Here is a 72089-nt window from a genome sequence, read left to right as displayed (position 1 = left end):
AATGACAAAAAACAAGAAACAGATAAGCAGGCAAAACAGAGCAGAACACTGACCGGAACAGGGGACAGGAACAGAGACATAACCAGACAACACACTACACCAACAACGACTCACAACAGGGAAATGAACAAACAGAGTAGATATAGGGGACAAGAACCAGTCACAAGACGGAGGCAATCACAGACTAAGACAAAACACCTGGGGAAGAGAATGAGTGCATTTCATGTCCATGGTAACAAATAGGTGGGTGGGGTCAACAATTAACAGCAGGGAATGACAGCAGACAGAAACAAGGGAAAACACAGACAGACTTATTACAGCAATGTGTAGATATTACTTTTATCACGGCTGATTGAACTCAGTTTTCATAAAGAGGTTTTTTGCACATTCAAGGGCACAATAATGCTGCAACACACTTGATAAGTTAAAATATCTTGAATATAGACTAAATGATCTAGTGTATTTCCATTAAGAATATTACAAGACACCAAATCTGAGATTATTAAACCTATTTCTACAAGACTTGAAATTGTCTTGTTCGCTTGACAAATAGTTTTTTCCATTTTATGCATTTATTTATAGAAAGAAACAATTATCTGGCAATAAGAAAATGTAACCCTTAAAATTACAAAATAATTGTACATATACAGTACACATAATACATTTTTGGTTTATTGAAATCATATAACAGTAACTATATTAGAGATATTTTCAATTGCTAACATCAATTTTTGCTGTGCACCATAAAAGAACATGCATTCTGAATACTGCAGATGAAACACTCAGGCTGAAATAAATGCCTCCTAGAAACACGATGACCTTACTAGTCATTCACGCTGATGAAACTCTGCATGTAAATCTGTGCATAAAATACTTTCGGCATGATAGGTTCAGAAGGCACAATACTGTTGCATCCTTCTGTCAAAAACAACAACCTGACATTTTGAACCATCCTTCTACCTTTTACAGTATACATATACCTTTTATATAGGTTATATATTATTATATATTGGTATATAATATTCTTGGTTCCATTCAGTGATGTTTAAAAGAGTTCATTTAAAAGAGTGTTCAGCTGTACTGTTTGCTCAAACATGCAACCTGAACTTTACCCAAGTTCTACTATTGCATACACTGAAATCTCTAGCACTGCCCTGATGAGGTGAACGGGACTCATTGATCTTGACCAAAACAGATTTGGGCACCTAAGTGACTTGAGCAAAAACAGTGATTTTCAGTCAACAGATGAATGCAGGATACAGTGGCAGGAATACTAACACGGGTCAGCATGCTTCAGTTCACAGGCACAATTTACCAAAAGTGTTCAAGCATCTTAGCTTCATATCTAAAAAAAATACTGTTACTTAAAGTATAAGTGACAGCTAAATGCTTGGTGCATGTCAGCCATATCACAAGTTATGTATCAGTGGTCAGGACAAGGACATGTGTGTGCTCCTGAGTATGTTTCTCTCTGCAAAGAGAGATTATAATGACAAATGTCTACTAGCAAGGCCAGGGCTTACAGGTGCAACATTTCCAGGAATGCTGAAATGGATCGATAACACTATGGTGGTGTAATACATCAATCTTCATGGGGCACAAAATCAGAAGTGATGCTGAGGTGAGCATTTCTGCCAAAAGGCATATTAATAAACAGAATGTTCAGTAGACCAGTTCTTTGTCCACAGTCTGGCTAGAGTGTGCATGGGGGAGCACTTTAGACCATAAAGGTCACATTAGCCTATTTTGTTAAATAAGTGATTGCACAGGCATTCTCAAATGCAGGTTAAGAGGCTCTGTGATTGTGAATAGGTGATATGCTTCTCACTGGGCACCTTCACCAGATGTTACTGATTAAAGTAACATGCTTCCTTGCATCATACATACACTAGGGTGGGTTTGAATACCAAAAAAATGGAATTCTATTCTTTGTGTGATTCTCCACAAGCATGTTACAAACCCATATGATATCTTGGCTATACGTCCTCCTATAGTTCAGAAGAAAAACTGGGATCTGGAATATAAGGTGGTTTAATTGAAGGTTACAGATCAGCAAATTACTTTGAGTTGATGAGCATGTGCCTACCATGAATGACTTTTGACTTAAGACACCATTAACTGTAGGAGTCCCCCAAAGCACAGAAAGAACATGTGGTGGAGACAAGAATAAACCCCTAACCCTGGAGGTGTGAAGCAAATGTGCTAACCACCAAGTAAACCACCACCAAGTTTGGAATACTGCATCTAGTAGTTCAGAAGGAATCCACCCTAGGGACCTGTAACATAAGTGAGTAACATAGAAGGTTACATATGTAACAGTGTTTCTACAGTATATGGAGCATCAGCAGGTTAGCTAGATACTTTTAGTTCATGGACATGGCCAGAGGATAAGCATGATACTGTGGGGACATTTTATAGGTAGCCACAAAGTGATGACTATGGTATTTGATATTGGTACTTGGCAGATCCAGTAAACAATAATACTTTAGTTTGTGTTAGTATTAGTTTGAATCAGTTACTGTACATACATAAGATTCCACTTTAGGATTTTATTTCCAAGTTAACTCTTATTACCAGAGGCCAAAAAATGGACTTGGTTTGGACACTGTTTTGGTGTTTATATTAAATTAGATACCACAGGTTTTAAGAATTTGCAGGGTTTTAAAAGTATTTTTTTTTTATCTACAAGGTTTAAATATGAAAATTTTATTGTGGCAGATTACAGTGGTTTACTATATCATGCTTTAGTTGTATTATCTGTTTTATTATTTGTATTATCTGTTTATGTACCAATGTTATTGTGCAGAGGTGTGAATTGTTTCCAGGTAGGAGGTACAGTACACACTCTTTCCTATCACCCTGCTCACCAACAGCTAACACAGTTTCGATTTTGTACACAAATAAACCCAACAGCTGGTGGAATGCCAATGGACTGCTAGACAGTTCATTCTATTCATCTTTGTGGTTTGGGATTTTATGTCATGGGGTTTATTTGTCTGTGTTGTTCAGTGATTTTGCTTTTTATTCTTTATTAGCAGTGTTAGCCGACATATCTGGCTAAGACAAAGAACATGACACTCTGCCATGCAGACCATTTTTGCTGTCTCTTTCTTACGGTGGAGTCATGAACACTGACCTTATCTTTGGCAAGTGAGGCCTGCAGTTCTTTGGATGTTGGTGTTTTGTGACATCTTGGATAAGACGTCGCTGCACTCTTGGGGTAACTTTGCCACTCCTGGCAAGGTTCACCACTGTTCTGTGTTTCCGCCGTTTGCAGATAATGGCTCTCACTGTGGTTCGCTGGAGTCCCAAAGCTTGAGAAATGGCTTTATAACCTTTTCCAGACTGGTAGATCTCACTTACTTTCTTTCTCATTTGTTCCTGAATTTCTTTGTATCTCAACATGATGTGCTTTAGCTTTTGAGAATCTCTTGGTCTACTTCACTTTGTCAGGTAGGTCTTATTTAAGTGATTTCTTGATTGCGAACAGGTGTGGCTAGAGAAATTGATAAAACACAGTTAAGTTATGTACAGGGCCATGTGGGTTTGGATTTTGTTTTCCCTTAATAATAAAAACCTTCATTTAAAAACTGCATGTTGTGTTTACTTGTGTTATCTTTGACTAATATTTAAATTTGTTTGATGATCTGAAACATTAAAGTGTGACAAACGTGCAAAAATCAGGAAGGGGGCCAAAAGTTGTTTACACCACTTCGCAAACTCAGCAAAACATTAGCAGAGGACAGTACCTCTGGATGTTTAGTGTCCAGATAATAATAACAACAACAACAATAACAATAACAATAATAATAATAATAATAATAATAATAATAATAATAATAATAATATAAAAATTTAGGCAGAAAAGTTTAATACACCTGTATTTTTAGACCATAAATTGTAATGCACTGTCTATTATATACATCACATTAGAATGTCTTTGTAGTTTTATGTAAATGTCGACATATCTTTCCATTTATTGGAGAAAATCCAATTTCCACACAGCAGAGTTATGTGATGCTGTAGCAGTGATGCATTTATTATATCAAAACCAAACCCAAACAAATATCAGAGACCATAATTATATTAACTGTGTGAAACATATACAGTATAAAAACCCTCTGGTACATGCTGCAGTAGAACACATCCACAAAGCCATTTTTGGTAGGTAAGCACAAGTCCACTGGTTCCATGGCATGAGTTTGGTATGAGTACTTATATCCAGTTCTACAATATACCATGCTTATTGATTACATTAATTGTTTAATAAGTTTAATTGCCTTTCCATTCACAGATACATTTTTCTCCTGATCCACTGCTTCACCTGCTGCTTGCAAAAAAGTCTGACATCACCGCCTAGTGGACAAAATAGAAAATCAGTCCTCATGTCAATCCTTTTTGGTGCAGAATCATCTACTCCCTTACATTTGAAGTTCTAAAAAGGAAACTAAATCCTTCTCTCTCTCTCTCTCTACATATATATATATATATATATATATATATATATATATATATATATATATATATATATATAGATAGATAGATAGATAGATAGATAGATAGATAGATAGATAGATAGATAGATATGAATGTTTAACTCTAATATCTTTTAAACTGTCATGGTTGAAGCACCTGCCTCGCCCTCCAATGGCCACCAGAGGGAACCTCCCCCCGAGTCCGGACTGCATCTCCCATAATCCTCTTACCGGGACTGATTACACCGCCACCTGCTGAAAATCACCCACTTCCTATATAACTGAACTTGAACTTGACTTCAGTGCGAAATCTCGATTTGCTACGGCTGTCAGTCTGAGCATTTTCTGTCCTGTGTTTACCCGGTTATTACTTTGTTCTGTTTTCCCTGTCTATCATATGTTTGCCGTCTGCCCTGACCTACTGCCTGTTCTTCGATTATGATTTCTGCCATCTCTACTTTGTTGTGTTTGCTGGTATTGACCTTTGCCTGTTGTTAACGAGTGATTTAATGGATTTGGATCCTCAGCGTTACGACCCATCATTACAGTAAGACTTTGCCGCCTACCGATCCGGCAGCTATATCTCAACTCGCAACGGAGCTTTCCGCCCAAGCCCAGCAGGTCGCTGGCCACCACCAGCATTTAACTCGGCTCACCTCGCTCACGGGAGAACTCATCACAGAGCTGCACATGTTGCAGGGCATCTCTGCGGCGTTGGGTGTCGGCACCTGCAACCGACTACGCAATCTCCTCGGCCGCTAACCCACAGCATGCCTTCCCAGACAAGTTGAACGGAGATCCGGAGAAGTGCAAGGGCTTGCTGATGCAGTACTCACTATTTGTCACTCAACAACCCTCTCTCTACCACACTGACGGCAGCCAAATAGCCTTGGTATGCTTTAGAGTGGGCCACCACGGTATGGAAGGAGGATGGGACCGCGTTTCCTTCTTTCAGTCACTTCTTCGTGTTCGAGCACCCCGCTGGAGGAGAGAGCGCAGAGGAGCGATTACTGAATATTTCCCAGGGAGATCGCACTGCAGCGGATTACGCCCTCGCCTTTCACACCCTCGCAGCTCAGGCAGGCTGGGGCTTCTTTACCGCAAGGGATTGAATCGTGAGATACAGACCGAACTCGCCTGTCCTGATGACGGGAGAGACCTGTCTGCGTTCATAGAGCTGTCCATCCAGATAGACAATTTGATGAGAGCCCGTCGAGTGCCCACGCAATGAGATCCGCTCACCTCACATCTGAGGAGAAAGCGCGACGCTTCCGTCGCCAGCTCTGCTTGTACTGTGGCAAACCCGGACATTTGCTGTCTACCTGTCCCACCAGACCACCCAACAAGCGAAACACTCTGGTGAGTTTGAAAGTCTTCACCTCTTGCTCTCAGAGATGCACTCAGTTCGACGTACGGCTAAAGGTGCAGGGAAGAGATATTGATCTTGTGGCTTTTGTTGACTCCGGCGCTGCGGGTAATTTAATTTCGGAGGAGTTCGTTAAACGGAATGTGATTCCGTTAGCCGAATGAATTCCCCCCTTGGCAGTGGAGGCGATAGATAGTCGACCTCTCAGAAAAGGGCGCATAATATTCAATACCAGAGACGTCGAATTACACGTGAGCGCGCGACACAGTTCCACGTCATAACCTCGCCTCACCATCCTCTCATCTTGGGACTGCCATGGCTGAAACTTCACAATCTGGCCATCTCATGGAGAGAACTGTGAATCATTAACTGGGATGAAGCCTGCTCTCAACACTACCAGCCCTCTAAAACCCGCCTCCAAATTAACTCCGCGATTACCACTCCTGTTGTTCCCAGCCTCCCCGTTGAATATCACGACTGCCTTCAGCCATCGCAGAAGCCTTCAGCAAGGTCAAAGCCACCGAGCTTCCACCACATTGACCCAGTGACTTCTGTATTGAGGTCCTGCCCAACACTAACACTACTCCACCCAAGGGGAGAATTTTCCCACTGTCACAACCTGAATCCGAGGCCATGAATAAGTGTATTGAGGAGGAGTTAAAGAAGGGGTTCATCTGACACTCTGTGTCTCCAGCATCATCTGCAGTCTTCTTTGTGAAGAAGAAGGACAGAGGGCTCCGGCCATGCATTGACTATCGCGCCTTGAATGAGATCACCGTGAAGTTTCGCTATCCTCCCCCCCTTGTGCCATTGGCCCTGGAACAACTTTGTAAAGCCAAGTATTTCATGAAGCTGGATCTGCGCAGTGTTTATAACCTCATCTGCATCAGGGAGGGAGATGAATGGAAAACCGCCTTTCCTACACAGTCCGGACACTACCAATACTTGGTCATGCCCTTCGGCCTTTCTAACAGTCCTTCTGTGTTCCAGTCCTTTATCAACGATGTTTTCTGTGATATGCTGGCCCACTGGGTAATTGTCTACATTGACGACCATGGAGTCACCATGGATGATTCGAAAGTACAAGCAGTGTTGAATTGGCCGCGACCTCAAACCATCAAAGAACTGCAACGTTTCCTTGGGTTTGCGAACTTTTACCGTCGCTTCATCCGTGGGTTCAGCACTATAGCCGCACCTCTCACGTCCATGACCAAAAAGGCACCGTCTCACCGTCTCACCTCGCTTGTTAAGCCAAGGCCATTAGAGCTTTCCAGCTGCTGAAGGAGAGTTTCACCACGGCTCCCATTCTCCAACAACCTGATCCTACCCAGCCGTTTGTTGGCAAAGTTGACGCCTCCAACACGGGAATCGGGGCGATCCTTTTTAAGTGCCAGGGTCCGACTGATAAGATGTACCTGTGTGCGTACTTTTCCCGGAAACTGTCACACACAGAGCGCAACTACGATGTGGGGAACCGTGAATTAGTGGCCATGAAGACAGCATTCGAGTGGTAGAACTGGCTGGAGGGCGCTCAACACCCATTCAGTGACCACAAAAACCTAGAATATTTACACTCAGCCAAATGAATGAACCACCGCCAAGCACAATGGGCCTTGTTCTTCACCCATTTCCAGTTTACAGTCACGTACAGACCAGGATCCAAAAACACTGAAGCTGACGCTCTTTCTCGTCTGTACAATGAGCCGAGCCGAAACCATCATCCCTGAAACCCAGGTCATCACTCCTATTCAGTGGGACATTATGACTGAGATCTCCCGAGCTAATACACTTTCTCCTCCTCCTGAAAACTGTCCTCCCACCAAAACGTATGTGTCCAAAGATTTACATTCCGCCCTCCTCGAACTACTGCACACCTCACCCAGCTCCGGTCACCCCGGCATTACAGCCACCATTCACCTTGCGCAAAATAAGTTTTGGTGGCCCTCGCTGTCTGAAGATGCAAGGAACTTCGTCAAGAACTGCACCATCTGTAACACCTCCAAAGCCTCACATCAACTCCCGGCCGGCCTGTTGAAGCCCTTCCCTATCCCACAACGACCCTGGTCCCATATCGCCATTGACTTTGTCACCAACCTGCCTAAATCCAACGGCTGCACCGTAATCCTCACCGTGATGGGCCAATTCTCAAAAGCTTGCCGTCTGATACCACTCCAGAAACTCCCCACAGCTTTTGAAACAGCTGAAACCCTCTGCGACTACGTGTTTCATTTCTACGGCTTACCTAATGACTTTGTCTCCGACAGAGGGCCACAATTCACATCACGGGTGTGGTCATCCTTCTTTAAGCAGCTGAACGTTAACATCAGTCTCACTTCCAGATACCACGCACAGGCCAACGGGCAGACGGATCGTATGAACCAATAACTCACCCGCTTCCTCCGCTCCTACTGCCAAAACAACCGGGCCGATTGGAGCAGGTACCTCATGTGGGCTGAATACGCTCAAAACTTGCTCATCAAACCAGCCACAGGCATCACACCTTTTCAGTGCATAATCGGATATCAGCCACCCTTGTTCCCGTGGTCCGAGGAGCCCTCCAATCTACCAGCAGTAGATGAATGGTTCCGCAGAAGCGTGGAGACCTGGAACGAAGCGCACCACCAGCTACAGAGAGCTATCAGGAGACAGAAAAGCCAAGCCGACAAACACTTCAGAACGCACCCTGATTACCAACCCGGTCAGTGGGTCTGGCTCTCAACCAGAGACATCTGTCTCCGCCTACCCTGCAAAAAGCTCAGCCCTAGGTATGTGGGCCCGTTTAAAATCACCAAACGGATAAACCCTGTGTCGTACTGCTTGGCTCTGCCTGCAACTTACCACATCTCTGACCCAGGATCATTAAATATCATATTGTACCACATGTGCACTACATGTAGATCATTACTAAACTCTTGTATTTTCCTCCTATGCAAATTAGGAGTGCCGGGTCAACTTGACCTTGTCTGTTTTGACTGCTTATAAAAAATGATACTATATATGATAGCCATTTTTTTCACCTTTTTAGTCTAACTTGTTTCCAACATATTAACATATATTTTGTAAAAAAAAATATATATTTGGTATAATAAACCTTATTAATATACAAAAATGCCTCATTTTTTAGTAAAAAAAAAAAAACCCCAGAAATTTTGAATTATTTTCACTATAGAGGCACAAAAGTTGATGCACAATTACAGGCTGGTATATTTCAAAGGCAGGAGATTGTTTTGAAACCATTTTGACCATTTTTAATGTCAGTAAATAATGAAACCTGTTTTTTTCCAGGCCAAATTGACTTGAATGCTTATAAATCAAAAATTTTACAATGATCACCATTCTGTGTGTAATATCTATTTTACACTTGTGATATCTATTTTGCCAACCTGATGTCATGTGATCAACCAACAACAGACCCCCCACTCAAAAAACATGGCATTTCATGTGAATAAAACTTCTTTCACACTCCTTATGTTTTTTTTTTATTATACTTAATTTATGAACGATAAACCTTATGAAATTATGCTATGTTTTTGTGTAAAATAAGCAGAAATTCTTAAATATTATTTTGGATAACCACTGACTGATAAATGTCAAACATTACTCAGCATATCTCCAGGCCAAATCTGACTGATGCAACTAAATTTATAAATAAGAGAGAAAACAAACATGATTTGCAAAACACATGTATTTTATTTTTGAACTTCTTTATAGAAATATGAACGTGTGTGTGTGTGTGTGTGTGTGTGTGTGTGTGTGTGTGTGTGTGTGTGTGTGTGTGTGTGTGTGTGCGTGCATGCGTGTGTGTGTGCGTGTGTGCCTGAAACTTTTACAAATGTGTAGCCTTTGTTTTGTCTAGAGGCCAACTGAATTGCAATGCAAAATTCTTTGAACAGTGTGTGTGTGTGTGTGTGTGTGTGTGTGTGTGTGTGTGTGTGTGTGTGTGTGTGTGTGTGTGTGTGTGAAGCCTGTTTGTAGATCAGATTTTGCCCCCAGCTGGACAAATGCATATAGCAAGTGTGAAATATTTACAAATGAGTAGCTTTTGTTTGTTTGTTTTGTTGTCTGGAGGCCTAATGAATTGCAATGCCCAATGCACACGTGTGTGTGTGTGTGTGTGTGTGTGTGTGTGTGTGTGTGTGTGTGTGTGTGTGTGTGTGTGTGGTATCATTTTGGTAGATCATACAGTATTTTGCCCTCTGCTAGGCAAAGGCATATCAAAAGTGTGAAATAAAAATGTTTGGCTTTTTTTTTTGTTTTTTTTTCTGGAGGCCTAATGAAATGCAATACCCAATTTGTGTGTGTGTGTGTGTGTGTGTGTGTGTGTGTGTGTGTGTGTGTGTGTGTGTGTGTGTGTGTGTGTGTGTGCGCGCGCGCTTTGGGTGCGTATGTTAGTGGATATTTTATGTGTGCATTTTTGTGTCTGTATGTATGTTCATTGCGCTGAAAAGGCAAAAGTGTGACCTATTGCCCCACAAAATGTGGCCGAGTCAAAATGACCCGGGAGGATTCAAAACGCATAGTATATACTGGTCTGAACACATAGTTCAATAAAAATATACAAAATTAATTTTACTTGCAAAGTTCATAATTTGGAACAATCTTGGTAAATTTCAGGCAAATATGTGGAAGAAAACCCGTTATGACACATTAAACTTTTCTAAACCTTCAAGCAGGGGTTAGATTGACCCCAGGAAAATATCAGGGTTAATTAGGTTTTAATAAATAAATAAATAGATAGATAGATAGATAGATAGATAGATAGATAGATAGATAGATAGATAGATAGATAGATAGATAGATAAATAAACAAATAAATAAACAAATAAACAAATAAGTAAATAATGGGGGCGTTGTTGTGTTTGGTAAGGATCACTGACCGAAATTTGACCAAATACAAAGTATTTTTTTAAATTCCATTCATTAATTTGTGTGTGTGTGTGTGTGTGTGTGTGTGTGTGTGTGTGTGTGTGTGTGTGTGTGTGTGTGTGTGTGTGTGAGAGAGAGAGAGAGAGAGAGAGAGAGAGAGAGAGAGAGAGAGAGAGAGAGGGAGAGAGAGAGAGAGAGAGAAAGAGTGAGAGAGAGAGAGGGAGAGAGAGAGAGATCCCATTTAAAACATTTCGGCTCAAGCCCAGCCATTTTATTGTCATGATTGAGGACAATGTCCCGTCCAGAGACAAGCTGTTTCGTTTTGAGGTTTTGTTCAAACCGACCATCGAAAATACCCTCTCTAAAGAATGTTTTTTTTTTCATTGGTTGTTGCATTGAATCTCACCCATATACTATAGTGCTATTTTTTGATTGGCTAAGTGTCAGGTTCGACTAAGAGCTCCAGGGGAGACGCGCTTGATTCCTGCCCGGTTCCATAGAGACAGCGGTGCGGACCACTGGTGTAGTCTACGTGATACGCAGGTATACGCCGTATACCCACTAGGAAAGGCCAAGGATTTCCGTATACCCACTTAGAAAGCGTGAGGATACAATTGCGAATCACTAACGTTTTTGGATTATTGGGGCTTCTGTGTGACCTGATCTGACGTCACCTACCAAGGAGGAAAATCAGTTGCTTGGCGGTCTTTTTTGCCGCAAATTTTAAATTAACTAACTACTGTAAAAGAAGATATGAAACGAAAGCAGACTCAAACTACACTCAGTGTTTTCGGAAGCCTGCGCCTAAAGCTACAGCAGCTTCGGGTGACATTTCACGCACAGACCGAGTACAAATGTATTTGGAAAGCTTTGTAAACTACCAGTTCATTCAGTTCATAATATTCTACAATGAAAGAGTGTTGGTTATAGAACTGAACATATGTTTATTGTTCACTGTACATTGAAAATTGACAGCTGATCAAACCTGTGCTCCAAGTGTCATATTCATATAACTTTTAAGGCTAAATGTAGCTCTTAAAGGTATAGTTCATCCAAAAATGACAATTGCTTTATTTCCTCACCCTCAATTTGTTCCAAAACTGTGAGTTCCTTTCTTCTGTTTAACACAAAATATGATATTTTGAAAAATGTTGGTAATCAGACAGTTGGCAGCACCCATTGACTTTCATAGTCTATTTTTTTTCCTACTGTGAAAGTCAATGGGTGCTGCCAACTGTCTGATTACATTAAGCCTTAAATGTTCTATGAATATGGGACCTGGAGCACAGGTTTTATCAGCTGACTGTCTTTTGTTGCTTATAATAAATTTTAATTCTTTAATAATGCTCTAAATAACATGTAGATGCATATTTTATGCATTAGTGAGTGTGGTGGTGCCTATGGGGTGTCGCTCTAGGATGGGTGCGGAGAGGGGGGGGGGGGGATCACAGTACAAAAAATTGGACTACCAAAAGGGACTACCACTGGTGCGGACTAATACATTATGGGCGCTGCGGCTTATTAAATATATGATAAATAGTCAAAAAGTTTTTCTGCGTGAGAAATACGATGTGTGGCGGGAGAGCGTGACAAAAGACCCAAATGCGTGACTGTCACTCTCAATGCGTGACACTTGACAGCCCTGTATTTATTTGTGTGTTGTTTGTTTTGAATGTATAATTTAACGTCTTTCTGGATGTTTTTTTTTAATGAAAGGGTAACTTTATTATGTATTTCGTATATTTATAAATTTGCTTATATGCACGAGAAGACCGTTGAAAGTATCAGTACCGCGATGCTAATCTTCAAAGTAAAAGGTATTGAATTGAAAAGAAAATCAGTGTGTACCGTCCATTCCTTGCTGCCATGGCCGATTCGGATGCGCATGCGCAGTCTTCCCTCTTCCCTCTACCCCTCCTCTTAGCAACAGAGCAGCAGCAAAGATGGCTGCCCCCAGTAACGCCGAGCGCTCTCCTGAGAGGTCGGCGCCGCTGAAAATGCCGAAAACCGAGCTCCCGTCTCCCGATTCGGACGAGCTAAGTGATGGCAACCAGTACCATTCTGACCCTTCAGCGCCCAACAGATTCTCCTCTCTGAATGTGTCCATATCAGCGCTGGGGGCCGGAGGCGGCCCTGCCTCTGCCTCCAACAACAGCAGCAGTGTTGCTGGCAGCGGCGGCGGCTTCACAGTGTGTCGCGGTATGTCATGGACTCCATCTGAAACCAATGCGCTCATCGCCGTGTGGGGTAACGAACGACTCGCAGAGGCCCGCATGCAGCAGCTGGAAGTTGCAGGGACTGTATTTTCCGGCAAGGCGCCTGGACCGGCCATGTATGAGCGGGTTTCTAGAGCCTTGTCAGAGCTCGGATATGACAGGACTCCGTCTCAATGCAGGGAGAGGATGAAGGTATTGTCAAATGGCCAGAGGAGCCAAGCAGCACTCAGCGTTTAGGCTAATGCAGCTCTTTAACAGTATTTAGCTGTAATATTAGCGTGTCTGTTTGATGGATTGTTGAAGATGTCAAAACCAAAAATACAGGGCTGTGACTAATGTAATATTTTCTTGCTAACTTTGTCATTCATTATTGCCCCATTATTAACTATTAACCTACAAATAAAATGTGCAATAATAAAAAAACAAACAAAAAAAAACACTTTTACCATCATTATAAAATGACTCTTGAAAGCTAGTGACTGCTTTTCAGTATTGAAATGAAATCCCCTCCACAGTATATGCAGTACCTGATAACCTGCTGCAGTGAACTTTATGGTGTGAATCTGGTTTTATTCATATAGTAAATAAATTTTTCTAAGGAACTTTATTTGATGATACATCTTGCACTGTTTTGATCTGTTTGAGATGTGGATATCAAGACACAGTCAGATGCCGCTTACTTTCAATGGAAGATAATTAACCTAGGTGATTTAACCTAGTTTAGAAATGGTGTGTGTATGTATGTGTGCACTGGATTCTGAATCATCTTTTTATTGACTTTATTGCTTCCAGTCACCGTACTTATGAAGTTGCCAAAAGGTCTTCTTACTACTGGTTGCCATAGTAATAGTGTAATCCAAAACAGTTTTCTTGAAGCTAAAATAACATTTCTGTAGCAGGATATAAAATTCACCAGTGTATAAATTCATCATATCATATATAAGATGAAGGAGAAGCAGTGTATGCTCTTTGCCACAGATCTCATGTGCTCTGCTGTCTTCACTCCTGTTGGTAGTTGATAAATTTGTTCATGTCATTGGACATACCTACAACTAATTACAAACTCTCACTGTCGGTCCTGTCGCCAGAAGTTGCCAGCTCCCATGCAAAATGGATGATCTCTGGTTAATTTGTCACTGCAAGTTCCTATATGTGTGAACATATAATTAATCATTTGTGTCACCTTACAAGGCTGAGATTATTAACACTTAGTCTCTTTCTGTAATAAGTATGAAGCTTCTTATGGAGGGATCTTAGTATACTCCTCCATACCAAACATCTTAAGCTATTATGTATTCTTATTATTCCACCTCCATTTCAAACAACACACTTTCTATAGAAACTTATATGGTCATAGATTTTTTTGGTTCTTTAAACAACAGGTATTAATTTCTTCAGAGAAGCAACCAAGTTTTATGCTAAAATAGCCTGGTATCACGAGTCCTTAAACCAGGTTTCAGGTTCTTTTGCTTGTATACAGTCCCAGCCAAACATTCTGAAGGTTTGCATAATAAATAATTTTTGGTTTTAACTGACCACAACACACGAGGTTCAATCTAATGAAGCCTGGTGAAGTTCATGCTGTCAGGAAAGGCTTCTTTCTTGCAGTGTTACAACAGCCTTTGTTAAAGTGGCATTTAACATTTTTGAAATTTGACAGTCACAAGGATCAATTAATCCATGCAATTTTCACACTTTTTTCAATTTACCATTCTCCTCAATTCTCCTCTATTTTAAATTTATTAAACATTTGTTATGGGATTAATTGTGCTTAATCATATTTTCTCCTGCTTGTGTACCTTTTTCTAATCCAATGCCTTATGTGTCCAGGCCAATGACAACTTTTGTGTTGGTACGAAAGGATTTAACATTTGTGTATTGTGGACAACAAAGGGGTTTAACATGTGCACAACCTTGTGTTTATACCTCAGGAAAACAGGATATAGTTTCTATCATCAACATAGTTTCTAATGACTGAAAACCAGTATTTCATTCCCAAAAAATGAAATTTTTATTTTAATTTAACATATTTATTAGGGTTGTTAGTAATTTTGGGACAGGCATTTATTTATTTAACTTTTTTTGTTTTAACAAATACAAACAGCTTTACCTATTGTTTGTGTGGAAATTATTAAATAATATTTTTAATTTGTTGTTCTATTCATTAATAAATTATGGAGGGCACAGTATACTGAGTGCTGGTCATTAAAACCTCAGGTAGTTTATAAGGAAAATTTGGTATTGTAATCTTTAATATAGGGAATGTTGTTTTGGTTGCTCACAGACATTACGGCGATGCTATAGCCGCGTAAAAGAGCACGGCATTGGGAAGAGGAAGAGCAGTTACTCCATCGAGCAGCTGGAGAAGGTGTTTGGCCAAGGCGGCTGGGATTCTCAGAGCTGCCAACCTGTGCTGATTAACAGCAGCGGCCTCTATCAGGAGATGGAATCGGATGGCAGCACGATGGAGGACTACCCTCAAGAGGACTGGTGCAGCCAGGACCTTTCTGCTGCTTTTCAGGAGGGAGAGATAGAAGCTGGTAAGTAAACTGCAATCTGTATATTTTGCAAGGTAAGCTGAAAATAAGCTTGCAGAAAGCTGTTTTATATATAATACCTGTGTATTTATATAGAATAATTTAAACCAGAGAGGTATACTATGACTGATAGAATGCTGACACCAGTAAACAACAGTGTATGATTTTTTATTTTACACTCACAAGCCACTTTATCCAATCAGGTGGCAGCAGCAGGCTGCATATCATCATGTACATAGATACAGTTCAAGAGTTTGAGTTAATGTTAAGATTAAATATCAGAATGGGTTAAAAACATAATCTTAGTGACTTTAATGGTTGTTGGTGTCAGATGAACTGGTTTGTGTATTTCCAAAACTGCAGAATTCCTTTGATTTTCACACACAACTGTCTTTTACATAAAGTAAGCAGTAGTTCCCCAGAAATCGTGAGAGAACAGAGGAGAATGGACAGACTGGTTTGAGGCAATAGAAAGGCTGTGGTAACTAAAATAAAAACTCTCTACAATCGTGCTGAATAGAAAAGCAGGAATCTGAAGCTACACGATTTTACATACAGGAATCTGAAGCTACACCATTTTAATTCAATTCAAATTGATTTGCATAGCACTTTTAACAGTGGACACAGTTTTACAGAACATCAGTAACATAATTAAATAACAAAAGTTTTAATATTATAAGAAGATTAATTTACCATGTTAGGAAATGCTATGCTATAAAGAAAAGGTGTTCAGAGCTGACCGTATCACTCATGCTACTGAAGATTAAGGGTCTTGCTCCAGAGCCCAACAGTGCCACCTTAGCAGTGCTGGGGCTTGAACTGACTAACCTCTGATCAATAACCCAGAGCCGCAACCATTAGGGTGGTATGCACATCATAGAACAGCAAGCAATCGCCGTGGCCGGTCAACCAGTCTCAAACAACTTTAGGCTCTATATATATTTCCCAGTCAGTCTTTGATCTTTCCAGTCAACATTTATTCTCTTATACACAGCGCTTTAACATATAGTACTAGGCATAACAAGAAACTCTCTGCAGGCTTACTTTCATGCAACCCTGTGCTAAATTGACATGAAGAGAAGCACACACAGCCAATGTGACCACTATTTAATAAAAACATTCCCTCCTTTTTTTTCCCCAGAAAGAAGAGCACATGTTTTGACCTTTTATTTTCTATTGGTCACTTTTTGTGTTCAAGTTGTCCATGATGTTCCATCTGCCTTGATGTAATCTGTGCAAGGATCATAGGTATTGCAAGTGAGTCTGTTAAAAAGGGGAAAATATATATATATAAATATATCATCAGAGTTTAAATACAAACTGCATGCAGTGCTATATGGGGCAAAGAATCAACAAAAGCTGCTGCCCGAATATTCAGTAGTTTGTTGCATTGAATACAACAATCAAGGCATGTGAGGATTTATTGAGGATTTATTTATTTATCTATCATAGTAAATTATCTGTCAAACAGGGATTGATGATATGACTATATAATAATTATAATAAACTATCCCACTATTTTCAGCAATATTATGGATATTTTTATATCTTTTTTTTCCTTTTAAAAAATAAACAATTACAAACAAATAGGAAACATCTAATATGCTTTTTTTTATTTTAAAGATTTAGATTTTTTTTCAACATTTTCATATATCTTAAATATAATCGAGTTTCAAATATAAAAAATAGTTTTGTGAACATTATTTCATTCAACCAATGAAACGTTTTTTTTTAGTTTTATTACTGAAAAACTACCGTATTGCTGGATAATTGTTCATAAATCTATCTATCATTATACATATTGTGTATTGTTGAACCCTTGAAGTTTTAAAAACAGCGTAGTCATAGATGAAGCAATATTTTCTCAGGGAGTGAGTAGACCAAAATATAACCACATTCATTTAAAGTGCCATGTTCTCTTTTAGTTCATGAATAGCATTACTTTATTCCAACAGGATGTGTGTAGGTTTTTTTATGTAAGTTATAATTGTGTAACTTTTAATATCTTTTTTTATTATGTGCTTCACAGAGGAAATTCAACTTCCAAAGAATCGAATTCTACAGTTAAGACCGGAGGCTTCTGAGCATGCCCAGTAAGTAGAACATACCGTAGACACTATAATACTCAGTGAGGCAAATGGTTTTGGTAATTGTAGATTTAGCATTTTTGTGCTTTTCAGCTTTTTTTTTATATCCTATTACCATTATTTTGATAGCTAATTCAGAGAAATATCTAACTCAAACATTTTCTTGAAAAATTTGTGCAATTTTCATATCATAGTTTAATATGGAAATATATATTACAGCATGACATGATATGTATTATAGGCTTGTGGTAAGCTTGCTACCTGCATGTTAGTGATGATTGATCATAAATCACTGAGTGTATGACGATACAAATCTCACCACTGTTTATACATGATAATGTGTATTCCAGCATATTTGAATTTAAGCTTTCATAGATTTATTGGATAGATAGTTATTGATATAGATAGATGGTTGGATGATTTTTTTTTTGTTTGTTTGTTTATATTTTTTAAAGCCCACATCATCCTGTGATTTCCTGCAGGCGTCAGGAAGTGATGCAGAATGTGATACGCATCCTGGAGTCAGTGGATGTCAAATGGGAGCACTTCCAGACGTGGACAGATTTCTCACGCTTGCACCTCTCCAACAAGCTGGCCATCTTTGGCGTGGGCTACAACACACGGTGGCGAGAGGAAATCCGCTACCACTACGCAGAGATCAGCTCCCAGGTACCTCTTGGGAAACGTCTTCGGGAGTACTTCAACCCTGAGAAGCCAGAGGGCAGAGAGATCATGACCAAGGTGCAGAAGATGAACTGGAAGAATGTGTATTACAAGTTTTTGGACATCACAATCAGTGAAGCGCGATGCTTGGAGCTCCACATGGAGGTGGACTGGATTTCTATTGCACAAACGAGCTCATCAGGCTACAGCAACGGATCCAAGTACCTGCTTCCTGGTGGCATTCCGAAAACCTACGGCCTGTACGCTATCGGATATGAAGAAGGGGAAGAGACTAGTAGCTTTACTTCAGAAAACTGTGGTTCTTTAGCCGGAGAACAAGAACGAGAACTTAGTGAGAGTGAAAATAAGCGGAGGAGGACTTTATCCAAAGTAACTTACTGCTACCTCGGCATAGCAGAAGACCGCACGCTTCAGCAATGCCTCTTCCAGCACTTTCAGAATTCAGGGAAGTGTTGTAGTCGTCCTGAGCCTGCCATTACCAGGTTTCTGCAGGAAAACTGCTCCAGGGATGGGGACTCCTCTTCCGTGTACATTAAATTTATTGAAGTGGAGCTGGACTTTCTCTCAGCTGGATCCCTGGTGGAATGTTTAGAAACTGCAATCGGATACACCTTGAAGTTCAACAAAAAGGACACCTTGTGACAAACAGATTTGCACAACTGTACTGAAGAGATCTCGACCCAGCTCGGCTTTCACTCTAGATATTTCAGCCAGCAAAGAATAGTTCTGGAGCTAAAGCAAAACAGCATCTAGATTTTTTCAGTGCAGTTGTAACAGCAGTTGAACATGTTCAGGAAGGTTAATGTTCCTCCCTTGCAGTAGACTTAATCAGGGAGTTGTTGAACTGTTGAAGTTAAAATGGCGGGCCTGATGGCGTCTAGACGATGCCATATACATTTTAAAACTGCCTTTATTTTTTATCATCCTACCAGTTCTTCGAAAGTTTCAAGTGTATGCTGAGACATGGCACTTTTGAAAATTTCTCATCAGAAAAGAAATGAGGGGAAATTAAAATTTATTGCTGTAGAGTTCTATATAATATATATTTATGAATATTGATGTTAAGCATTCCAGCATTTTCAGGAAATTGCATTCAGATGTTTTCAGTATATCAGTATTTGTTTATATTTCTTTTTTCTTGTGAACTCACACGGTGTCTTTATGTATAACTGTTTCCAGATCACAGTATTGTTTACATGAATGGAAGAAAAACTAAATAAATAGGACACTTTAAACTCGAAATTTCTTATTCCACTTCAATGAGAATATTAGTCAAAACTTGACTTATTAATTTTAGTAAGAAGTAAATGGGATTCTAAAACAATTTTAATCACAATAGATGACAAACATCAAGAAGTAATAGCCTAGTTTGCACAGGAACATGCACAGTGATTTCCTTTGCCTTTTTATGCTGCTAGCTCCTAGTATGTATGCAAATGTTGTGAAAATGCTAGATGAGTGATGATGAGAATAATACAAATAGCATATCAAATACAAGGATTTGGATAAATGCATTGTCCACCGTGCTAATTTACTGTAATTTACTGAAAGTAAATTAATGAAAAACGAAACCCATTTATTAATTTTAAAGCAAAATGTAATCATTGTCCGGATTGAAAGCATGTAAAACAGAATTTTGCTTAAGATAGACAATATCCAACCCATATGTTGTTGTTAAAACATGTTATTCTAGTTATTAAGTCCCTGTTTGCTGTTATAATAAGCTCTATTCTGGTAAGGCTTTCTACTAGAATTTAGAGCATGATCTGTCCATTTAGCCATAAGAGCATTAGTGAGGTCAGGCAGTGATGTCAGCTGAAGTGGTCTGTGTGCAGTCAATGTTCCAGTTCATTCCACAGATGTTCAGTTGTTCGCGACAGGTCACTCGATCACTCTAAACTCCGTACACCATGTCTTTCTAGACTTTGCTTTGTGCACAGGGACATTGTCATGCTGGAACAGGTTTGGTCTACTTCATTCCATTTAGCGGTAAATGTTAATGCTACAACACACACAGACCATCTAGACAACTGTGTTTCCAATTTAAGCAACAGTTTGGGAAGAGCCATGTACAGATGTGAAGGTCAGGTGTCTGCATACATTTGGCTATATTGTTTACTCAGATCAAGCATAACCTTGTGACCATTTTCCTAATATTGTGTTGGTCCTGCTTTTGCTACCAAAATAGCTCTGACCTGTCGAGGCATGGAGGTGTGCTACGACATCAAGATGTTAGCAGCAGATCCTTTAAGTCCTGAAAGTTGCGAGCATAATTCACTATTGCTGCAAATATTCACTTGCTGCCTTATACATCCCACCCACTAACAGGTACCGTGATGAAGAGAGAATCAGTGTTATTTACTTCACCTGTCAGTGGTCATAATGTTATACCTGATCGTGTAAACACATTTTTTAATGTTTTTAATCTTCAATTTAATGGTCAAATGGCAAATGCTTCTACTGAATAAATAGCTTATATTTATGCAATGTAGTAGTTTGTGTACACACCTCTACAAAGAGTGCCTCAGCAAACAAAATATCCCCAAATTCACATATAAATTGCATTTTTACCAAAACATTTAATAGTTTATGCTTATTTAATAACGATAATACAAATTATTTATGACATCATAAAAAGAAGTATTTTTTTGTGCACAATGCATATTATTCATTATGTGTCCAGCAGATGGCAGTAGAATCCTAAGCCAGATAAGGTATTTTATCTCCTGTTACCAAATTTTAGACGTTCTGTTTAAAGATGCACCTTCGATCTTTCTCAGCTTTACAACTGTAATACATCTGAAATTAGAATAGGGTTAAGAGACTATGGAAAAAGATTGTGTAAGTTTATAGTTAGGGTAATGTTATGTGTATGTTTTCTGCACAGCTTTGATTTAAAAAATAATGAAAAAAGAACAGAATACAAAATGTAGGTAGCATTAAACGTTACTATAAACAAACACAATGAGAATGAATGATTAAAAACGCTTTCCCTGTTTACCCTCTTGAAGTGTGAAGTGAGGTTAATTTTTTATTTTAATTAACTAAGTTATTTATTTGTTTGCTTTGTAAAGCTTCAAATTTTATGAACACGTTACCATATGTCAGTCAGTTTGTGTGATCCTGTTAATAATGTTAAGATTTAAGTTATGCTTTAATGCACACAATATGATCCAAAAGAGGAATTAAAAGTGCAGTTAATTCTATCCAATGTGTGTATGTATGTATATTGTATATTATATATTATTATTATTATTATTATTATTATTATTATTATTATTATATTTTTTTATAGCAGTGTCCTTTGGACAGAGAAGACAAAAGTGGAGATATTTGGCATCAGCCAAACACAGAATATTATCATTAATACCTCTACCAAACCTTGAAGCAATACAAAAGAGAGCTAATGAATTTGACTTTTTGTATCAACAGGATTGGGACACCTTGCAGCTGAAGAAAAAGTTTTGTTAAGGAAGTATTTTGTATAAAAATACAAGTATTACAAGAGCACCAGCGGATCTTCAACAACTCACTGAAAGTCACCTTTTGTATTTTTACACTTATACGGCAGCTCCACAATCAGAAACTCTGTGTGACAAGGTGACAGAAAGGCTACAGTCACTGATATAACGACTCCATGCATTGCTGGTGAGAAAAAAACATCTCAGAATGCACAACATGTCAATGCTTGATGTGGATAGGCTATAACAGGAGAGGACCATCTGCTTTTTTTCTTCTGATAGGCAAAAAACAGTCAGTGTATTCAAATAAGATAATTGACTCTACATTAAAAAAAATGATAATTGATGCTTTAATAAAAGTTTCAATACACCCAATACATTTTTAGGCAACCAGGATACTCAAGTTACAAATATATACATACATATTGTGTGTGTGTGTGTGTGTGTGTGTGTGTGTGTGTGTGTGTGTGTGTGTGTGTGTGTGTGTGTGTGTACACACACACACACACACACAAAGACAAGTATGTACTGTATGATAATTCTCACTGATTGTTTATGCGTTCTAAAATATTTTGCTTTCGGCTGTAAGGTTATAAGGTTTATATGTCTTCCTATGCCCAGCACTCACAAACATATACACACCATGAAAGATAAGCTTATAGCACTGCACTGACATCTTCTCCATCATTATTCCCTGCCATGCAAATGGGATAATAATGAGTGAATATAATTTGAAACCTAAATGCATACTAGCTATGAATAAGTATTAAATAAGTATGTCAATGAGTAACGACTCTAAGGTGTGCTCTGTAGTCTTACATAATAGAAGGTATTCTCTAGCTGATGAAATTAGGAAATCACACAAATCAAGTATTGTTAGAATATACTTTTGTCAAATATTCACCTTCTGTATGGATTCTTATAAAGACATAGCAGAGGTGTTCGTATGTGACGTGACATACAGCTAAGTACGGTGACCCATACTCAGAATTCGTTCTCTGCATTTAAACCATCCAAAGTGCACACACACAGCAGTGAACACACACCCAGAGCAGTGAAAACTGATCATCTTAATCAGCTAAGATCAGCTGATTAAGCAGGTGGAATAAAAACCCTGACCCACAACAGCCCTTTATGGATAAAGATTGGACACCCTTGATGTATAGGATTCTTTTTTTTTTTTTAAATAAAAATATATCTAAAGGTGATTTACCCATAGTGATTGCTACGATATTACTGCAATCCCACTCTGTGTTTGCTTGAGCTATTACAGGTTTCGAGGTCTCTTGAGTTTTACTTGAGCAGTGAAGCAACAGTATCTCTCTTTATAACAGCAAACCAGCACACCACATCCTCCTCTAATAAGCAAACACCACACTACATCAGCTTAAACCCTGTTTCTATGGCAACTAGCCAGTCTGGTGAAAAAGCAGTGAAAAGAGTTCACCTAAAGCCAGGTCTGCATGTTCATATGTTGTTCATTGGTCCGCCTGTCCTGATCAGTGGCTCAGGAAGAGACGCAAAGCAGGAGGCTGGGCCAAAGGTTAGATTATCTATAGCAGTGTCAAGACTGAAGATAGCACAAATGTAGAGATGTAAGTTGTGATAAAAAAAAATATCACTTGCATCCACAAAGCTCATGATGTTAAATGACTAATAATGATTAATTATAGTGATTCATAACTCATTAGGTATGTGATAGATTTCTTTGGGTTTGATTCTGATCAAGAAGAAAGCTTTTGTTCAATTATACATACATACTATAAGTACTGCATTATCAGAACTGTCAGTCATCACATCATCAGTATACAGTAGGTTACACACTGCTGCTGCATATTGTACAAAAAACATAATATTGTTATAACACTGTTATTTGCACCATCATCCACTTCTCACACTTTATGTACATAACTGATCAGTCATATATTCTGTATTCATATTTAATACTCATACTGTCTATATTGTCTAACAACATCTGTATTGTCTTGTATAGTCTGTTTTCTTTTGTCTTGTATAGTATAGTGTTATTTATGTCTGTACTTTTGAGAGTCACAAACAGCTGGAACCAAATTCCTTGTGTGTGAACACACTTGGCCAATAAACCTGATTCTGATTCAATAAATTGTAATTCTGACCTCATGACATGATACCAAAACCTTGAGCTGATAATAATACCCATGCAATAGGTTTAAAAAAAAAAACAAAACAAGAAAACAAAAAAAACTTTTAAACCTGATTCTGATTCTGATCAGTCTTGTAGTCCCTGCTTTGCATTTATTATTATAATACAACGCTACCTGCAGGAGAGGCGGTGCTAGTGACGTCAACATCACGGGGGCGCGGCTTCTGTACGCAGGTGCCGCTTGTCTCTGGTCCGCTGAAGTAACGTTTACTCACCAGAATTGCTCTTATCTATTAAGGTGTACTCTGTCGCCTGTGTTTCAAGGTCGAAGTTCAAGCTATAAAAAAAACTCTACAGCATAAAAGGACCTACAGTCTGTTTGTCGGAGTCGTCGTCGCGGTGTGGACTTTTCCACTGAGGAGTCAGATCTCTATACAGAGCAGAAACGGACCTGTTTAAAAGAGCACAGGAAGACATTTAGACCAAACAGGTTATTTATTAAAATTAGTAAAGAGGACATCAACCAGAAGGAGAAGAACAGACGGACTTGTGGTGCTGAGAAATGGAGAGTCGAACTTGGGAGAAACTCGACACCTTGCTGTATGTTCTGACGTTACTGAGTCTTTTCCCAGGTAAGTGTTAACCTGTATTTATCTGTAAAATACACAAAAACATCAGGACTTTCGTGTGTGAACACATTGGCCGTGTGCACAGTATCATAGTGAAATAGTCAGGATAGTAATCCACTATGATTAAAATAATAACAGCCTCGATGTGATTCACTTGACTTATTGAATCATTTCTACGAGTTCTTGCCCTGAATAGTACCCTCGTCTCTTGGGTGTCACCCTGAAACCCAAACCTTTTGTACATTTAGTGTGTATATTTTCTCCGTTTTTAATGTAAAACCTTTCTCTGTAAGAAGTTATTATGGTTCGGACACACTTTATCCACATTGTATTGCTTGTGTCATATTTTTGGAATCAGTTTGTGTGTGTGTGTGTGTGTGTGTGTGTGTGTGTGTGTGTGTGTGTGTATATGTGTGTGTGTGTGTGTGTGTGTGTATATGTGTATATATATATATATGTGTATATATATGTATGTATATGTATGTGTATATATATATATATATATATATATATATATATATATATATATATATATATATATATATATATAGTGTGTGTGTGTGTGTATGTAAGTGTGGCCATGTGCCTCCAGGGCTTCCTCAAGGAACTCTGGTTTCCTCACACAGTCCTTTGGAAAGTCATGTAGATGTTGTACGTTAATGTTTAAAAACATTTAACAAAAGAAGAGAGAAAGCAATGCTGTGGATTTGTGTAAGCCTTGTTTGTAGATGTGTGATTTTAGCTGTAATACATTTTTGTGTATCAGTTTTAAAAAAAACTATCGCATCATGTCAGAATCAGAATCAGGTTTTTTGGCCAAGTGTGTTTGGAATTTGGAAGGAATTACAAGGAATTTGGTTCCAGTTGTTTGTGACTCTCAAAAGTGCAGACATAAATAACACTATACGTTTAGTTTGGACTATACAAGACAGGACAAAACAGACTTAATTTTTACATTAAAAATACAGAGGATGTTATACAATATAGACAGTACCAGTATTAAATAGAAATACAGAATATATGACCGATCAGTTATTTACCGATGTCATCTTTAATATTAATGGTACAATAGATAAGGTTGGCTTCTGGGCAATAAAGAAAGGCACGGTATTGTGTTTAGTTTTTCTAAGTGTGTAGGCTTTATTTCATTTGCATTATATAAAAAAACTCACTCTATCATGCAATACGCATTCAGCTCTAATACAACAGTTAACAGTTTATTCAATTGAATGTTCATTTGTATTCATGTTCAAACATATTTTTGTCATGCATGCGAAAAAATGTGATTACAGAGCTTTCTCATGAGCAGTGTGCACACCCTCATAAAAGTCTGTTGACAAAACACCTCTATGTACACATTACCTCAGTACCATATCACACTGGTTTCATGAAAACAGTGGGAAAGAATAACTCAAGGACTCATTTCCATAGCCTGTGGGAAGTAATGAAGACTAGGAAGTACAGAAAGCATTTACAATGCAATAGATGGGTTTCAATGAGCCATATATAATGACCTCTTATTACTTACTTATTCAAACAGTATTTCTTTTCTTTTTTAATTTCTAATAAATGAGCAGTGAGCCTGAACTTGGCTGCTGTTATTGGCTCTTTTATAAACGCAAATGCAAACACACAAATGCTAACTTAGTTACATGCAGGTGCGTCCTGCTATACACTTTTCTGTTTTTTGAAACGGAAAGAAGAAGAATGGCATCATGAAAGAGAGGAAGGAAGAACAGCGTCACCACTATGATTGTTGGGATACAGGAAATTGGAGAAATAATGGTTGGCTATTTCGGACTGAAATATGTATTAATGGTTTCTTTGTAACAAGGAGAGGTGTGAAAAGCTAACTTCTTTTTTCATTCCTTTTTAAGAATTTTTACTTTTTAATACATGATTTAGTCAAAATTAGATATCCAGTTATTAAATTGATGCTAGATCCTGAGAATAACAACATGTTGTGTGCTGCAAATCTTAAATGTTTTTTAAATTAAAATGAATTCAAGCAGCTGTCACACTGGCTTATTCTTTAGGTTACTATCTAGTGAATTATTTTAGAGCAATCATTTAATTGAGAGTCGACAATGTACAGCATACAGCGTACAGTCTAGCAGTTTCACTTGTACTGTACCTTCCACAGTGTTTGAGGTAAACTCAAACACCAGGGTTGCCAGGTTTTAGCAAATATCCAGCATGTGGTTTTCCTATCTAAAAAATCACACACAAGTACTAAAACCAAAAAGAGACAATTAATCCTTTCCTCAGTGTTTATATGGGAAAAACGAGTAGTACATAACAGACGTCTTTCTGTTAAACAGATATTATACATTAACCCATCCCCGTTCTCTCATCCAAGCTTTGCATTATATGTTACTATAGAAATGGTTTGGTACATCATAATGACACGGTCTACATTAAAATTTCACACTGTACATTTTCATTTTCTAGAAGTGCATTGCAGTAAATTTATTTAATTCAGTGAATTCATGAATTCACTTTTGAAGGAATGTCCTGATTTTGATAATGTTATTGTGTGGGTGGGGGCGGGGGGTTTCCTCTAGGTACTTCAGCTTCCTTCCCCTGTCAGGAGATTTTTGGTAGACAGACCTTCAGCTTGAAAACTGTGTATTTGTGTTTGTGTGAGACACAGAGAGACTGTGACCTACAATGGGTTGGCATCCTGTCCACGGTGTCCCCAGCATTGATAAATAAATGGCTGGATAAGATCCATTTATGGGAAATTGAATTGGATCACTGTTTATTTGTCAATCATATTTCAGAAATTTTTACCAAGGGAGCATCTTGGTCTCACTTCCTTGTACCAGCCTCTCCTTATCTATAATTACTCATTTCTTAACATAATATGAACTGGCTCTTGCCCAGCATTCTTCTGCCAAGAATCCATGCCATGAGTGAAGACAGCTGGTCTCTGGACCTCTGCAGTTTCTGACTCCATTAATACTGCTGCTGGAAAAAGTTGTTCTGGTGAGCCAGGTGGCTTAGGTATTTTTAAATCTTTATCAGAAAGCTTGTCAACATTTGTTGTGATCCTCTTCTTTAGATAGTGTTTATATGGCTTAATGTGGTTTTGAACAAAAGCTCTTACTGACATCTTGGAGACTTCAGTTGTGCAGAGTGAAATGAGGAAAAACAAGACTTAAAATAATTAGTTATTTTTGGTTTCTTCTAAATATTGGTTTGGTCTAAACATTCATCTTTTCCTTGGCACCCATAAAAATAGACATTTGGTTTCAGTTGTATCACACATAACAAGGCATTATAAGTGAAAAGTGACAGGACGTTCCATGTACGGACGTGTCTGAGAAGTTTCTCTCTTCCTCTCCTTCTGTGCTCTGTGTCCCTAGAGGAACATGCTCAGTATGGAACAGGGGTCATGAGAAATCCAGTGGGCTATTTTCCCAAAACTCATCCTGGTGTGTGGACTGCCACACACACACACACACACACACACACACACACACACACACACACACACACACACACACACACACACACAGAGTTTCTAGTTATCTTCTTCTGTTTGTAAGCAGTAATTGCTGAGTGGTCATCAGTGCATGTTCATGGTGTTTATCTTGGTGATTATGAGGAGAACGTTCTTATGAGTTTCTGCTGCATCTCACTGTTGCTGCCGCTATTCATTTGTGCAACTAAAGTTGTTGTGCAGTTGTTTGCCAATGACTAAAGATGGCACAGAGTTTCTTGCTGGCAAACAAATGTCATAAAGTATTTAGAGGCTATTTTAAGCATTTCAAGTCATGGATAGAATGTGAGAACTTCACTGATGATGTCATCAGAGATTCATTCATTTTCTTAGCACTTTGAGGTAACAGAACCCCTGAAAGTACATTTTAAGGTGTAGGTCTGTAACAACAGTAAAACACTGAGGCATAGCATTGCCTGAACATGTACATACATTTGTGCTTGACTTGACTCTTTTGTGATTTTCATATCCACGTTTCTAAGATGTCAGAGAGAGAGAGAGAGAGAGAGAGAGAGAGAGAGAGAGAGAGAGAGAGAGAGAGAGAGAAATAAACTTCCTATAGCTGATGCTGCAGTCTGCTGGAACATCCCACAGATCATTTCCTATGAGAAAAGACTTTAAACGATTTTAAACTACCCTAACTGTCATCCAACAAAATCATATACAGACACTTAAAGCTGAAATAGTCTATGTTTTGTATATAGCACATATAGCACATATAAATAGTCCAAATAGACATGTAGAAATAGCCATACCCTCATCGAAAGTGTAATGGTAAAAAAAAATTTGGTCCAGAATGCTTGTTTTGTGTTTGTATTTACTTCTTTTCAGTCATTTGATGATTGTGTCAGCAGTTACTCAGCACTGATATCCTAATTATTCGAACTTGCAGCTAAAAAAGCATATAGCAAAGAATAAAATACAGTGATGTCTTTATAACTCAGTAGAAATTGAATTTTGGTGTTTACAAAGGTCAGCTTTGTGTGCATTATGGAGAATAAAAGTGGGCTAAAAAAGAAAATAGTATTTTTTCTAATTCAGACTGGTACAGAAACTCCTTTATGTTAGAAACCACTTTTTACAACTGAGTTGAGCAGAAAGGCAGATCATAACAGACAATATGTCTCTGAAGCAGAAGGACTACAGAAGAGACCGCAATACAGCACTGGCCACAACATTTAAATGTGAAGCAGTAAAATAATCCTACATGCTTTAAAAAATTGTTGCTCTTTTTTCACATTTTATATTGCAATGATATATTGTTAATTTGTGCAGCATATAGTTCACAAAAAAATAAAAAGCTCAAATTTACAAGCATGGTTTTGAGAAGAATAAATCAGCTGGGATTTAACATGATGTTTGGAGCATTTAATCCTTTCAACTAGAGAGAGAAGGGTGTACGGTGTAAAATCACAGCACAGTGCCACAGGCAGGCTTTAAAGATCAATGCTTTTTAGTGCTATTTTTCTCTTATAGGGCACTGTCCACTTAAACACTAACAAAAAGGATTTTGTGTGTTTTGGCAGTGGAAATTGCATTTGCCAATAAATGAGTCTGTGTGATTTTAGGGAATGATCTGACCTCTTGAGTCTCTTTATTGAATTATCCTGAGCTCTTTCCTCAAATCATGTAAAGAAGGACTCATCCTCGATTAGAAAGATATGTCACCTGGGACTGTGAATCTGCCCAATGCATGCGTGACATCATTCCATTGCATCATTCCAGCTCTCCTGAATCTGAGGCAGAGGTCCCATAAACACCACAATGTAATTTAGAAGCGTCATCGCTGAGATCCGATAATTACGATGCAGAATGAAAATGGGACTGAAAATGACTGTTATAGAGACCAGAACACAGACCTAGGTTCAGGAGGCTCTAGTCAGTATTGGTTTGTGTGTATAATTATGTATAAAGTGCTTAGAGGTGGTGTGTGTTTAGTCAGACAGGAGCCAGCTCTGTAACTACATCTCTCTACACCACACACAGAAATTGACAGGTAAACAGAATATCTCTCTCTGTCAAGCTAGTACACAGTGACCCTGTGGGCTGGCCACTTTACACAGAGTGCTTCACGATTAGTGAACTAGTGGAATGATGGCATTAATGAACATTGCTGTGAGTGGCACTGTGGGCTTCCATCTGAGTGACACGATGTCTTTTTCCACATGACTGGCTGTGAAAACCCAAAGCAAACAGGGGCATTAATACCAGTGTAATAACAGAGCCACTTCCTGCTGTGAGATTGATGACTTGTATGCTATATTTGAAGATAAACTATGTATTAAATCTATTAGATTTATAGTAAACATTAGCAGCACTACAAAGATCTTTTTAACTGCATGAGGCATTGCACACACCCATGCGTCAACACTGAGTTATCTGGCCATTCTCACCTGACCTCTCTCATCAACAAGGTGTATACTCACTCACTCACTCACTCTCACTCATTTTCTACCGCTTATCCGAACTTCTCGTGTCACGGGGAGCCTGTGCCTATCTCCGGCGTCATCGGGCATCAAGGCAGGATATGCCAACCCATCGCAGGGCACACACACACTCTCATTCACTCACACAATCACACACTAAGGACAATTTTCCAGAGATGCCAATCAACCTACCATGCATGTCTTTGGACCGGGGGAGGAAACCGGAGTACCCGGAGGAAACCCCTGAGGCACGGGGAGAACGTGCAAACTCCGCACACACAAGGCGGAGGCGGGAATCTAACCCAGACCCTGGAGGTGTGAGGCGAATGTGCTACCCACTAAGCCACCGTGCCCCCCAGGTGTATACTCTAACACATTTAAAGAAACTGAACATTTTTCCCCATTCTAAAGTTTGACCTGATTTTTAAAAAAACATTTTAATTGATTTTAAAGTGGGTAAAATATTTACAGTGTGTGTCTTGTGAGCAGTGTCTCTATATATAGGCCAATGTGCTACATTTCTAAGAGTATTAGTGACCACACAATGTCTTCAAGCACCAAGTGAGAGTAAACCCAAAGCAGGATATTTGCGGATTATATCTGGATTTGAAGCAGTCAAGCTACCTCTCACCATATCATCCGACTTCCAGTAGGATCTTGTGGTTTGCACATTCCAGTGTTAGATTCTTCAAAAAGTCAGCATTTTGTTAGTCTGCAGCATGTGATTGGAGTTTTTACAAGAGTTCATTTTACAAGAGTTCATTCATTATCCATCCTCTTCCTCTAAATTTTATTGACATTTTGAATGCTTGGCGCTTAGTTCATTAGTGACTGATCATTACTGTTATTGATTTATCTCACTTTTGCCAACGAGTCATTAAGGCAGTGCTGCTATGCCTCATCTGAAATGGGTTCTTTATTTCCAGGCATTTTAGTTCATTTTCAGATTTTTATTCCATTATTTGTTTATGAACTAACACTAAAGCTTCTGCATAGCTCAGGACCTGTGTCAGGTAAATGTTCTTCCTGTAGTTACTACTATTTGTTTCTTATTTGTGACATCTCGGCATGATTATAACACAGAGTGAATATTTTGTGCAAGAGGTGCATGTGGTCACCTGCAGTATGAGCAAGTTTAGTGTTGAATTGATTTTGTGTGACACTGGATGCTAGGATTGTGCCTAAAGCAGTTGCTTTCTCTCCTCACTTTGTTTTTCCAAGCAGTTCTAAAAGAGCACATCCTTACAAAACACAGCGCTGCTTTTACGCTCATCGGGGAGCAATTGCTGGCACCACATAGCAATTCCCGATCTATGTAGCACACATAATTCACTCTGTAATGGTGCCTTTGATATCATTCATCATTCCCTCATCATTCCTCACACAGAGCACTCCCTATAGTGTCATTTTCCATCTCTGTATGTGTCTTTCCAACATTTCATCATTATAGGAATACCAGTAAGTGTACTTGGCCCTCCCCATTCCTCTCTCCCTTTTTTGACACTTGCAGAAACACTCTTGAAAACAATAATCCTCCAGTCCCCAGATGTAGGACTTCATATAGCCCCACATTAAAGCTGTAAGATTGGCGAGTATTCCCTTGCTGTCACTACCTGTCACTGGCTGTTCATTTCCGCACTGTGATCTGGAATAATCTGCAGGAAGCGGCAGCAGGGAGCTCATTTTCTCCTGTCTCATTTAAAAATAGCCCCGGCTGTCTATCCTGACAGTATTGATAATTCAGGCCTTAATTACTGTGTTATACATAATTGAGCGGTTAATGAAAAATCTGTGAAATGTTCGTTTGAACAGTTTCACCCTTAACCTGCTCTAACTGAGAAATCTGGCCAGAAAGGTGAGGAGACGCATGCTAATGAGACCTGAAGTCTCTGCAGCTGAAATCACTCACAGTGGAATCACAGTCAGTGATTTTAATCGGTTTGAGTCATGTGAAATTTGTATTTGACATTTATACATACACTCACCATCTATAGGAGCACTCTTTTATTTGTACAGTGTAGTGTGTAGTTTCATGGAGATACAGGTCAAGAGGTTCAGGTGATTATTAAGTTATAATTAAAGAAATGTAACTTTAACAGTGTCCAAGTTGTTGATACCAGACAGACTACCAGGTTGAGTATTTCAGAAATGGTCGATCTTCTGGGATTTTAATGCAACAAAAAGCTTTATTGTATTTACACATAATTGTGTGGAAAACCGAAGAAAAAGAAAAAAAAACAGTGCATGGCAGTTCTGTGACCAGTCAGAAGATTGTTTGAGCTGAAAGGAAGGCTAGGAACACTCAAATAACCACCCGTTACAGCCCTAGGAGATCCCATTGTGTTCTGCTCCTGTCAGCCAGAAACAGGAATCTGAAGCTAAACTGTTTACAGGCTCACCAGTACTACGTATTTAAATATTGTAAAAATATCAGTTGATCTTTAAATGTTTAGATTTTTTACTCCTCCTCCACTCCTCCTTCTTGAAGAGAAGAAAAATGGATAGATACTTTCCATGGTATTTGTTTCAGCAGCCACTGGCTTTTTATTATACAGATGCGTGCATAAATATGTACTTGTGCTTAATGCTGTATTTTTATGGCAATGTACATTCATATCCATAAGTATATGGATAGTGACTGTTTTGTGTGAATGGATTTGAATAAAGCTGTGAAGATGTGGTTGTAGACTGTACAGTGTAGACTTTCAGTTATAATTTTAAGGATTCAATAAAAATATCACATTAACCAGGAATTATAGACATTTAATGACATTTTTTAGTCCCTCCATTTTCACAGGCTCAAAAGCTAACAATCGGATAAGCTAACATAATAGAACTATGATTTATATTTAATATTTGGATTCTTTTCAGTCAATGACTGCCTGAAGTCTGCTAGCAATGGACATCACCAAATGCTGAGTTTACTCTCTTCAGATGCTTTGCTGAGCCTTTGCTACAGCCGTCTTCACACATTACTAGTTTGTGGCTGTTTCTGCTATCAGATGATGTGGTATGCTTTAGATCATGAGCTCTTCATTTCCTTCTCCATCATCTTCTAGTTAACCTGCTTTCTATACAAAGAATCTTTTTCCACAACTAGGCATTTCCACAATAGTTCATCTTTAAGCAAGGATGCAACTGCTAGTAATACTTTGACAAGGATGCAACTACTTCCTGTTGTGACAGGGTTTTTCTTCACCAATGCATTGTGCAATCATCAACTTTACTTGTCCAGTGCAGCCAGTGAAAATAGATGCACTATTTAAAAATTGCTGTAATGGCTTCCTATGTTTTTTATATTTTTATTAAACCTGTTGTAATAAATCTGAAAGTCTGCAGTTCAAACACATCTTGACTGCAGATCAAATCCACTGTGATGGTGTAAAGAAGCAAAATAACAACAATTGTGGCACTTTCCTACTTATGGTCCTGACTGTATATCAAATCTGTAAAATCTGTTATTAAATGTGCTGTATAAATCACATGTACTTACTTATACTGAGCTCTAGATTTGTCTACTTAATCAAGCTGGTGAGGATTACTTCAGGGATTATGAAGGCATGGCAAAGTATCTGTAAATTAGCTTTTTGGCTTTAATCTAAGGAGGACAAAGAAACATGTTTCCACTGAGGGTCCGTTCTGAAGGGTGTGTGCATCTGTGTGTCTCCATGGTATGGTTGGCTGGGTGGACATGTCCTCCCTTCCCCCCTTCTTTTCCTATATCCGTTAGTCACTGGAGTGTTTTAGGGAAGGGAGTTTTAAACTCAGTCCGTCACATACGTCAGATTTATTGACATACACATACACACAGAATGTGAACAGCTGAAACGTAACTATCCAGCATCAAATAGTAAATGCTTAGCATGGAAATGCTTTTTTTTTTTTTTGGTGAATGTTTTAATGCCACCCATGAAGTCACAGCTTTGTGATTCTATCATTAAGCTTGAATAACTTGTGTGTAATACTTATTTTATTGTAGTTTCAGATTGTGATCCAAATATTTAGTTTTTTTGCACACTGAGTAAGAAAATAGTTCATAGTTTCAGGTTGGTTTAGTCCGCTGTCTTTTCCAGTGTGTATGATTTTGCGAAATTAGGAAATCAGGTGTTGAATTTGGATACTTGAGAAGAGGAGAAGGTGACACGACCGTAACGATCACTTCACATTTAGATGCTGAAACATTTTTCTCTGGATGATGAGAGCTGCAGGGTTTTCTGTGTGCTTGTGCAGTTTGTGTTTTAGACATTGCTCACTCTGGAAATGCATTCAGCCTTCGGGAGTTTTTATCAGCACTACTCAAAATCTTTTGGCTGTTTAACTACATTTAGCAAAGGAAGCAGTCTGCGTGCTCTATTCCAGTTCTGCATGCTCTTATTTTCCACATTCTAGCATCAAGCAAAGCACACCTCCATTTTACTGTGAATCATATTTAGTTTTGAGGATGTGCGTGTTTTGTTTCAGAGGAATGCTGCACATTTGTGTGAATTTGAGATGAAGGATAAAGTTGCTGACAGACTCTTCTCATCCACACAAACACACCCTGTGACTTCCATAATTACCCTCACTGATCAAAGGCTTGATCTGTGTGGTCACACAGTGTTTATTATGTGGATTACGTGCAAGACAAACAGTAGCAGTGCAGACATCCATCTTTACACATTAGTCTGGGACATGAGCAGGCAGTGATCTGTTTTTCATCTAAATACAGTAGTAATTGCTCAGAAATGCATCTTAAATTTATCTCTGTGTGAACTGTCATGTTGTAAATTGCCATTGCTATCAATTCGACTGATCAGTCCTGAAGTGGTAGGACAGTTTTTACTTATTTATATGAGTAGCATGAATACAAAAGGTGCATCAAAAATCCAAAAGAGTTATAGAATCTGGTTACACATGATGAAAATACAACAGCGAAGCGAATGTGAGCCACGTCTGTGTCTTTTGGGATTGAGGGTTGTGAAATTAGAGACTAAGAAATGAAAGAAATGTATTGTTCCTGCTCTGTAATTATCCCATAATACCCTTTTCACCCATAAACTATAAATAAGGTCTCCTGATACGGTTTGTGTCCTTTTTAATCAATCAACCCACATATCAGTCTTGGTTTACAAAACTAGAGTACCTTACACTTCTAATTGAAAATCAGCCACTTTATTAACTTTCTGTCCATTTTAATTATTGGATTTTGTTTCATGAAGTGTATAGGGTATTGTTTGGGGGAAATATCAATACATCCATTTAATATTGAATCAATGAACTTCCATTATGTCAGAATTTATTACTTGTCCACATGTTCCTTTATCTTTGTCACTTTTCTGTTTCTCATGAGCTCTCTACAAAATGCCTTTTGTCTTGTCACCTGATAACACACTGCATCTCCACTGCAATTTTTTGTGTCATCCTCTACATATATATATATACAATATATTACCTTTATTTCCATGATTATAGGAAAGATTACCTCAATAGACATCATTGTATACTTGGAAAGAGTGTCTTTTTCAAGCACTGCCACTGCTGGGTAAATGGGATTGTTCCTGCTCCACTGCACTCATAAGCAAAATCATTTCAATATGATTAATGTACATTATGATTTATTTCACACCAGCATGATACAGATATTATGGTGTTCAATCAGTTCCTGCAGAATCATTTTGACTCTGTTTCTGATGAGGGTAGGGAGAAAATTGCTTTAAAATAAGTCACATTCAGCCTTATTTATTCTACACACCACCACAGGAAGATTGAATCCTATCCAGGACTCTGGCTAAAGGTGCGAGACACCCTGGACACAAAGCTAATCCATCACAGGGCATCATACAACTCCCACACACCCAGTCAAACACTATGAACAATATAGAGATACTAATCAGCCTACAGTGCATGTCTACCAGAGTGCAAAGAGAACAGGAACATCCTGCTCATCTGAGGTAGGAATCAAACCCCCAACCCTAGACCCATAGTCACCGTGTTCCCCTTAAAATGAATCTAAAGTAATGAATTGAAATCCTGTTACTGTGGTGTTGTATTGTTTTGATGATTTCATTCTTGTGGCTGGAGATTTTTAATGAAACTGGCCCTGTTACCTAAAAATGCTGTAATACTTAGCTCATTATAAATATTTTGTGAGTATACAGTATGTGTAAGAGAGAAAGAGAGCTGTAAGGAATCATGCAAACATATAGACAAGTGCTGAGGTTAGAAATAAATGAAATAGGCAAATGTATATTTGCAGAAGAGGGACAGTGTGATTTTGTATGTTTTCTTTTGAATTCAAAGTGAAGGGAAAAGAGTGGATTACTTCATGTTTCAAAGCTGTACAGGATCTCTGGGGTTGTGTATCTCCAGGAAATGTGTCTATTTGCGCCTTTCCTCTCCTCTCCATGTTACTTCCTCTCCCAGCTGCCTGCCACTCCCTGATAAGCTTCAGCCTTCATGCGCCCAGCAATTCCACTACTCCCTGATTACTTTGATAATGCCACAAAATAAATAAATACATTTTATTCTGTCTTTCCACGGGGCTGGTAATTTATCTGGAGGGAAAATATATGCAGGCAACGTGTTTAGATAGAGGAAATGTTCAGACATTGATGGATTGGCTCTGGAAACTATCTAGAGCAAGAGAGATAAATACTTTAAAGGAACTGGAGGATCGTTAGATGAATCTCTGGTACTACACTAAAAATCGACACAATTTTCCAGTTCTAGTTTGATGGGGATAAAGATTATAAACTAGGATGGAGTTAAAGACTAATTTGATCTCCTAAACTGTAAAATTTATTTTAACAATTAATTGCAGATTGTATTGGTTATGCATGATGACTGGTATGATAACTGTACAGCGTTAGAGTTAGATTAGTTTGTGGTCTAATCTCCACATTATAGATGGGAAATGTGACTCTCTACGCTTGGCCTCCTCCTATCTTTCCTGTTATTGGATCCTGGGTAGCTAAAGCAGTCAAGAGATGCTTTGTATGGTCCAGCAGACCTTGACTATTGTCTGCTGTCTCTAAGGACTCAGTGTTATAAAGACAAGCCCTGCTTTTTTGTTGGTGATGCATGTTAAAAACAATGCAGCAGACTACACAGTAAAATGAGTGTGTTAGTTCTGTGGTATAATATTATCCCCAATAAGCCAATGGATGCTTTAAAAAAATATCCAAACACACAAATATTTTATATATTTTGCTATATTTTTATTATTTATCCACTGCTGTATCACTGAGAACAAGCAACTAAAACACAAGTATATGATAGTGTGTTCTTCAAACTTGAGTTAATCAGTTCCTTTGACTTTAAGTCACTTCTTTTGACTCTTTTGAGAGAGAAGGATGTGGATCCTGTCACATGCCGAGGCCATAGATAAGACAGACACAGTGTTGAAAATCCCAGGGTCAGTGACTTGAATGTCTTCAAATGCATTACCATGAGCCGGATAACGGAGAAACAGGGAATACTATGAATGTAAGGTGTAAATTGCCTATAAGGCAGTATAAAAATATCTTTAATTTCATCATAAATTAAAAAATATCATCATAATTTTGAGCAAATCTGTACTTGCCTTTACAGGTGAAATATCATGGAACATTTTCTTTTAAATGTGTAACTTTCTATTACAAGAACATGGTTAAATTAAAACAAACAGTAGTTCTGCATTGAGTTCTCATGCTGATATGAAGAAGGCTTGTTTGCTAAATGTTAAATTCTACATTCATTCATTCATTCATTCATTCATTCATTTTCTACCGCTTATCCGAGTAAATGCAACATGTAAAATGTAATCAGACCTTCATGGTTAAAAACGACCTTGACATTCAGGAATTAGTACAGGAGTTATTATGATTTATTTAAAAATATATACATTTTTTTATGTCCAGTAGGGTAGAGTCAGAAGCGCAAAAATATTAAAAATATTATCAGACACTCTCTAGTATATCACTATATTTTGAGATACAAGAAAACTGAAGAAAAAAAAACCCTGGAGGAATTGTGAGTGTGAGTGTGTGTGTGTGAGTTTTGACAAGATGCCATTTAATGCACTAGCATGGTGGGAATATTAACTGATAGCACAATGAGCTGATCTTAACTCTTAGATATAAAATAAGAGAATAAAAACTATATTGCTTTTTTTTGTTGTTGTTGTTTTTGCAAAAAAACACCAAAAAAGTCCCACCCATATATAACCTATATAATTCAGACTAAAATAAAGAGCAGCTCTTACCAGTCCTACCTAATACTAACTAGTTATAATAGCTTCAGTTGTTTGTTTTTTCTGTGACAATGAAGGCAAACAACAAGAGAAGAATAGCTGCTTGTATGATTTGACTGTGTTCACTTGAAGTGTCATGTCACATTGTGTAAGGGTGAATGTCCCAGAAATATTTGTTAGTGTGTTTTCTTTGGAATTAATGACAATGAAATATTTTCACTTAAGCATGTTGTAAATCTCCTAATGTACTCACCCCACATTTGTATGTTTTACTCGCATCATCCCTAAAGGAAGGAAATTCACTTGGTACTTTTCTGAAACTTTTTTCGTTAGCAGCATGTAAATTGTAAATTGGGGTCTTCATGAAACAGATTGTTTGTCCAGCTCATCCCACAGGTGCTCTATCAGATTGAGATCTGAGGAATTCGGAGGACAAGGCAACACTTGTCATGTCCCTCAGACTATTTCCGAGCAAGTTTTGCTGCGTCGATCCATATGCTTGCCCATTTGTCCAGCTTCCAACATGACAACTTTGCAAACAGACTGTTGTCTGTTTAAGGCTTGTTAGCATTACTATTTAGTTTTCCAACATCTCTCTCAGCTTGTTTGTTGTCATATGTGCATGCTGAACATGATCTGTCTCAGTGTATCTCTTTCCGCATGTCCACAGTTTATGTTTATGTTTATGATTTTTAGAGTTTCTTTTCTTCTGTTTGTACTTTACACTATAAATTTTCATTTGAATCTGGTTTTTATCACCGTTCCATGAGGTGCATCTCTTTCAATATAATTCAGTCGAAAATTTTTTTACAAGTGTTCACGAGTACAGTTTCTTACTATTATATGGAGGAATACAATTTCATTCATTCATTTTCATTCATTTTCTACCGCTTATCCGAAATACCTCGGGTCACGGGGAGCCTGTGCCTATCTCAGGCGTCATCGGGCATCAAGGCAGGATACACCCTGGATGGAGTGCCAACCCATAGCAGGGCACACACACACACACACTCCCATTCACTCACACAATCACACACTACGAACAATTTTCCAGAGATGCCAATCAACCTTCCATGCATGTCTTTGGACCTGGGGAGGTAACCGGAGTACCCAGAGGAAACCCCTGAGGCACGGGGAGAACATGCAAACTCCACACACACAAGGCGGAGGCGGGAATCAAAACAAAAAATTAATGTTTTATGTTTGCTGAAATGCTTGAAGAATCTTGCGTTTTAAACACATTTCATGGATTTTGTTATTTTAATTGCCCTTTGGAGCACATGGCAGTGGTACAGGATGATGATGATGGAAAGCTTTTGAGCTCTCCTGCTCTGAATACAATGTTCATGTTGGGTTCCTTGAAATTCAATGGCTAAAAATTAAGCACAGCAATAATAACTATAGTCAGGGATATTACACAAACTGTATTAATGTCACAATAGATCATTTTTGCTGTTCATGGGCATATTTCTCCCTATTTTAGTAACTCCAAATTGAGATTGTTATTATGCCAGGACTTAAAGGGTACTACAGTGCCTTGTTTCGTGTCATATGGGGTTATGGCTGACTAAAGCTGGTGTTTTAGGAATGAAGCCAAGAATACTGACCCTCACCAACTTGGTATTTTTCCATAAACAGTGCTTCATCATCACTTGCTGTTTTCAACACAAAATAAAATTAGATTTTAAAATATTATATTTTAAATAAAATAATAATTGTCAACACTGTATGCAGTTTAAATTACTAAAAGTGAAAAACAATTGAAATTGATTGAGAGAGAGAGAGAATTATAGTCATAATGCAGTCAGAGGAATGTGTGTTAGTGTGGGCGTACTATTTTATCTACATTCTTTTGTTTCTGTTTGTCTCTGTTGACCTTCGAGCTAATCACAAGTCACACACTAAGCAGCTTCAAACACATCATCCTCTGATTATTTCAAGCCAAACACAATGCAGTTCCCGTTATTATTGAACCTCTGAAAGTTTTCTTTCCTTCCTTTCACCTTTTACACACTCTAAGAGCCTACTGTGGCCTATTTTTACGTTTGTTATTAGAGAATTTATCAGTTGTTTGTTCAGTTGCTTGTGTGAAACATGCTTCGGAGAGAAATTACACTGATTGTTTAGGGACAGATGTTTTACGCAAAATCAATTTGACAGCATGTGGGAAACATGCTGTGAGATTATAAGCATAAATATAACCCCTCTTCATCATGCCAGACCAGGCTTTGCTTTGGCTTTGCTGTTATTGTTCTGCATGACACTACAACAAATTAGACTATTAATATTATTTATTTTATTATTTTTATCACCTAGGAGAAAATGTGTTAGTATAATATGTGTTTGTTTATTTAATTGACATAAAGTAAAAGCCCAGCTTATAAAGGGATGCATTTAGCTTCATAAGATGTGAGGTATAAGGTTTGTGTGTCAGAGATGATCACATTTTGGCGGTTCGTGTAACTCGTGCTGTAATCCTGGCAAAACTCATCATCTTAATCCAGGGTGTCCTGAGTGGATTGCATCACCAGTCATGCTCCAGTTTTCTACAGATTGAGCTTCTGAGATTTGTAGAGAGCGGTGGACAGGAATACACTTTTAAAACGATAATAGCAGATCAATTATAAAATCAGATTTTCTGAGCCATGTTCGAAGTATAAGCTCAATATAAGCATGTGTGACACTGTCACAAGACTTGTATTCTGTTTTAATGCATTAGGTTTTAAAGTAGTAAAGACATTAGTAATTGTAATCTATTAGTGCAGTTTGACCTGTTGCAGCACATTAGAATAATAAATTTGGTTTAACAGTGACAAATGATCTGAGATGTACAAAAATGAAAAAGTCAATCTGTACTAAAATTAATGACGAGGAGATATTAGAAAAAATGAGAACTTTCACTGCAAGGCAGCTGACAAGCTCTGTGAAACTGCTCTGAGAACCTTGTGGAGGTGAGAAATATCATTGCTGTAACAGGCCACTGAAGTGAATCATCTCTAGAACTGTACTGGCACCCAAACTGTAATGAGCAGAGATCCTGGAGCGACAGCTTTCCTCGCACCGAGTCATCGAAACACAGATGCTGAGAACACTCACTTCAGCGAAGTGCAACCATGCTCATGTACTATGAGTGGAAATGTCCAGATTAATAAAAACAGTAATCCTAATCTTTGACATTGTTCTGTGTATGGAATTCCCAAATCCATTATGTTGTTAAAATAGCATTTAATAAGACATGTTAAACCAAGTTAGATGGGCTACTGCTAGTGTTGCTAGTTTTTAGGTTTGCTAGCTATCGCTGAAAACATCTGATGTATGATAAGGATTTATGTCCATGTGGGTGTGGCCATGGTTGTATGTACGTATATGTATGTATGTTATTATGTTAATAGCTGATTGCTATTTTTGTACCTATATCCCAGGCATTGTTTTATCTCTAAGTGCAGGTTCTTAATGTCTCAAAGGAAGTGACGAAAGGGGCAGGAAAAGGGTTTAAGACTTAATTTCTGTTGCTCCTCACTTCCAGGTGCATGTAGGCATTACCCTATCGAACCATGGCTTTACAGAATTCTGTTATCTCAGGACTTGTCCATTTACTTTAGTGATCATAGGAGTGATGAGCCTGTATAACTGAAGTACTAACTCCTGTGTGTTCAAATCAAGGAGTGCTATTTTATGCATAAAAATTCCTAAAATAAAAACCGATTAGTGTAGGAACTAAAAGTATTTTCTTGACATTGTCATTGCAGTTTAGTTTAGTCTACAGTATTTCATAATCTTTGTTCATTAGTAACCCAGAGCCAGATCTGCTTTCAGGTTAGTGTGACATGCAGGACCGGTATAATGCTATATCAGATTTCACACAACACTCATTACTGCTTCAATTAACATCGGGCTGCTCAGCTCCTCCAAATCGGATGCTTATCTGCTCTCTGAAATGACAGATCAATTCTTCCAGATTCATACAGAGTTCTAAGCTCTCCTGTGTGTGACACACACACATGCATGCACGCAAGTGCACACGAGCACACACACACACGCACATGCACACACACATATAATTCCTCCTAAAGAGTCTTACCCTGCAATTATACTAGAGCCTCATAAACATATCTCAGTAGAACTGTTTCACTGTGATGCCTGTAATTACTGTGTATGCGTGTGTGTGGTAAATGAGTCTTCTGTTTATCTGATAATTAGCATCTTTGCTATGTGCACTTTTTAACTGTCATTGGCCAAAGAAGGAAGGCAAGCCTTGCTGAACTTGTCTCTTTACCCCATCCATCCATCCATCCATCCATCGGTTATGTGTCAGCATGCTAAAAGGCACTATGTATTGACACATTTTTGACATATCAATCTTAAATACACATAAATGAGTTTCTGTACATTTCTTCAATTACTTAAAAATGGGTATTTTCTTTGTTAAATAACACCACATTGGTTTATTATTAGTTTATCGTTAGTTTAATGGGAGTGGCACAAATCAGATGTTCAGATGGTTAGGTATTGGTGTGTATTATTATCTGTCAGCACTATCAACAGATTTATTCAGTTTTGCGAATTTATCAGCACTTTAGTGGTTTAGATAATAATTGAATTGGGAAATGCTTACTGGTATCTAGGAGGTCATTGTTTTTAGCATCAACATGGAGACATGTTACTATAGAATATACATTTACCTCCCCAGACATTACACTGGAATGAACAGAATAGAAATGTAGCTTCAGTTATCTTTTTTGCAAGTGAAATGGATTTTAAAGGATTAATCTTTATATTCAAAATTTTTATATATCTTCTCAAGCCACTCACACATAAAATAATTTCTGCAAATGAATTAAGTCTTAAGATTTTGAGAGGAGAAATGTCCATCTTTAGCATACATGACTGTACAGTATTGTCTTCAGGATGTAAAGTTAATACTGTATCTGTAATGTTGTTTTTATCACAGTACTATCTACTGAACCATAAAAAACTAATGCTGTGGTAAAGACAAACAGAAATTATATCATAAGGTCTTGGGTGGTGTTCAGAACATCTTCAGAGCAATTTGGTGTAGCTTCTGCAAGTCTCTTGAATTGTGCTGGAGAAATCAACACTCTTCTTCCAACGTATTCCCTCGGCTTGTCTAATACGTTGCGGTGTTCAACTGTGTTGAGATTGATGACAGTGAAGTCCATAGCATATTATTTATATCATTTCCTTCCCTTTTACTACAAACTGTTCCTTGAGCTGTTAATCTGGATAAATGTCTCTAGGTCATTAGATAAGAGACTACTCCAATCAGGATACAAATGTTTAATCTTATGATAATCATAAGTAAAATTACTAGTAAAATGACCCCTGAAGCATAACAGAGCAACAGGTTTGTCTTGTATCAGCTCATTAGATATATTTATTAGCATTATATAATTCGGATCAGAGGTTTTCAGTGAGTTTTCAAGTGGGAGATGGACATTTTCTTTGAATGACTGAGATCACTATCTTCTTGGAAGACTAAGGCTCAGAGCCTTAACCTCAAGGCAGATGCATCCAGGTTTTAGAATACAATACAGTCCTACAGTATCTTGTGCAAGTATCTAGTGCAAATCACATGTATGTTAATCTTCTTTGGATTAATGGTCACAAAACAGCCCCAAAGGATCATTGATTCTCTAAAATATTACTCAGTTCATTAGTAATATTCTTAATTTATCAAGTGCTTTCCTTTTGCATAGCAGTTCTTTTTTTAATGGTGGGCATGAACATATAAATAAATGTGAAACAAAATATTTTATCAGCCCTTTTTCTCAACAGTTTATACTAAATGCAGTGTATTAAATGTAATGATTTATAAATATGATTATACAATGAATATTTTTGGGGATATCCATAAAATTTAGAATCAATAGACAGTTTTTCCACTTTGTCAGTGGCACTGTAAATTGATATTGTTCTGAATCACTACACGATCCATTAGTTTCCACACATACTCTCGAACAGACACATAGTACAAAAGCCTTTGTATAACTTCCTAATTTACACAGACACTGGATGTAGCTGTGAGATGTGGATCTGGAATGATGCCCTAAACTGGTACTTTTTATTCTTTCAGGATCTTACAGCTGGGGTTTCTTAAAGATTTTGCAGTCAGTGACATTGTAAACAAATAGACAAATCTATTTTCCAAGCTCTCCATTAGATAACTATTTCATGAATAGAATTCATACATATTTATACATTATTACATATGAACACAATATTGGCTAAATAAAGCTTTTCATTCCCTGAAGCTTCCACTTAACATTAGTCCAATTTGACATTATTTGTAGGCTAAATTAAAGGCTTATTGAGGTTTGTTTTAAAGGCATTGACTTAATCTGACCAGTGGAACTAGTTAATGCCAATAACATGTCAGTAATAAACATTATTTATATTTTCACCACTGTAACTAAACACCCTGACTATGCTTCACCTACCCCAATCCTAGAACCACTGTCCTAAATGTTTTTGAAAAACCAACAGACAATTCCTTGTTTTCTTGTTATATGTTGTTTGTTTGATTAAATAAGTGTGAGATTAATGATAGACATCACAGTATTTTCAGAGTTTGACAGCCAATCTGTCATTTTTTCCAGAATAGTGACTGAAAATCACATAAACACATTTTAGCTTTCACTCTAAAAGTAGTTTTAGTAATAGTAATTTTATAATATAAATAGTAAAAGTAATTTTTTTCATGTCACTAATGTAATTCAGATTTGATCCACTTGCTGCTATACATCAAAAGGTAAATAGGCAGATGGATATGAGTCTCTCTCTCTCTCTCTCTCTCTCGCACTCTCTCTCTCTCTCTCTCTCTCTCTCTCTCTCTCTCTCTATCTTCTTGTGGCAGACTTATTTTGCAGTCCTTATCTTCTCACAGTCTTGCCATGCAGCATAGCTAAGGGCAAGTCCTCCATTATACAAGAGATTACCACAAAATGTCCGTAGTTCCACATTAATTACCAGGATCACATATCTCTCTTTATGTCATCTTCACCACTGAACAACCTCATTCGTCTTCATCTTCTTCTTTATCTTTCCCCAGCAGCTTGTAGAGCCTCAACTTTTCTGTTACATTCTATTGTATTCTATTCTATCTGTTGGTGTTCATCTGTTTGCCTTATGTAGTGCTCAATGTACAATCTACAGTTCATTTTCTCTTGCTTGAATCGGCACACTTGTCACAGACATTTTTTTGCAGAGTTTTGAAGAACTTTGTTTGTGTTACTGGAATTGGATCAGAAACATATAGACATTTGTAAGAACAAGCAAAGTTTTGCATTGAAATGTACAAAGCAAGCTCAAGGGAAGATTGAATCATTAGATATTATCTCAGTGTGAAAAGCATCAACAGCATTAAAAGCTGTGTATTAGGATTCTTGTAACAGATGGATTTTGTATACGTTATGTATATTAGGCAAAATAATCATGATTATGAGCAAGAATGAAATTGGAATGCCAAAAGTCATTTTGCAGGTCATTAGATAAGCTAATGTGATAGACGGGAGGAAATTAGATTAGCACTCAGACTGATGTGACATATCATTAGAGAGCTGTGATAATGGGTGATCATTACTAGCTTTAGGAATAGCAGGATGTCTTGCACTTGACTTTTCGCTTTTGACTATTCAATCACCATTACACCTGGAGGCATATAGCGTTTTTCTCTCCTGACACTCTGCTTTTTTATACAATTGCAGGATTATGATTCAGGTCTCACTGTGGCAGGTGACACATTGACCTCTGAGGCAGAAGTGTGACTCGCCTTCCCTCAGCTAAGACGTACAAAAAAAACAGATAATCCTCTGGAAAAAGCTTTATAACCATTTGTATGTAAAACATTTGTTTTGAACGGACCAATCAACCAGTTACACTGCATAAATTCATGCAGTTACAGGTCAAGAACTTCATGTAATGAAGTCAAGCATCAGCACATCACATCAAGCTTCAGCATGTGATTATGGTGAATTTGTAGCATGGTTGTTGATGCCACATATGAGTATTAGGAAACTGCCAGACTCCTGGGATTTTCACACACAACAGTCTCTAAAGTTGACACAGAATAGAGGGGGGAAAAAACACTCCTTACAACTGTGGTAATCAGAAAAGAATGTCACAACCTACGTGATGAACCTTGAGGTTTATGGCACACAATAGAAGAACACCACATTAGCTTCCTCTTATTTATATACAGTCTAGCCAAAATAAACCAGAATCTTATAAGAATGTATTTTCCTTTGACTGTATTATGCCTGAATCCATTCCAGGACATGATTATCATATCAGAATTAATATCAGTATAATCTGTATGTTTGTCTTATGTGTTTCAAATCTTAGTTGGTGATCTCTAAGGCATTTGATTTAAACATAGTAAATATAATTCATTATTCATTATTTTTAATAATATGTTTCATTATTTTGTATATACGGAATGTTTGCACTTTTTGAGGAGATTGTGTTGGTTATGAGTTTTCACACATACATTCAATACACACTGATCTTTACTGTATATCCTTACACACAAAATCTGTCTGAAACTATACTTGTCCCTAGAATGAGCAGTCTCTTAAATACATGAAGCTCTGTGAGCTTATGATCCAGGCAAGCTGTGATGAGTTGACCATTTGCTGCCATCATGAGGTGATTGATGTGAAATACATTGCCTTATTTTAATGCTCACTATGGAAAATGACAACGGCGTTGTCTATACATTTTGCTGTTTATCTTAATTCGCAGGAAATCATAAGAGTAAAAGGATTAAGAACATAAAGGACTGTCTAATCTTACAACTTAATTGTAGAATGTATTATAAGATTGTATTGTATTGCGAATATTATTGAACATAATCCTGTACATGATGACGGTGCAGGTATTTTGTATTTTAGTTATCAGTGCTAAGTCTTATTTTTCTTCTGAATGTCATTTGAAAAGTCTTTTTTTTTTTTTTTTGTAAGAATCGTTATTGTTTAAGCAAGTGTGTAAAAATTGTTTATAAGATCTCCATAATCCACCTTTCCAATGCATCTACACTTCATTATTGTTAATAGTACTATAGTACTAACATTCATACCCTTTGCTATTACACATTCAGTGTATGCTGTTGTCAGTATTATACATTGTACTGCAGACAGGCAGTTGTTTTTTAAGATTACTCTGTAAAAAGACAATCTCTGTCTTTGTGTACTCCATATTTAAATGTTCCTCACTCTTTCTTTAGGACTTCTGGCCCAGCTTCAGTTGCCGCAGACGAATGTGGAGGTGATTCAGGGACGGATGGCAATTCTTCAGGCCACATATACAGGAGCTGACTTCAGTAACACTGCCATCATCTGGAACTACCTGGCTGGTCAACCCCAAATGGTGGGTAGCTTGTAAGCTATTGTTACTATTATACTGTTATTATAGACACACACCTTGGATCTCGGACCTCAGTGAAGTGACCAGCTGAAAGGAAGACAATTAAATAAGGAAGGAAAATTTTAAGGATTTTAAAATTGATTTTGAACAAACTAGGTAGATTTACTTTCCAATAGAATTCTGACACCAAGTATTTATCACTTAGATAGATTTTCACAGAAATTGTATGACTTGTCTAGGTTTTGACTTAATTTATCTAAGTCCTTTTGTTTGCTTGTGTCTCTAATGTCGGTCTCACTTTCTGTCTCTCCCTAGATTATTTCCTATGTGAATGGGCGTGTCAGCATCAGCGATCAGTATAAATACAGAGTGGGTTTTGTCAATCAAATGCCTAATAGCATTCTGTCAATCTACATAAATAACACAGTTGAGTCAGATTCTGGACGATACATGTGCCAGGTTGCACCTGGAGCTCCAAAAGAGCTGACACTTAATGTGACTGGTGAGTACAAGGGAAGTCACTATACATGTAGTATAGAGTACATCTAAATTTACACTTTCATACATATGTTCCTTTATGTTGTTTGGTAAGTCATGGTACAAATAAAGGCTCTTATGTGCTACCTTTGTTTCTGTTGACTGGAAACCTAATTGTCTAGGCACGAAAAATGGTAGCTGACATGATGATATAATAGATTTTATGTGAATCTGGCTAGCATCTTTTTAGCAAATCTTTAGTTTTTGTGCTAGCAAAAGATGTATGATGGCCAGGGCCGGATTAAATAAATGGACTACACTAGGCAGGCTGCATTTTTTGGGCCTCCCTCCATCGATGTTATTTATGAATTGAAATCTGAAACTTACCAAAGTTACTAATAAAAGTTAATTCACATTTTACATAGCCCAGTCTTTAGTTACAAATTGGTTATGTTGTATATTAAACAGTCTATCAGACTATTTTTTGATATTCATTATTTATACGTCATTACACGGGCGCCACAGTGTCTTCTGCCGCATCTTCCTCCGCGTCTTCCGCCGCATTTCCCGCCACATCTTCCACCGCGTTTACAGCTGTCAGACGGCTGCCCGACAGAAACTTTTGCAAAGTCCCCCGCTGTCTCTTCTTTTGTTCTTCTCCATTTTTTTTTTCTTTTTACGGTTTGCCGCACCCGAAAGCATCTTCAAAGTCAGCCTACTACTCAAAACACACCTGCCTGCTATATTTATTGCCCCGCTCTGACATCTGACCGCCGCTGATGTCTCCTCGGACTTAACTGGCTGGCGCCTCTATATAAATACAGTCTATGGTTTAAATAAACATCGTCACTATTTTTATTTAATTAATAAATAATGAAATAAATTGTAGATAGGACATTTGTACATTTTATTTTTATTATAATTTATTTTTTTATACTTTTTTTTTTTTTTTTTGTCCCTCTGTCTGGGCCCCATCCCGCCAATCGGGCCCTAGGCACGTGCCTAGTTTGCCTTTGCGTTAATCCGGCTCTGATGATGGCTTAGTTGCACTTAAAAGTTTTCACATATCTGCATGTTCCTGATTATGAAAATGTTGGCTGTTATCTTTGCATGTTAATTAATACGACTAGTAAAAATCATTCGATTGTTCTTGTGACTCTACTGAAGTGTGTAGTGCAGTATAAGGTGGGTAGCATGTGCCAAAGTTTCTGTAATAGTGATTGTTACATCATCATGGATCACATGTTTAAATACACAGACAACATTAACACTTTTGCTTTTGGAAGACAATAATGAATTTTATTTTATTTTATTTTTTTTTGCTTGTTGATCACCAAGAAGTGCTAAGAATCCAGACAAAGGCACCTGGGCTACTGATTTGTCCACACCTCATGATAAATTCTGTAGATGATTCAGAATTCCATTTTTATCTTAGCTTTATCATTTTTCTCCCTGTATTTGCAGTTCCTCCTGGCACCCCTGTTTGTAAGGTGCAGGGAAAGCAAGAAGTCAAATCTAACGTCACACTCACGTGCCTGTCGAGCTCTGGCAAACCTGTACCTAAATACAAGTGGTCCAAAACCAGCCCAGCCTCTGAGATCTATTTCTTCCCCATGCTCAGTAAGTTCTTCCTACAGATCAGAGCATCACTGTTTGCCATAACATTGAATACTAGTGGACCGGATTGTTTTGTACAATTGTATTTTGTATTTGGCAAAATATGATGTGTTCAGTTTACTCAGCATGTACAAGATGGAAAATCACCCAGAAATTGTGCAAATGCATGTTCTTTTTCAGATGAGGTTGCAGGAACCCTGAAGCTCAATAATCTGAGCAGCAACATGTCAGGGAAGTATGAATGCACTGCCTCCAACTCTGCAGGAGAAGCCAAGTGTTACATCAACCTGGAGGTTTTCACCTGTAAGTCTGACTGTTTGCATGTTGGAGTGTATTTTGTCCTGTACATTTTACTTTCTCGACACAAACCATAGTGACAGTTCATCGCAGACAGTTTTCTATGTGTGTTTCTTTGGGTGTCTCTCAAAGCTTTCCACTCTTTAACCGTTAATTAGCAAAGGCTACAAAATGCAACTCATTTCACTTTTCAGTTAACTGTTAGTATGTGAATACTCTTTTTTTTTCTCGTATTCTTTTTAAATGCAAACATTATACAGTACATGTATTGTTCTTCTTGAATAGCATCTAATGCTGGGGTGATAGCTGGAGCCACAGTGGGTGCATTGGTGGGCCTCATCCTCATCATCCTTATCATCGTTTTCTTGTGGACACGCAGAAAGAAGGATGTGGAGGAAGATCTGTCCAATGATATTAAGTAAGACTTACTGCTACTTTATATACCACCATATATGCAAATATCAATATTCCATCTAAATGCAGATCTGTTTTCTGTGGTGTTATTCACAACATGCATGACATACAGGTAGCTGTAAGTAAAAAAAAAAGATTGTACCCAAACTAATTTGGTACTTTTGACTGTTCTATGAAAATAGTAGCATTCATAGTGAATATTAGAGAAAAATAAATTAAAGATGCAGCTTTATCCCTCTTGGATACAGTACAATTGTACATAAGAGCTGCTGCTGTAATAAAACGTACTGTCCTGGGTTGATCCCAGATCTCTTCTTCACAATATGCTCACACTGAACATCTTGTTCAAACACTTTTTGAACTTGAAATGCTTTTTGACTTTCATAGTATAAACGTGTAGAACAACAATGATTTATTACTACAGTATATGGTACAATTAGCACCCAGAAGATGAGAAGTTCTCTTGTGAGTCTGGTTCCTCTCAAGTTTTCTTCCTCAAATCTCCTCTGTAATGCTGATTCATGCTAGTCTGTTGTTTCTTTTATTTGTCTTGTGCATTCGAAAGGATTTAATTACTGAAAGTAAAGAGCATCCTGACAGTTTCCTCTTATTCTTTCTTAACATAATAGTTTAGCTTGTCAGTTTATACCATTGCCATATGTTATTTTGTGATTCTATGTAAATTTAAACACTAATTTATCCATGTGTTATAAACAGGGAGGATGCTCAGGCCCCTAAACGTGTCTCCTGGGCGAAGAGTGGAACAGGCTCAGACATCATCTCCAAAAATGGCACTCTGTCTTCCGTCCGCTCCAGTCCTCTACCTCATGACACACAGAACCACTACTACCACCATTACCCTGTCAGACAACCCGCCACTGACACAGCCTCCATCATCACAGGAACCACCAGCTACCGGCCACGACCCGCAGGCCTCTCCAGCTCTGTGGAACACGCTCTGCCCGGCTACAACACCACCACCACTTTCACAGAGCCAAGCAATCCCCCAGCACCTGCCAGCTCCAACGGAGGCTCCCTACCCAGGACTGAAGCTCTTCAGCCTCCGACCTCTCACTACATTCCTGCCCCGAGCGCAGTGAGTGCCGCCAATCTCTCCCGTATGGGAGGTGTACCCATTATGGTTCCTGCACAGAATCAAGCTGGTTCTCTCGTCTAGGGCTGAAGTGGGTTTGCTGTTTAGAGCGCCCTCTGCTGGAACTAACACTGGAAATGACTGAATTTGGAGGTGGTTTTCCAAAAGGAAAGAGTCTTTCACTGACTATCCTGAAAATGTGCAGTATGATGTAATCTTATTTACAGAATTGATTTTGTTGTACGTTTTGTGGATCAGTTTGGGGGGTAATTATTTTAACTGGGAAGGCCAGGTCCAGGTAATCCATAGAAAAGGCTTTCTTTCTGATCACATTTCTTAGTTCAAAAGCAATAAATTTATTGCAGGCTTTTGCTTTGAACATTTGTATGTAATTAGCCTGTTTAAGACTGGAAAAAGACCAACCCCAGAATCCTGTTCTTGGCTAAAAGGAGTTGAAAGCTGATGTGTTGTTCTGCTGTTGTAGTCCATCAGCCACAAGTTTCACTATATCGAATGCTCCGAGATGCCTTTCTGCTCACCATGGTTGTAAAGAGCTGTTATTAGAGTTATCAGTTTTATTCAACTCAAACAGGTCTGCCTATTCTCCTCTGCCCTTTCTCATCAGCAATGCATTTCTGTCTAAAGAGGTTTGTGGTTTGTCGCACCATTCGGTGTAAGCAACGATCTTGGTCAGCAAGATCCTTTTTTTTTCTTGGTCAGCAAGATCCTTGGTCAGCAAGATCCTTTATGTGGACATAACAACTGAAGTCATTTATGTCTCTATCTACATGATCTTTTCCACCATTTGGTCACTTTCAAATTCTTATCCCTCTGGCAGCTATAACCCCCATTTGATAATGCAACAGCTATTAGCCAAGAGGAGTAAAGGCGTAAAGGAGTAAAGTTCTTCTGAAAAACCAGCCAGCTAACTGCTAACCAACTAAGCCAAAAACACATCTTTTTCAAACTGCTGCTCATGCAGTGTCATGAATTTATGCATTGGCTAAAGATCATTGGATAATAACATCTGCAGGTGTTCCAATTAAAGTGGCTGGTGAGTGTGTATATAGTAGGTATTTGGATTCAAATATTCAGTTACCACACAAATATTTAGAATATTATCTCACAATTTTTTTTTATAATGTTACTTATGACAAATCAGACAAAAGCACACGCATCCTCTCATCTCTCCCACCTTTATCTCTGCCTCAGCTCACTGCACCAGTGAACAATCATTACTATAGTTAAGCACAGGTGTGTGTGATCCTTACCTTTATTTTCCCTCAGCAGCACTTGACCACGTCCTCCTTCCACACTTTTTTTATTTTTTTCAGTCCGATCAACCCAAACTAAAGGATGCTTACAATTAAATTAATATACCTATTTAATAACCAAATTTATTTACATTTTTTAAAAACTGCAACGCTAGAATAAACCAACTTCATGCTGGAGAGAGAGAGGCAGGTCATTAGATCTACATACATGCCAAACCTTGAACACTTTCCTCATGAAATCTTTACAGAATGCTGAATTAGTAGTAATTAGGCCATGTGTTGTACAGTATGTAAACTTGCAGTTCTCTAATTATAATATAATTACATGACAATGTTTCAATTACTTCCATTGTATTATAACTTTATTATATTTTTGCCTGCAGGATGTTTTTGTATTTTTTAAAGGATGATATAAAAAGCACTGGTGTGAGTCTATTAATTCGTTGTAAATTCTTATAGTGTTTCATATACATAGAACAAACTGAATAGAAGATGCACTTCTAGAGCATCTCAAATTATTATGTATATGGCATGTTCTGTAGATGGAAATGGAGAACATTTCGATAGATTATTTTAATTCAATGAAGACAGACTCCTAGAAAATGCTAAATATCTTGTGTGTAGTTTTCCTTTTGTTACAGTAACAAGAACAGGCATTTAGTTCAAGCAGCAATGAAAGAGAATGGAGGAGTAAAAAACAAAGTAGGGTTATTTTTTTCCACAAGGTTTAACATTTATTTGGACTTTTGCCATACTTTACTTTGCTCCATGCCCCGTAATAAACAAGAAATACAGTATGTACATTAAAGATATGCTCATATTATGGCATAGATGACACTAAATTACACTAACTCAGAGTGGAAACTGTACTCTCTGGTGATAATGACTTGACAGGATTTGTGATTAAAATAAAAAACAAAAAAATGCTTAAAAAAATCTTCATGGTCTGAAAACTAACAGAATAAAATAAGTGGCCTCTGGTTATCAGTTGGTGTTTTTCTATAAATTAGCATTAATACGAACATTAAAACATGCTATCTACTAAGATGAAGCCACAATACAGAAACAGCTAAAAGGAGAAGGTGACAGATGGACAGAATGTGTTCCAACATCCCTCAATACACCTGTGAACACCTCTGAAAAGACAAGAAGAAACACAGCGCCACAACATATGGGCTTATCTTTTTTTTTTTTTTTTTAAAAAAAAAAAAGGAGAGAGAGAGAGAGAGAGAGGAGTAGAGAATACCTGATCAATGATGGAAACGGATTGTTATTGTTGTCTGTTTCCTCCTAGCATGCTCCATATGGCTTTTGGCCCATTGTAAAATATACAAAAAATAGGAAAGCACCGAGCTCTGCTTTACTGGCCTTGTGGATATGTGCACACGCAGGTAGGACAGTGAAATGAACTGGATTAGGCTAAGCAAACGTTTGAGGATGTTTAGATTTTAAAGGTCCCTTGATGATAGTGTTAAGGAGTTCATGCAGCTGGGACTGAAGCAGAGAGAGAGAGAGAGAGAGAGAGAGAGAGAGAGAGAGAGAGTGTGAGTGAGTGAATGTGTGAGTGAGTGAGGGAGGAAAACCCCAGCCTTCCTCAGAGCCCCAAAGGTAGGACAGCACACACAGTTGCTTACGTGGGACACAGAACTGAGGAGGAAAAAAAGCCAAATCAATCACAGCAAAAAAAAAAAAAAATCTGTTTTAAAAATAAAGTTTGAACATTATTTTATTTCCACAGATGTGACATTATATTGATCTTAAAGCAGTTCAGGGAAAAGAACGTTGAAGGAAAAATGATGTTCACCTTTTAGTATGTAGTCAGTTAGCAGGGTGGGGACTTTCTCACTGTCCTCCTTCATGGCATAAAGAACTGATATAGAGAAAAAAGAGAAGGATGACACTGTCAGTGGTTCTATGAATGACAAATAAGCCTTGAATGCTGCCTTGTATTTTACCTACTATGTTGTATTTAGTTATCTTAATGTTGTACTAAAGGAACCATTCACCCTGAACATCTTGTATATTAATCTGTATAATTAATATGAGATGTTCAACACCATCAGATGCGCTAGTGTCCACCAGCTCCTGCTTACCCCTCCTGTCATTTCTCTCATCACAGATTTACTTTATACCGAAATTATGAAACTATGCCTTTTGTCTTCTTGTTTACCTTATTTCACTGTAATTAACTGTTTGCCTGCATTATCCACAATGCCATTTTAATATTCCTTCAGTCTGTCTAACTCTCACCTCATCTGTAACCTGCTGAAGTTTACAAAGCATAATATAATGCTCTCTCTCTCTCTCTCTCTCTATATATATATATATATATATATATATATATATATATATATATATATATATATATATATATATATATATATAAAACACTATAATGCTCATATCACCAGCAGCGTCACTGTGGTTGTCATCTTGTAGCTCTCATGACCAGCTGAGCTGGGTCTCTGGAACTGCATCGCATTCTGGGTCTAGGTGTTGATTTTTTTAGCTCAGCTATGTCTACGCTGGATTTTCTCATTAGTCCGTGTTTTGTTTTGAGGAGGGAACATCAAATACTTACTGCTATTACTTAACTTGCACTTACTTTTTGTCAGCATCTGAAGTTCCTCAACAGATGGAGGAGCTCCTTTCTTCTCATATGGGATCACTGTGTTTAGATACTACATAAAGCAGATACATTGAAATATTATTTTGAGAGAACTCTAGTTAATGCTGTGTTAAGTACACAGAATAACATGTATCCCATCATGTTTGCAATACAGACACACCGTAACATTGTACTGTAACGCTTCCTCACCTGTCTGTCCATCCCTGAGTTTCCAAATGTCTGTCTGATCCCCGTCTGAAGGATGTTAGACAGACCCTCCATACTGAAGCGCTGCAAAGAATCATAACATCATAACACCTTTGAGCTAAAATAGTATCTTTAATGCCACATGAGACTTAACATACACTACTTAACATCACCGCAATGAATCTTACCAAGTTTAAAGAAGTTTGAACAGAATGAAATGATTATGATATACCAAATCTATGATTATTACATATTATATAAATATTAAAACCTATTTCTAGAAATATTTTACTACTTTAAGCTATAAATGTTATTTTACACATTCATTTCTTGAAACATGCAAAACTGTGCTTCAGCAGAGTATGATTCAGAGAAACTTATTGAGTTTCATATAAATGAAGGTCAGAAAGAAAAGACCAAATCAACTCTGATAGCAAAGTGAACCTATGAAGTATAGTGTGCTTAATGAAATGACACACAGCCATAGCTAGAGCATGTTAGGAGTTTGTTTACAGTAACAGTGCAGCTAGTATGAGCTGAAGCATCACATGATAAGGCTAAAAGTCTGTGTAAGCTTCCTCTGCTCTTCCTGTAAATGCTAAGTGCAGTTTACATTAATGGATGTGAGGAGGTCCATTAAATAGAGACATACAGACAATGCAGTCTGACTTTAGAAAGCACCTCAGCTCCCTCTCTCCCACACACACACACACACACACACACACACACACACACACACACACACACACACACACACACACACACACACACACACACACACACACACACACACACACACACACACACACACACACACACACACACACACACACACACACACACACACACACACACACCTTCACAGGCATGCTGCCGGTCTTCTCCGAGCGTCCAGTCCCCTGCAGGCTCATGGCCTTGTCCTTGCGCCGGCGCTTGCTGAGCTCCCGCTGCTCCTTCTGCCGGTTCTGCACCTCCACGAGGGCTGTGATGAACGTATTCTTCACCTCCTTCTCAAACTCCAGCTCGTCTCTCCGTGCCAACTGAGTCACCAGTTCCTCTGAGTATTCCCTTACTGCCATCTCCACACGGCCCAGCAGCTCCAGCAGATCCGAGCTCGGCATCAGCCTTAATCCTAAACACAAGAACCGCAGAAAGATTAAGCTTAAGCTTAAGTGCAGCACAGATTTAGGTTATTTATTGATGCATTGTTATTAGTTCAGGATAATTGTTCAGTTGTGGTTCTTCACATCACCACAAGAGAGCAGACTTTCTCACATAGGGAAGAACTGACACACGTCTGTTTTCAGTCAACCTTTCAGTATAACTATACAATTCTGGAGATTCTTTTTTAAAGAAAAAGCCAATAAATCCAGGTTTGTTAAAAGCTAGCAACATACTGTAAGCACAAACTGGAGTTAGCTTATATGAGTTAAAACAAAAGAAGATTTGACTGCAGTGCCATTACATCAGAGATGAAGGCTGACCTTCATAAGAGCAGTTGTTGTTGTTGGCGGCCTGAGACAGCATGCGGATCTCCTCCAGGAGAGAAGGGTTAGTCTTAGGGGAGGAGATACCGCTTTCCTCCTCCTCCTCTTCCTCTGTCTCACCTGGGTCAGGAGAGTTCTCCATCATCTCAACAATCTCCTCTATCACCTAACAATAAACATTTGAACTCGATTACACTGGACACATGCAATCATGAGCTGAAATGAAGTATGGAGAAAAACACAAGGGTGTGTCCTGTTTTGAAAAATAATGAATACAGGTTTGGTGTGGTGCAGTCAGATCACTTCCTATAACAAAACTTCTTGAAATATTTGATTCTACTTATTTCAATTATATTTGTTATACATAGTTATAATAATTGTATGAGCCTTAGAATATGAAGCTCATTCTCTATACCCTCATCCAAGTCCCTGTTCATACCTTAAGCACATACTACAGATACATTAATGTATTTGAATGATCGTATTAATTTATATCTGAAATTTGATGTTATAATGATATTAAAATATTGTTATAGTAAATAAGACCTTCTGACTAATCAGACTAAGGAATTCAAAAGCAGTTAGCACAATTGTACATATTCTAAAGTGATCAACAAGATATGTCAAAAGTACTCCTTTATTTAAGATTGTTTTACTATAATTACTCCTTCACATTTTCCACAGTAGACTGCTTTCTCCAAATGACTGCAATTTAAATATATTCAGCCAGGAGAAATAACTCAATAATAACTCAGCTAGGAGAAAGATCTCTGTATGTATATCAGAATAAAGGAGACGATTAGGGCTAAGGTGCTGTTCTTAATCTTAACTCTGCTCTATTAGTGATACTATTGTCAAATAAAGTAGTCTAGAGTAACCATTTGGAAAATACACTGCCTTATAAATCAAGCTCGTGGCTTTCCATCATAAATAAATCCATCATCAGGAAGTGGTTAATGGGGGCTGAGGACCTGCCAGCGTCTCACCTGGTCAGCTGTGATGAGAGGTTCTTCAGTCAGACAGTTGGCATTTTCGTTCTTCTCATTCATCTCCTCCTCCTCTTTTTCGTGTATCTATAAAAAGTAGGTTAGAAACATGGTTGTTATGACAACGCTCAGCTCAAGTCTGCTAGTATCAACGTCATTCTGGGACGTGACAAACAGCAGAGTGGAAGGGCAAATAACTCGACATTATTCGGTTCTTACGCTGCTCTTAATGTCGAGTGCTGCTGAACGTTTCTTCTACAGTCTAGCATGTGCTTGATGAATGGTGCCTAATGCAAGGTCTGTTTTGCAGAACTGTTATAAATGGACAGCTTTCTAAGCACTCAATGTGTCACAGATGTAGACTAAATAACTATTCATTTACTCTTCTTTCAGCTTTTAATGATTTGACTTTGACAATTGAAATGCTAAAAAAAAGAAAACACGCCTAAGAACAAAACCATAATTGAGCTGTCATTCTCCTGGAAATCTTGTCTTGGCCTGATGCAAGACTCAGAGCACTTAAAGTGACTCTGCCGCTTGTTATTACGTCTCTGAACAGAATATGTCTGGCACAGAAAACGAAACGAGGCTTTGTTTCAATTACAAAGCGAGAGAGAGAAGGAGCAATGTTTACTTTGAGACAGCTTTCGAATACACACGCTGTTAATTATGTTGTGTTCAGAGAGATATTTCAGGATTTTGGGGTGATAACATAAAACTTCTTCAAGCTGGAGAACATTATGTACACATACACACACACACACACACACACACACACACACACACACACACACGCACATACATATATATATATATATATATATATGACATTACAGGACATTATACGCTTTTCCATTTACTATATCTAATACTTGACCAGAGCTCATTTCTAGCTCTCTTACTTCATCATCTGAAAGGTTGCCATTCAGTGTCTCTGAATTTGGACAATCCCAGCTGGACACAGAGGATGGCAGATAGTTATCAGTCAGAGCATCCCATACACTGCAAACACAAACCAAACATATATATAAACACAAACACACAACATGTATACTATTAAACCTAGTTAAACAGAAATGTTAATATTAATAAAATAGCAAACAGCAACTAGTGTAAGTTTACCTAACAGATTTATTTTTATTTTTTTCAAAATTTTTCAAGACCATGTGTCTGTCCATATAGTAGAGTAAACAAGCCCTCATTCACAATCACACAAACTCACAGAAAAGCCTTACAAAAGGCCACTGGGACACTACAACAGGGACAAACTGGTACTGGTACTGATCTACAATCTGCCCATAATATCTGAAAGCAGCTGATGAATCTACACCCACAACAAACAAATGTTCATTCTGTTGAAGCAACTGAAAAAAATTAAAGTGATGATGTGCCAGGAAATCGTACTAAAATACAAGTGTTAGCACAAATCCATTTTATAATTGAAGCCCTGATGCAGAATATACAGTTCAGGTTGATGATTAAAGTGTGAAGTTTACAAAATTATACTAATTTTAGTCCCTATAATATGCAGGGACACCCGGCTTAGCTTCACACCAGAAATAATCATCATCTCTGGGTGTTTTGGAATGATTGTCAGATAATTTTTTGCCACTATTCAATTACAACGTCACTAAATTAAAAATTACAATAATTGTGTGTGTTACAGAACCATCCATTTATATTAGATCAAAACTAACTTGATGATTAGCCACAAATGCATCATAACTAGTCTATACACAAGCAGCCTGTCTCTAGACTGCTCATTATCATCAACATTAAGCTAGTTAATGTCACATCCGTTGATGTGACAGTCAGATTGTTTAGTTATCAGATAATGATCCAGTCTGTGTAATAGCAGTCCTAATTTTTCCCCTTCAGCTGAGCTCTAAAAGCTAACATGCACTTGGAAATAATAAACAAATAAGACTGCTACTATAACACAGAAATATAATTCACTGAGGAAAATAAAGCAGCGAATCAGTTTTTCAGCAATGTGAAGCAGATGGATGTAATTTAATAAAAGTGAGAGTATGCGTGTGGAGAGGAGATGTAGTAATGGCCCACTGTGTTCCCGCTGAGCACCAACAGACCAGACACACCCATAGATGTACATTAGTCAGCTAGTCCGTCCTGACATTAATCCATCATTACAAATGCTGATGCCAGACTGTTTTTGGTCAGTCATCTCAACTGATTGGTCCACTAAATGTGTGAACCCACTAAAACCACTTTTGTTGTTTTATATACGTAGTGTTTCAAAAGAAATGAAATCCAGAATAATGATAAACAAAACAGCTTTGTGACAACTGGGTGATTCAAAAAATAACCATCAAATTTAATACATTACTGCTACACAAACTTCAAGTCTAGAGGCTTACGTTGTATATCATGTGTTTGACTTACTGTTCAAGGATCTCAAAGTTTTATGGAAAATAAGACCATGTATGCATTGCATCTTGAAGTAACCACTACATTAATGCTATCAGATGCATCTAATCAACTGAACAGTGTAGCTTAGTAAAACTCGAACTAGACTCAGAAAACGAAGAGTTCATATGCAGTTATGAAGGAAAGTTATTTGTGTGTCTGCGTGTAGGTGGAAAAAGGTGTGTTGTCTGTTCTCAGGCTCTTCTTCAGTTTATTCATTTCCTACATAATGCTCCCGATTTTCTAATTTAGCAAATAGTGAGTAATGTAAAAAAAAAATTTTTTAAAACGCAACACAGTCTAGTTTGATGGTATGATTGGTGCTGAATTTAAGGGAAAATAAAAAATAAAAAACAGGCACAGATTTGTGTGTGACTGATTCAGGCCAAAAACAGGATCCACAGGGAAGAACAACACATCACAACAGGAGCCTTCCGAGTAAAACATGCGGGCCAAAAACTGACTCAGAGCTCAATAAGCCTTCAAACAAGCCTTCTGTGCTTAACTACTGCAATTCCAAGTGACATGAACATATGGTCGAAGCTCTGAGAAGTCTATAAACTAGGATGAGATTACTGAGAGGTAACAGAACCAATTATCATTCATCTGGCTGAATAGAGAAACAAGATGCTGTGCAGTTCGTATCTTTGTTGGTACAGTGCTTGGGAAAGCATGCTGTACTATGGGGAAAAAATAAAGAGGTAATCTATCATTTTATAGATTTTCCATTTCCTTTTTTGCTGACAAAGTGTAATTCAGAAAACAGCCAACTTCTCAGTTCTCACTGATGCCGTTATTGATATACAGGATGCAAACATATTTAATTTCCCTCTGAGAGTTCAAAAGCTCTACACATCTACACCAACATCTTTCATTTAAGGATTTATATTCCAAACACTGAGATCTAAATAAAGAAGAGCAACGTGAACTTAACCAGGTGATTTTTACAAAATTAACAAATATGGAAAAAATCAGGACTGTACACACAGATATATACCGACAGGTGATGATGTATTGCATCCCCATGTTGTTTGACAAGAGACAAGGACATCACACATCTGATCACACTATGTATATAAAATAACAGACACTAAATAGTTAACACAGTTGATCAGAGACTCTCAATGTTCAGAAAATATATTACTGCAGTATTTCTATACATTTCCATATAGTTTTATAAATATTAATTAAAGATTAAGTTATTACTATGATTAAAATCTTCTATAATAAAGGCATACCATTTATATATCTAGATTAAAGGGTTTAAAAAAAAAACTCACTCTTCATCCTGCAGCCGGTCCTCATCCTCTTCAGCATGTGACTGATTGCGTACCGGAGCCAGGCCCTCTGTCTTGGTGTTGTAGTTGTGAAAGCACACATTCAGCTTCTCGTCAAATTCATTCACCAGATCTTCCATGGACTTAAAACTCATCATCTCTGAGAAGTTCTCCAGCTCAGAGAAGTCTTCCCGGCACAACGGAGCGAGAGGAATGGTCCCATAAGGTAGGTGAGGTGCTGGTTCCAGTTCCTCCATTTTGCATGGCCGGAGATCCTCAAACTCCTCATCAAGACAGACAAGCGGAGCCTCCATAATTCTGCCCACACTCACACGGCCACTTAAAGATCTGTTCGATCACAACCCTGACCAAAACATAGCGCTTATTTATTTTTGGACCACAACTAAATAAATAAATAAATACTTCCATTAAAGTTTCAGTTAGAAAGCACTTAAAGATGCAGAACAAATGTATTGGAAAGGCACTTGAAGTGCAAATTTAACACATTATTTATGCACACCTTCTAATTGCTTCTATTATCTATAGATCACAAGAATGAGTCTGCAGTATTGATTATATGTTTACTATCCTAGGACTAGGCTAGAGCTGTGTTTTGAAATATGGCCCTTTTGGTATAAAGGAAAACTTTATCAACTGCTTACACACCTGCAACAAAAGTAAGGACGTAATGTCACACGTCGTAATTTAATTATATATAATAATATTATTAAATACAAATCGTTCAAAATGTCTAATGAATGATGTGATGATAAATGTTAATTAAAAAAAATACTTTAATATATATAAATGTGTGAAATACATCTATGGGTCTCTTCATTTTGAATATTTATGTATATTTTTATATCTTGATTAAATCATCTGGGCTACAGGGGAAAGTCAGTGATGAACTCTGGGACTCGGGGACAAAATCTAATAGAAAGTGATTATGCAGAACTAAAGCCATGTTCGTTAAACAAAAGGAAACTCCTTAAGCGTACACCATTATGCACCGTTCTGTTGGGTTTTAATGAGTATTATTCAGGCATGACTACATGACCCTAAAAGTTTCACTGAATATTTATTACCTATGGATTAGATTCAGGTCGTTTAAATTCAGGACTGTATTTTGCGTTCTGCAGTGTCAGATTGATCGTCCTGGAAGTACTAGGTACTTTCCCAGATAGCTTTTTTTCAATACAGCTTGGTTTCTAATCCAGTGGGCCAACATGAGGTAACAGTAAAAAAGCATGAAAAAATTAGATATGATTTTATAGACATTCACTACAAAGAATAATATATTGTAGTGAGAACATCTTAAGTACAGATAAATGCAACTAATATTAATCTAGAATGGAATAGTTTAAAAATATATATATAATATTATTAAGCCTATCTGTCGATATGTTATACTCATTTCAAGCTTAAAATTGTCTAATTACATTGGGAGATAAATTCCAAACATTTATTTCAAGCAAGACAGAAAATAATTATATAATTGTGTTTGGTAGTAAATGAGTCTTAGGGTTTATGGTCATATATTTGTTATTTAATGATATCATAATGACTAATTATTTGGGGATTTTTTTGTTATCACTATATATAAATCTTTACATAACCATACATAATAATACATACATAAACAGCAGAAGGAACAAAACTGCATTTAATATTCTGTGTCTACGTCTTTCCTTCCAAACAGTTACTCAGCAAAAGGACATCACATGATTCATTGTTTTTTTTTACTGTACAAGGTGATATTAGAACTAAGACTTTGACCTTCATATCTACTCATTCCTTTGGGATATGTCTCTCTATATTTCCATGCCCAAAGCCCAAACACAACAATGGCACATTTTAATGAAAGTCAATGAAATGAAGCAGAAGTAGCAGTGACATGGTGATGAGCAGCTGACCCTGATTCACTCTGAGAAGTAGCATTGGGAAATAAAAACGATAAAAAATTTTTTTTTTAAAGAGAAAGAAGGAAATATTATAGAATTGGTGTTGAACTCAACACTTCTGCCTCTCAATATACAATTATCTATTTTTTAAATTCCTGCTACAATATAACAGAATATTGCTATTCACATAGATCTACTTCCTTACATTTAAATAAGTTACTTATTTCAGAGTTATATAGTATATATTTTTCAGTACACAGTGACATCAGATTCTATATCCTTCCATACACCTGACATGAACAGGAAGAACATAATAGGCCACGAGAGTCAAAGCCGAGGGAAAAAATATGGCGGCATGAGATGGCTGGGAAAAGAAATATGACTAAATCCAAGGCACCAGATCAAAAACACCATGCTGAAGAGAATAAACTCAATTAAACTCTAACAAGGTAAAAAATAATAGCTAAGACATATACATATATGAAGACTATTTTGTTGGGAAAATAAAGAAATAAAAAAATAAAAAAATTGTATATAAAATGGCACAGGAAGGAAGCTGGTGAAAAGGAAGAGGGATGAAAACATGGAATGATAGAAAGAATAGATGAAGATCAATGTTACATGTTCTCTAGAGAGGAAAGACGGTGGGAAAACAATGGGACTGGAAATGTAGAAGAGAGTATTTACCTGCAGTCAAAGCTCTAGTTGTTGTGAAGCAGGCTGGAGACTGGAGAAAGCCCCTCCTAGTCTGAGCAAGTCAGAACCGCACTAGCATCAGCAAATCCCCAGCATGATGAGCGGTGGTGCGCACGTTCATTTCTCTATCTCTCATACAGAGAGAAAGCAACTCTCACAAAGGCTGTGCTGTCTCTCTTTCTCACACCACTGTCGTACGGTGTAAGCTAGCAGAAGCACAGGCGCTCGTCTCCTGATCAGTAAGCAGTGGCAGCAGCAGCAGTAGCCTTAGTCTCCTCACAGAGCCTGCGCATTGCCACAGCAACCGACATCCCATCATTTCCCCTCCTCCACCCCTCCTCAATCTGCTGCTCTCCTCATACACCTCATTCGTTCACTTTGTCCACGCCTCCACCCCCATTCGTTTCTGGCTTATCTCTTTCTATCCCCTGCAGAAAAGCCTTTATATTCATGAAAGTGGAATGAGGGAATGGAGGGAGGGATGCTGCAGGGCTTCATTCACACCTTCCTCTCTTTTGTCACTTGCCATGTGCCAGGGCGATGACAGAACCCTTCTTCTCTGGCTTTTTCACTTTTCTCAGTACCACATAAAGGCCCAGATTTACAACATACTTTACTAGCATGCAACACGCTTACACAAGGGCCGTACAGCCAGGTATTTTCAGTTACAAATCACAGACAGACACAAACGGATAGACAAACAATGTTGAAAATACAATTGCATAACATTTAATAGAAAATTTTAACCTATCAAAAAATATTTTTACAATTTGGCAATTTTAATTTAAGCTGGCATAAATCTCATCATTATAAAAAAGATGCTTATCTTCATTATTCGATCAACACCAATAAACATGTGATTTTGTTTCTAACAAATTTTTTAGAAAGTAATAATCTAATATGTCAAAAAAAGGTCCATAATTACCTACCGGCAGACAATAAATACAGTCATAAACCTCTGGGTGTATAGAGTATATCAAGCAGAGCAACTAATATAATGTGACCAAGCAGTGACCAGAGTCTTCACACACATCAAAATGTCTCCTCTCTTCTGCCACACAACTAACACACACATGCAGAATGCATATTTATGGAGCCTCTCTCTCATAGTCTTTGCTCTTATCCCTTGATATGAACTCCTTTATTTAAATTTTCAGGCACAGTCAAACAAATACACAGCTACATGGACAACTGAAACAACAGAATCAACATCTCAAACTGGATTATCACCAGTGGTTGAAAGAAAAACACACAGAATGGTATGAAGAGATGAGACCAGGGCCGATTTCTTCCTAAAACAGACTTTAGACTCATGTAAGCCTATCAGACTGAAACGCCGCATCAACCTGATCTCCAAATGTGTTTATGGTTTCATTAGGTTCTTTGTATTTTTTGTTTCTTTGAATGAACAGGCTTTATCATATTTGTTATTTAAAGAAGATAACATACATACTGCCTTCATTAAATACGGAAACAAGTGGGAGAAATCAGCCAGCCTCCTCAAGGACAAACTGTGATGACCTGATTTTGCTAAATAGGGAAAGAACCCCCCACCCCCCACCCCCATCACACTCACACACACACACTTGCACACGTGTGCACGCACACACACACACACACACACTACAAAACAGTCAAAACAGAGTCTGAATGACAGAGAGGCCGCTGTTGCTATAACAACCTGACAGCAACAATGAAGACTGCACTTGAGGTGGTTTCTTTGGTTAGAACTGAAAAGCCAGTCTCCACACACTAACAGCTTTGTATAAAGAGTTAGTGACATCATCATTACACAATTCTTGGCCCAGAAGCTTTTACTTCCAAGTGATACATGTCATGCTTATACAGTATAGAGACTGTGCTAGTATTCTTTTACCCGAAGAATATCTTAACCCTCGGTTTATGTTTATTATATAGACTTATATTTAGTGTACATTTTGGGCTCAAATAAAATAAATGATTGCTTTTACACTTAGCATAATCTAACTTTTATACATTTGAAGAAGTTTCAGATGAACAAACCAAACTGCGGTAAATAAAACGCACCAATAAACTGAACCTTTCATGCAGCATTACTGGATGTTAAAGTCAGCCTTTCATTCAGCATTCAGCAGCATCCAGCTCTCTCCTGGTTATGATCAATACTGAGAGCAGCTGCTCTTCTTGCTTCTTTAGCCTTCAGTCTGAAAAACAGATTTGTCAGCAGCACTCACGTTCTATCAATACTGCTCTCCCTTTGCTGAAAGGAAGACTCATAACATTCAAAACATGCTGTTACAGCCATCCAACCTGGAGAGGATACGACATATGGAATATGATTTACACTGTACAGTATTACAGATCAATAGAGAGAAATAACTGCATTCACCCATTCAAAGGTAATGGTGTAAATGTTAGCAATAACAACAATAAAATAGGAGGAATACACCCTCGATGTGATCTCAGTCCATTACACGGCACCATACACACATTTACAACCTCATTCAGTTTACACTGAGGACAAGTTGGCGTAAACAACTCACCTACTACCATGTTTTTTGGAAGTGAGCAGAAACTAGATGAAACTTACATGCAGGGTTAATCCTAGAGCAATACTGGAGACCCTGGAGCTGTAAGGTGGGAATGTCACCTGAAGAAAAGTAATAATAATACATTTTATGTACAGCTTATCCTACACAGGAACCTGGACCTTCTCCCAAGGCACTGGGCAGGGCAGGGGACACCCTGGATATGGTTGGGATGTTAAACCATCATGGGCACATGCGTACACACACACACACACACACACACACACACACACCATAGACAATTTAGAGATACCAATCAGCCTACAGGAGAAAAAGCCTCAAGCACAGGGAGGAAGTGTAAACTCTACACTCGGGGCAGAAGTGGTAATTGAACACACATATATTAGTATTAATTATAACATATTAGTTATAATGGTTTTACTATTACTACTGCTACCAATAATAATAATAGATAATTGTGGCTATTCTATAGTACTACAGAGCAACGTATTATAATTGTTGTGTATGAAAAACAATTAGTCTAAGCTAATACACTGCAGTAAATGCCTGAGGAATTCGCAGAAGCCACAGACATCCTGTTCCACACAGAATAGTGCTTCTGCCCTCTAGTGATTATCATGACAAACTGCAGTAAAGTGAACATGTACCCCTGCTTCTGCAAGGCTGAAATCTGCATTTTACAACTTTCAGAATTTTGAAAATATAAAAAGAATTTCCATGCATTGTTGTAAAATAATGTATTTTATGAATTCCAATCATGTTGTGATGTTTTATATTGTGGAAGAAATGGACATGAATATAAAATATATTTGTACTACCACCACCATCTTGCCCTTACTTTTTTCAGCTGGGAGAAAATATATTCCTGAGGTTCTTAAGTTATTGTACAATATTCAGAATGTGTGTATGAAATGCTTGTGGATCCAATTAAATAAAAGACAAACTGGTGCTCTCATTGGGTGTCCAAAATTCTTTCAATATTTTTGATTGATCATTGCAATTTGTGACTAAAGTAATGGCTGACAAGCACTGTATAACATCATTACAATGTATTCATTGATAGAGATTTCAAAGCACTTTTGTGCATTGCTCTGGATAAGAGTGTCTGCCAAACACCATAAACGTAAATGTAAACTAGATATGTAAAGTTCGTTGTGACAAACTTTGATATTGGCTTGACGAAGCAAGTATTTCGAACAGGCCAGTGCTTTTTGGAGGTGAGTAGACATAAGGGCTGGTGATTTTTGGAGGCAAGTGGACCAGTGGAGTGCCAATACTTTTGAAACTAGTGTATACCCGCAATCCACTTCTCCTCGATGCATCGAACGTTTTGATATGTGCATGTGACGTCATCTGAATACCTGTGAGGAAGTTCCCCTCATTGTGCTGAGTGTTTTGTTTTACCACATGTCAATGTTGTGGAAAGTTTTGATTTTGCTTATTTTGGGGGGCGGGGATGCACGTGACGTCATCGGAATACCCATTGGAAGTTTTCTACGTTGTGCTGAGCGTTTTGACGTGTCACATGTCCATGTTGTGTTAATTCTGTGATCCGACGTATTTTGTGGGCGGAGCTGCACGTCATGTGGTGTCGAGTGACATCACCAGAATATTCGTGCGGGTGCCATTACTTTTATAGTGGTTAGCGAGAATTTAAACATTTCAGTTGTTTAAAAGGCCTTTCGGTTTTTCCATATCGGATAATCGAAAAATTCCAAAAGTTCCCAAAGACTTAAATGGCGGAATTCTTAGAATTTCTCTCAGCTCTTACACACGTCTAAAGGAGACTCTTAATAGATGTAACTATCCACTCCACCCTATCAATCCAAGGATTCTTAAAGTATTGGCACCCGACAATACATTTACAATACCATCCATCTATCTATCTATCTATCGACATTAAGAATTGTGTGTTGTACTATGTAGTCTAATATTAAGTATAAACACAAAATGACTGCAGTATCACATGAAATGTCCAAAACCTCGCTAGCCTCTCGGCTCCAAAAGTATTGGTACCCCAACGGGTATTCTGGTGACGTGCAGCCCCATGACATATCAAATCACAGCACAATGAGAGGAACTGCCTCACGGGTATTCTGATGACGTCACGTGACATCACATGCAGCCCCGCCACAAAGTATGTGGAATCAAAACATTACCGCAACATAGCCATGTGACATATCAAAATGCTGATCATAATGAGGGGAACTGCGTCACGCGTATTCTCGTGACGTCAGACGCAGCCCCGCCCCCAAACAAAATAAGCAGAATCAAAAACATTGACATATTACTGACACAACATTCACATGTGACGTATCTAAACACTCAGGACGGGGGCATCACGGGAATTTGGGTGACGTCACGTGCACGACAACCCCAATACAAATGGAATTGCAACTTCCCAAACATACAAGTTTGACGTATCAAAATGCTCGATGCATTGAGGAAAAGTGGATTCCGGGTATTCTGGCAATGTCACATGCTCGTATCCACTATCCTCCAAAAGTATCACCAACCCTTATGTCCATTAACCTAAAAAAACACCGACCTTTGCAAATATTTGCTTCAAGTCGACATTAAGGTTTGTTGTGAAGAACTTTTACAAATCTAGTTAAACATCATTCTCAGGTAAGGCTCTGCAAAACATTCATCACATCTGAAAATGACAAACAAAAAGACAAGAAACCAGTCCAATATAGGGTTTATACTGTGAATCTGGCAACCCTGCCAGTGTGACAATCTGAAAGTCATGCAGCTCTCTGTGGCTGAGAGAGAGAGAGAGAGAGAGAGAGGGGAAGTCCCCCAGCCTTCCTCACAGCCCCAAAGGTAGGACAGCACACACAGCTGCTTAAGTGGGACACAGAACGTAAGAAAGATAGAGATGCTAATGTGAAAGAATGGTAAAAAGTGCACTCTTTTAAAGAGGAACTTACTTTTTTGTTAGAGGAAGTGTGGGCTTGAATAAGTGTACATATAATATCAGAGGTATTCCTGATGACTAGCCTGCTGTAGACTGTAGAATTTACTGTTGGATGTACTGCCATATCAAGTCAAGACCTTTATACTAAACAACAGGATATGCTGTATTATGACAGTGCAGCTCACACACACACCAGTTCTGCAGGTGTCCAGGATTAGAGCTGAGAAACCCTAGATAAGAAGAAACATTTCACAAATGAAAACAGTGAAAACTTCAGAGGGCTTTTTTAATCAATGGAAATCTGAGTAAAAACACATTTCATTTACAGAACACGAAATACAAGCAGTGACAGCAGCTTGTGTACTGCACAGTAAAAGATCTTTAAAATTCCCTTTGCGCCAATTCTGCGAGTACCTTCAAAGTTTGTCATAAGCGATTTCTAAAAGACAATTTCCAAAACATATATATACTTTCATATCTGTAAATAAGTTTTGTACATACATAAATTTACTATAGAACTGTGAAATGCTGTTTAATTTATCTTAGAATGATAAAGGGTTAGGAAGTTAGAACCACAACTAAGCAAATCAAATCAAGATCTTTTTGTTTTTCACCTATCATTCTCTGAAAACAATAATAATCATCTGAAGCTGGTAGACGGCTGCCATACCAGATCATAGCTTCCACAAAACCTTAAGCAAGCATTGCTTTCGATGGGATCTGGAAACTTTGGTTGAAACTTTTTTTGCAAACAAATACACAGATGTCACTTCCTTTAAGGAAACACCACTCATACTTTTCAACATACACACTCGTACACTGCCAATTCCTTTTAGAAATGATCTAATACTCAACACGAAGATCCCTTTTCGGCCGTCGCATCCCTGCTGTTTCTAAATGCTTGCAAAGTGTCACAATAAGGAATGATTAAAAAGGTTGATTTTAACAGTTAAAGTTCTACACTGGAAAGACATCCAAACTATTTTTAAAACTGTCCTCAAATGCAGATGCTAATCTATTGAGCACACTAACACTTGAATAACTTTTTTGTTTAAAAAAGCTCATTAAGTTATACTTGTTATAGTCAAATATTTCTGTAAGAGTTAGTCAACAGTTACAAGTTTGTTAAGTATAGAGATATCTTATTTCCAGTACTGCAGAAAGTGAAAATCAATATAACATTAAAACAAAACAAAAACATTAGGCACAAAAAAAAAAAAAGTTCAAGAAAGCCTCACAAATTCTGGCATTAAATTTACAGCACGATATGAAACACTGAATGAAAGATGAGGCATGTCTACAAAACTGGCTCTAACAATGGCGTCTAATAAGATCGTCCTCGAAATATCATGAGCGTCTCAGGTGGATTTCAACGTTGAACTTGCAGCCACAAGATGTCAGCACTCCGTTATAAAAAGTCACTATTAAATTCAGTTTGGTCCGTTTATAGCTACCTTAACTCAGAAAGGAGCAAATGACTGACAACTTGTCGACTGTGCGCCATAAAATTCAACTCTGAAATGAAATACAGGACCTTATAGCACAAAAATGGTAAAAGATATTGTGTCTCGGGCAGTTTAAACAGTGGGGTCAAGATAAAACAAAATGAAAACCAAATGTAAAATAAAAGACACTAAAATTTGGGACCAAATGAAGTGCAATCAAATTGAAAGGAATGATGAAAAATGTTGAATCGAGAATATATTGGCAAATGAGACTCTATAACTGTGAATAGACATTGAATAGACATCTTTCCCTGTTTACATCGCTTCTTAAAATGGTATTTTCAAGCTTCTTTTTTTTTTTAAATCACAGAATGGAATGAAAAAGACCATCATGCTTTAGCTGCATCCCCACATGTATACATTCAAAACAGGCGTGTTCGAAAACACACACACGCAAGCACACTCATTCAT

General features: G+C 37.9%; 4 protein-coding genes across 6 annotated transcripts in view; 2 read left to right on the top strand and 2 right to left on the bottom strand.

Moving 5' to 3' along the window:
- The first annotated feature begins 12496 nt into the window (after positions 1-12496).
- LOC113643607 (myb/SANT-like DNA-binding domain-containing protein 2) lies at positions 12497-19473 on the top strand. 2 transcript variants are annotated; one of them, XM_027147949.2, is made up of 4 exons: positions 12497-13115; positions 15208-15463; positions 17490-17553; positions 18003-19473. In XM_027147949.2, exons 1-4 carry the CDS (start codon positions 12651-12653, stop codon positions 18871-18873), a joined length of 1656 nt encoding a protein of 551 aa, XP_027003750.2. In that variant the 5' UTR covers positions 12497-12650; the 3' UTR covers positions 18874-19473. The 2 variants fall into 2 exon arrangements, with proteins under 2 accessions (XP_027003750.2, XP_027003757.2); XM_027147956.2 differs by having other exon boundaries at positions 12508-13115; positions 18030-19473.
- Positions 19474-24012: 4539 nt separating this feature from the next.
- esama (endothelial cell adhesion molecule a) lies at positions 24013-53571 on the top strand. 2 transcript variants are annotated; one of them, XM_027151224.2, is made up of 7 exons: positions 24013-24446; positions 47825-47967; positions 48280-48466; positions 49906-50061; positions 50239-50361; positions 50641-50773; positions 51487-53571. In XM_027151224.2, the coding sequence occupies exons 1-7, from the start codon at positions 24377-24379 to the stop codon at positions 51944-51946; spliced, it is 1272 nt and encodes a 423-aa protein (XP_027007025.2). In that variant the 5' UTR covers positions 24013-24376; the 3' UTR covers positions 51947-53571. The 2 variants fall into 2 exon arrangements, with proteins under 2 accessions (XP_027007025.2, XP_047660845.1); XM_047804889.1 differs by lacking the exon at positions 24013-24446 and adding an exon at positions 47161-47247.
- An 844-nt stretch (positions 53572-54415) lies between these two features.
- Positions 54416-65047, bottom strand: fez1 (fasciculation and elongation protein zeta 1 (zygin I)). The gene is made up of 10 exons (XM_027151232.2): positions 64717-65047; positions 62132-62492; positions 59327-59426; positions 58425-58511; positions 57436-57604; positions 56809-57083; positions 55955-56035; positions 55742-55817; positions 54941-55006; positions 54416-54783 (listed from the first exon to the last, which is right to left on the bottom strand). Exons 2-10 carry the CDS (start codon positions 62440-62442, stop codon positions 54767-54769), a joined length of 1182 nt encoding a protein of 393 aa, XP_027007033.1. The 5' UTR covers positions 62443-62492; positions 64717-65047; the 3' UTR covers positions 54416-54766.
- A 5393-nt stretch (positions 65048-70440) lies between these two features.
- Positions 70441-72089, bottom strand: part of vps26bl (vacuolar protein sorting 26 homolog B, like) — a 7335-nt gene continuing 5686 nt past the window's right edge. The window contains exon 6 of the mRNA XM_027151264.2: positions 70441-72089. This exon is cut by the window's right edge and continues 247 nt beyond it. The gene's annotated coding sequence lies outside the window, so the exon portion shown is untranslated.

Source organism: Tachysurus fulvidraco, chromosome 20 (assembly GCF_022655615.1).
Source record: "Tachysurus fulvidraco isolate hzauxx_2018 chromosome 20, HZAU_PFXX_2.0, whole genome shotgun sequence".
Lineage (NCBI taxonomy): Eukaryota > Metazoa > Chordata > Actinopteri > Siluriformes > Bagridae > Tachysurus > Tachysurus fulvidraco.
This window is presented reverse-complemented; position numbering and strand designations above follow the sequence as displayed.

What these genes read in the sequence shown, in the direction of transcription:
- LOC113643607 (XM_027147949.2), top strand. Translation starts at nt 12,651, where the DNA reads ATGGCTGCCCCCAGTAACGCCGAGCGCTCTCCTGAGAGGTCGGCGCCG. An exon ending in GGAGGGAGAGATAGAAGCTG is followed by an intron (nt 15,464 to 17,489) that starts GTAAGTAAACTG and finishes TGTGCTTCACAG; the next exon opens with AGGAAATTCAACTTCCAAAG. An exon ending in GAGGCTTCTGAGCATGCCCA is followed by an intron (nt 17,554 to 18,002) that starts GTAAGTAGAACA and finishes TATTTTTTAAAG; the next exon opens with CCCACATCATCCTGTGATTT.
- esama (XM_027151224.2), top strand. Translation starts at nt 24,377, where the DNA reads ATGGAGAGTCGAACTTGGGAGAAACTCGACACCTTGCTGTATGTTCTG. An exon ending in GTTACTGAGTCTTTTCCCAG is followed by an intron (nt 24,447 to 47,824) that starts GTAAGTGTTAAC and finishes CTCTTTCTTTAG; the next exon opens with GACTTCTGGCCCAGCTTCAG. An exon ending in GCTGACACTTAATGTGACTG is followed by an intron (nt 48,467 to 49,905) that starts GTGAGTACAAGG and finishes CTGTATTTGCAG; the next exon opens with TTCCTCCTGGCACCCCTGTT.
- fez1 (XM_027151232.2), bottom strand. Translation starts at nt 62,442, where the DNA reads ATGGAGGCTCCGCTTGTCTGTCTTGATGAGGAGTTTGAGGATCTCCGG. An exon ending in GACCGGCTGCAGGATGAAGA is followed by an intron (nt 59,427 to 62,131) that starts GTGAGTTTTTTT and finishes TTGTGTTTGCAG; the next exon opens with TGTATGGGATGCTCTGACTG. An exon ending in CAACAACTGCTCTTATGAAG is followed by an intron (nt 57,084 to 57,435) that starts GTCAGCCTTCAT and finishes TCTTGTGTTTAG; the next exon opens with GATTAAGGCTGATGCCGAGC.